Source organism: Rutilus rutilus (assembly GCF_951802725.1).
Source record: "Rutilus rutilus genome assembly, chromosome: 22".
NCBI lineage: Eukaryota > Metazoa > Chordata > Actinopteri > Cypriniformes > Leuciscidae > Rutilus > Rutilus rutilus.
The window spans coordinates 7,087,964-7,160,052 of NC_140227.1; the positions used below are offsets into that span (position 1 = coordinate 7,087,964).

The following is a 72,089-nucleotide window of genomic DNA, read 5'->3' on the forward strand; positions in this document are numbered from 1 at the left end:
GTTGCCATTTTGAGGTATAAATTCACAATTGTCTTTTATTTATTTTTTACTCTGAGGCAGAAACTGGTTTGAATTTGAATCTAATGGAACTGTGTTGAAACTAATTATATAGAAGAATTAAAACATGAATAAATGAAATGTATATATATTTTCATTTAAATTTAAACTTTAATATTATCAAATATTATAAACTTTTAATTTAATATTCAATAATAATATTGATGTGCCTGCATTGACACCATTATATGAGAACTGAACTGAGCTGGACGATGACAGAGCGGCTATATATATAAATGAACTAAATTAATAACTAACAACAAAAATGAAACTGAGCCTGATCTTACTTAAGCTGGACTGTGATGCTATTTTCTTCTGGAAACAAACTTTGTTGCATTATTTTCCTGGTATCTCTGTAAAGCTGCTTTGAAACAATCTGTAGGCCTATTGTGCTATAAAGCGCTATAAATAAATGTGGCTTGACTTGACATATATATAATATGCATATAACATAAACATATCCAAAACAAATAAGTGGGACATGATATACCACTTGGTGCTTTATCATACAAAACCATGAGCACTTTCTAGGGAAATCCTGATTATATCTAAAGATGTTCTTTAGCTATTTTTCTTCAACAGACGTGAGGCGTCTTCAGAGATAAAGTCAGATTGATAGTGATATTGTGTTGCACAAAGGGTCAAATGGTCTGTGTTAGTCCTATTATGAACAGCATGAAACAGATGTTTTTGCTATCATTGTGGAATCGCTTTATCACATGAGAATATGATGACAGATTTATAATTATCTTAACGCAAGCCGTTTTATTAAGACATTTCTTCAGACCGAATGAATCTTTTAAACCGTTTTTGGACACCAATGTAGCGAGGATATAGAATAATTCAAATCGAACATCTGTTCTGCTCTCTGCTTTTTTTGTACCATATTCCCGCTCCTGTTAATTGACAAATATTCTGAGATTTATACTTTGTTTCTCAATTCACAGTAATATTTACATACACAGAAAAGCTCCTCTTGGCATTTTCAAAGTAAACACACGTTTATGTTGCCGAGCAGCCAAAAGAGAGTCCAATTATATCAAACTGGCCTAGAAAACCACCCTACAGATTGAATAGGTGAGTTCCCTGCATTGAATATCTAAATAAGCATTTTGCTCGCTTAAATGAATTTGCAGAAAGGTTAAAGTACAGATAGACTCTCCAGGGATTACAAACTGATATGAGGGGTTTTGGAGAAGAAGCTTTCCGGACTCAATATCTGCAAAATGTCCCATGTTTTTGGTCAGGAAAAGAATCCCGTAATCTCACCCGTGGGGACTTATGCCTCATCATTTTCTGCAGACGTTGCATCCCAGATGTTTGTGTGTGAGGATATGTGTGTTCAGGAGGGTGGGGATTGCGAGTGGTCAAATTTGAGAAGTTTGGTTTCAGTGTATTGGATTCCCTCCACTCAGCACACAGTAAATTATTCAGCTGTGGGACTGGCTTGGTTTAGATTTTTATTAGCTAAAGACCAACTTCATATATTTCTCACTCTGAGTTTATCTCACACTAAACAAACTCATCTTTTATACTGAGATGAGGATGATTTTGGTTCTTTAGACAGATAGTGTAATTAAAAGCATAATAAATCAATGGTAGCATAACACTAAAACCCAAAACTAAGTAAAACAAGACAACACAGGCTCTACTAAATCCACAAATGCACAAGTATGCTAATGTTTACTACAGTTTGAAAACTCTGGGCACGAATGGCTGAAATTCCATCAAACAGAATCACTGGGTTTCTAACCGAGGTTGTATTAAAGTCAACACCACAATCTAAATATAAAGAATGGTCATTTCTTAACAGAGCTTTCTTTTCTTATCTTAGCTTGCTCACAGTGCTGCCCATTGAGTCATTCAAAACACCTCAGTGATTGTCAGAATTAAATCTTACAAGGAATATGGCACAACAGTGTTCACGATTCTGAAAAGAATAAATAAATGAATATCAGTTTAAATGTGCCACATTTTTAGAAACCAAATCTTTTTATTTATGTTGGTTTCATATGGTTCTGAAAATCGAACAAAAAGCATATAAACATACTGTATAAAAAAAATAACTAAAATTGCCTTGCACCTTGAATACGGTCATGCTGTGTGGCTGTAATGAGAGCACGATGATAAAGGATTAAAAACACACATTCTTTTAATAATAATTCCAAGAGGATACAAGCAGGAGAACAGAATAACACAACCACGTTTAACTAAAATGACATCGAACAATGAACAGAGGAAACTTCTGGTTTAAATACACAGACACAGAATAATCAACAGAACTAAGAACAGGTGAGGAACAGATGAGATGTCGGCGGGAGAAGCCAGGGCGGTGATGACGATGGGAAGAGCTAGGGAGGAGACGAGAGCAGGGACAGCCAGGTCAAGAGCCAGAGCACAGCTGAAGGCCCGGAAGTCCGTGGCGCAGGCAGAGCGGCGACTAACCAAGGAGCTGGAGGTACGAGGAAGCCTGGTTGAGCCGTAAGGATGGGTGCCCCAGTTGGTGCTGAGGAACTGAGGAGCCAAGGTGGAGCCGCCTGGTCGGTGAGCCGAGGTGGAGTGATGGGCTCTGCGGCTGGAGGCAAAGCTAGGGGATCCTCTAGCCAAGGCGGAACTGAAGACCGGAAGACCCGAAGCAGATCCACGCAGCAGAGTGGAGTAAGGACTGAAGGGAGGCAGCGGAGGTGGGGCTGAAGGACTGGCTGTCTTTGGTAGAGGAGGTGGGAGAGGGAGGCTGGGTGCGACCATTGGAGACGCAGGAGACCATGGGAATTTTCCTTTACCAAATCCTCATTACATTTCCCAGAGGCCATATGCAGCTCTGCCTCAGCGGCGGGAGTGTGGGCGGGGCTCATGGGCGTCGGAACCATTGTATATGGGTGGGACAAGACCCACCCACGTTTTAAGACCAATGATATTGGACCCACTTACTTTTACCGTCTCTGATTCAGCGCATTTTTCTTTTCATAGCGCCGTCAGTCAAATCCTTTCCACTTGAGGAATTCCCTAATAGATTAAACTCCATTTCCGTTGAATCGCTATATTATATTTCTCAACTGACGATAGTAACCGCCCGTTGTACCCTTCCAGTCAAATATTGCGTTGCAAACATCAATAACAGCTTTAAGTTGTCATTGCTGGCAAATGACCATGGTATTAGTGGGATAATCCACGGATAGCTGTGCATTTAATACACGACGTGGAGGCAAAGAACCGCCCGACGTGAAGTGGAGTTTAGTTTACTTGTTTTAATTAAAAGGCACCAGAATACATGAAATGGTATTTAACAGTTACTCCAGTAAACATTTTTTCTGGGGGAGGACCCACCCACTTTTTTTTTTCTTCCGACGCCCATGGCGGGGCTCCATTCCATTCCCTCGAAATCCACAAACACATTCACTGGGATGGATGATGTTGGCTCTTGGTCCGGAGTGGGGCTGGTGATGTCTTTCTCAGCGGGGTAGATGGTGAAGGGAGATCCATTGTTCACCAGCACCCACTCCATGAACGGTGTGAAATCCCCCCAAGTCCATCACCGTGTGACACTGCCACATTAGTTTAGGTATCATTCCTTAAAAAGGATCATCAAAGGGGTTTAAGTATAGAAGATGATTGCATATATGTTTGTAGGTTTCATATAACATCTGAGTGATATGTGTATGTACTCATTTATATGTATTTATCATGTTTACTTCCACTGTGTGTGTGATGGTATAGATATGGGTGTTTTTTATAAGGACAATGCTGGCTGATACGCCGTGGTCAGCCTATCACCGTGCACCTAAACGGATATAGGAAGCAGGTGTGTGAGGGCAGGAGGGGTGCTAGTACTCAGTTGCTGCAGCTACTAGTTTTTTGTAAACTGTTTCTCTGGGGTGGTAAAGAAAAAGAAAGCATCACTACTAAAAAAACGGACTGCATATAAGTTAAACGCCGCATGTAGTATGTGGAAAGCGAGCGCGTTACCCAACTGAGGACGCGTCAACATAGTCTTCACAGACGGCTGGCTGGACTTATTCAACGAAGTAGGCAGATCTGTGGAACCAGGAGAAGTATTCACGGAAACACAAGCTGCTGCTGAAGGTGGAGGAGTCACTGCTCTAGACAGCGCATCTGGAACGATGTTATGCAGGCCTTTTCTGTACTGGACTTTAAACTGGAATTGTTGCAGCCGCAGGATCCAGCGTGTGAGCCGAGATGAAGTCTTTGGACAATTGAAGGCCCAAGTCAAGGCAGCATGGTCTGTATACACGATGAACTCAGGAACTTCAAGGAAGTGCCTCCATTTTTCAATTGCCCACACCACCGCAAGACACTCTTTCTCGGATGTAGAGTAGTTGCACTCTGCTCCACGCAACCCCCTGGAAGCATAGGCTATCACCTTCTCCCCCTCACCAGTCCTCTGGACCAGCACTGCTCCCAACCCTACATCACTTGCATCCGTGTGAACCTCAAACGACAGTGCGTGATCAGGCTGTATCAGGATGGGAGCATTCACCAGTGCCTTTTTCAGCTGGTCGAAGCTCTGCTGACAGTCCTCTGACCAGATCCACTGCACATCTTTTCTCTTCAGTTGATTAAGTGGGGCTGCCAGGTCTGCAAAGTGATCTATGAATTTGTGATACCACCCCACTAGGCCTAGGAAACGCTGCAAAGATTTAATATTGGTGGGAATCGGATAAGAAGTCACCACCAGGGTCTTTTCTGGATCAACCTGAACACCCTTCTCGGATACCACATGACCCAAGAATTTCAACTCACGTCGGAAAAAGAGACATTTTTTTAGGTTGAGGGTCAACTTGGCCTCATGGAGCTTTTTAAGGACAGCCTCCACATCCTTGAGATGTTGTTCGGGGTTGGCCGAAAACACGATTACATCATCAATGTAAACACAGCATATTTTCCCCCTCAGCTCTCCCAGGACCTTCTCCATCAACCTTTGAAATGTGGCTCCAGCATTTTTTAGTCCGAAAGGCATACACTTGAATTGATAGAGACCCACTGGAGTTATGACGGCCGTCTTGGCTTTACTTTCCTCTGACACTGCAACCTGCCAATAGCCTGATTTCAAATCTAAAGTGCTGAAGAAAGCTGCCCCATGCATAGACTCAAGAAGGTCATGTATGAGAGGCATGGGGTAGGCGTCTGGATGGGTCTTAGCATTAAGGCGTCGAAAATCAACACAAAACCTTATCGACCCATCAGGCTTAGTAACCAAAACCACTGGAGCACCCCAGGCAGACTGAGAGGGCTCAATAATGCCATCCTTGAGCATCTGTTCTATCTGGTCTACAATGATCTGATGCTTAAAAGGGGATACACGATAAGCTTTGCAACGGACAGGAATCTCATCTACTGCAAATATCTTGTGTTCTTCCACTGTGGTCTTCCCCAGTTTCCCTGAGCACACCTCAGGCCAGGCCTGCAGCAGTTGTTGAATCTCTGGAGGTTGATCAGGAAAAGACAGAGCTACCACTCCAGGAGAAGAAAATGGAATCAAAGCACTTCCTGAAGGAATAGCTACATAAAGACTGGCATTAGAATGAGCGTCAATGCCTTGACCCCCTGTACTCTCATGAAGCGGTGCCAGGAATGAATGAAACGCATAACCCCTGGGCCCCTTCACCCCATACGTTTGGTCCCCCATATGGATGATGGTAGAGGTCTTGCAGAGGAAATCCAACCCAAGAATAATGGGAAATGCCAGATTGTCATCAGCCAAGATGTACGTCTCCAGAGCCCACATCATTTCATGCCAGCAATAGAGAAGATGTGCCTTTCCTATGGCACCGTACGTCTTCCCATTAGCAAGGGCAAAGCTTTGGTCCCCACTTGCCTTCAGTTGCTCACCCTGTCGAGCCACCTCCATCCACATACTTTGACGCATGAGAGAAAAAGTGCATCTCGTGTCCAATACAGCAGGACAATTCTTTCCCCTCACTGCAATTGGAACATGTAGAAGAGCCAATGGAGATTTTTTCCCATACTGAACTACCGTCACCATATCTGCAGGTTTTTTATAGCTACCCTTCTCCTGGGTCTTTTTTGAGGTCTTTTCTTTCGCCTTCTGTTGGTCCACTTTGCCCCAGTACTCCTTTAAAGAGGTGCAGTCTTTTTCTACCAGGGTGCCCACTTGAACGAGCTGGTCAACTGTAGTAATGGTGCCTCTAAGACAGCCAGCGATTCTGGGATTACAGTTGTTTAATATTTTCCTTACCAACTCTGCCTCAGTGATCTCAGGCTTCCACCGGATACAAAGGGCACGATAATCATAGGCGAAATCCCTCAAACACTGTTCGGGCAGCTGCACCATGTCTCGCAGTTTTTCTTCTACCTCGGAGAGGTAATCAGGAGGCAGGAAAGCAGCCTGGAAAGCCTCCTTGAACTCTGGCCAGTTGCGAACTTTGTTTTTTGCCACAGACCACCAGCTATGTGCGGGTCCTTTAAGAACGCCAGAAAGAGCACCTAAAAGTTCTGTAACTGTTAAAGGCCGAACAGCAAGATATGTTTCACATTGCTCCACAAAGTTAAGAATGTCAGACACTTCTCTGGATCCACTAAAAGAAGGGAAATCCATATGAACAGCAGGCTTAGAATAAACCACAGGCACAGTGGCCGTGACCTGGCTATCAAGGCCAGTCAAAGGAGTAGTGGTGTTTGTTGCTGAAAACTAGACCCCGCGAATGATGTCTTGAACTGGGCCATAGCAGTGGTAGGAGCTGGTTGACCTTGATGGTGCTGTCCAATAAGAGAAACAGAGGGCTGAGCCTCATTAGCAGAATGAGCATCATTCGCAGAAGCAGACAGCATATTAGAGGAGGTAATGGAAGTAAAATGAGATGGAAAGGTGTTTTCTGTAGGCCCCCCAGCATGGGTACCTACAGTAAGAGGAAAATGACTTTGAGAGACGTCACCAGTGGAGGCTTGAGCTCTAGACAGACCATGAGAAGCTTGAACTGCAGTGGAGCGACTATATGGAGGATGACTAGTAGTTCCAGAGGTTCTTACAGGCTTGGAGACAGACAAAAGACTGGCACGCTTCAGCTGTTGAATTTCTGCCTTCCATTTTTCATCCCTCCGATGTAAACAGTCCACTAACGTTTCTTCAAACTTCTTGAGTGTCGATATCATACTTTGTTCAAGAGCCTCAAGACTTCTGTCAACATAGCCTCTAATGTTCTCTTCTCTGTTAAAAGTACTAGCGACAGAATCTCTGAAATCTGTTTCAAGATTATCTAATCTCTCCGTGACTGAACCTAAGTCAGTAGTAATGGACGTGAGAGCAGGCAGTGTGAGGTAAGATGTATTATCCTCATCTCCAGTGCTATGTTCATTCTCTTCTGCCTGGGATATATAAAGAGAACTAATCAGTGATGTAATTTCCCCCACAGGATTTCTTCTAGTGACCCATGCATCTCCTTTAAGTTTATTGAGCTGCTCACTAACCTCATGAACAGAGGTAGGAGTAGAGGCCATGGTACTAAGCTCATTTCTATTTACATCTTCCTCTAGGGATTCATCCAGATCTATAAGTGGTGTCACCCTCATTTCATCCATGTCTATTCAGTAATATTTTCAAAGTGAATAAAACTTCATTGAAAAACAATGCTAGGTGTATAAAGGATAACTGGCTAGACACGGAAACTAGAAACGGATATAGGAAGCAGGTGTGTGAGGGCAGGAGGGGCGCTAGTACTCAGTTGCTGCAGCTACTAGTTTTTTGTAAACTGTTTCTCTGGGGTGGTAAAGAAAAAGAAAGCATCACTACTAAAAAAACGGACTGCATATAAGTTAAACGCCGCATGTAGTATGTGGAAAGCGAGCGCGTTACCCAACTGAGGACGCGTCAACATAGTCTTCACAGACGGCTGGCTGGACTTATTCAAACGGAGTTGGTGAGGCATATAAGAAAACGTCGCATGTAGTGTGGGGAAAGCGAGCGCGTTACCCAACTGAGGATGCGTCAACATAGTCTTCACAGACGGCTGGCTGGACTTATTCAACGGAGTTGGTGAGATCGATTGGTTTTGTTCTTTCTCCTATTTGCGTGATATAACAGCAAACCAATGATCGCATTCTTTTCTTTTATGGGCGGATTATTTGTTTGCTACGTCATGGGACAATTTACTGGCATCGGCCTTGGATTATTATACGAACTTTCGCAGGCGTCCTGATAAAGGACAGGATTCGTTTAGTTTGGACTTTTAGGGTGTTTCCGGGACTAAAAAGAAAGAAAAGGACATTGAAGAGATTTGGGGTTGTGTGGGTCATTTAATGTGTGAAAATATAAAGCGCTGCACTGTGAGCAAATACTGGGTTTATTGTTTGGTGTGTGTTTTCCTTTGATGCTGGTAGACCGAATACTGTTTGTCAATGTTATGGTTTGTTATTGCTAATCTGGTCAAGTCTTTCTAAAGAACCCCTTTTGTGCGTTTTAGTTAACACAGCCTAAGTGAAAATGGAAGTGTTACAACCGGGTAGGAGTGCCTTGGATTGCTCGTTGAGGCTGGTGTAATAGAAGACGCAAAACGAGTGATCTGGGTAGTGGGTGAGGCATGCCATATCAAAAAAGGTCCTTGGTGTTGTTCTCGAGGTTACGCTGCTCCTGCTCTAAGCAGAGCAATCGGCCTTCTGGTAAGTCCATTTTTAAAATCTTTTCTTAGGTTCTGTGTTCTGTCATGCTGTGTGGCTGTAATGAGCGCACAATGACGAAGGATTACAAACAAACAGTCTTTTAATAGTAATTCCAAGTGGATACAAGCAGGAAAATAGAATAACACAACCACATTTAAATAAGATGACTTGGAACAATGAACAGAGAAAACTAAGGGTTTAAATAGACAGACAGAGTAATCAACTAAGAACAGGTGAGGAACTATGGAAACTAATAATGACCAGGAACACAGCCAAGACAGGGAAAATGAAACCAAAACACAATGAAACTAAACAAACTTAGACATAACCCTGACAAATATATGTGAGTATACACATATTCATTTTATTTTCAAAAACAACTGTAAAAATCTTTTCAATTAAGGATTTTTTTTTTTTTCCCAATTATCCTGAATTATCAACTAATAAATATATACTTGTTGTAAAGTTGCACCAGATGACATTTTACAACCTGAATTAAATATGAACACAGCATGGACCAAAGACATGTAAACAAATCAAAAACAGGACATGATGTCACAAGATGCATTAAAGCATACCTGTTTTTTCTCATCATAGTCGAGATGTTGCCCATAACAGTTCTGTAAAGGCATCAGAAACACGTCTCCTCGCAGCAGATCTTAGTTTGTGTGTGTCAGTGTGTGTGATGGAGGGATTCCTGTCGCTGTTTTAACTCCTTTACACATTTAATAAGCTCTTCACAAGTTGTCAGCTCCATCACATTTAGTTCAGAACACAGTATTGTTTTGGATGTTCGACAAGTTCTGTGTTCTCTGTTTAAAATGACAGTGTGAATGCTTAGCGTGAACCAGGACTAAATGTATAATTTTCTTTTATGGTCCTGACCTAAAGAACCAAGAGAACTGAACTACAACTGTGAACACACAGTTTAGTTAAATAAGTTTGTAAAAACAAACAAAATGTTACAGTAATGCACTTACAATGGAAGTCTAAGGGGCAAATTATTCTGTCCCAAATAAAAAAAACATTCATATACTTCAAAATTGTAGTTATAAGCAGTGGTGGAAATGGCTGATATTCCCTGGAGCGACCCTAGTTAGGAACATACCGTATTTTATATTTTTAAAACATAGATGCAGAAAAGCCCACTATATTTATTTATGAAATTTCCAAAGCTAGCTCACGAGTCACGACCAATTCGTACGAATTCGTACGAGTGAGTAAAAGGTGGCTAATTCATCTAATTTGTCTAAACCCCAGTGATGGGTAGGTTTAGGGGCGGGGTCAGGGTTAGGTCATTCGTACGAATTCATATTAATTGGGCATTAAAATATGTACGATTTAGCAAAAATCGTACGAATTCGTACAAGTGAGGTCGAATGAATTCGTATGAATTAGTCACCTTTTAAAATTCGTACGAATTGCTGTGAGATGGGGTTGCAAATTTCCAAAGCATTTAGAGGTTATTATGTGGATTACAGAAGGAAATCCCCATTTTGTACTGGAACTCCATCCCCCCTTGAAATTCACTACCTGGACTCCCCAAGTCAGAACAAATGAAAACGATTAGTTCATGGTTTCAGTAAATGTACACTCTGGACATCATTTCATTGGGCATCTAGTTCATAATGTCCATTAGGTTAAGTAGATAGAGGACGTCAATAGCGCTGTCCATCACACACCCACTCTGAACCATCACCAGCAGATATAAGCAGCTATAATTCTTCATTATTTATCAACACAGATTTCATTAATGTCACATCTTGGACTTTGGAGAACCAGCCGAATAAAAGTCCCACAGTCACTTTCATTCTAACTAAGGATGTGCTGTCCTACAGGCCCTTGAGCGGCTTATCAAACTGCCAGCTATAATGGAGAGAGGCTTTTAACATGCTCTGATATCAGAAACATTTCTAAAAGATCACATCCATTAAAGCCGGCTGCATATATCTCAGGTCAGAGTTGAAGAGATTGTCAGCTGGTTTATGAAGAAAACAGCTCCACGAGAGCCACTCTCTCCCTTCTGATCTGTACATTTATCACAGAGTAGTTTGTTGCATCAGGAACTGCAGAATCGGACTCTTGACACAGAAGAATGATGCCCCTGACGCACAAGAGCTCTGGGTCGATGCTAACTGTTTTTGGGCTTCCGCTGAGACTGAAGCGTTTCTACATTTAAAACGCTGAGCGAGCTGCTCTCTCAAATCTCCTAATGCAGTGAACACACCAGGATATGGATACCATCTTTAGAAATATTTTTTTTCTTTAATCTGCCAAACCAAGTTGCATTTTGATTTGAAATTCAGCACTTCTGACAAAGATGAACCTGTATTCCAACTTATGCGTTCAATCGTAAGGAAATCGAGCCAGCGAGTTAATCAATGAAAGCAGAGTGGCAAAAGAAAGTTCATGTCAGCTTCTTTTTCCAGCAAACTCATTAGAAAGAAAGAGGCCACAAGAAACTGCAGAACAGATACTTCATATTACAATCCTCTGCTTGTTTTAGAGGTAAACTGATCATTAATGTGCTGATAACTGATTTTTTCTTGTTTAAAGATCTTAACTTTAGTGGGACAAGGGATCAGGGTTTGCCTGGTCAGCACAAGAGTTTTCCAAATGGGGTCCAGGAACCCTCATTGAGGCCCGCAAGGGGATGCTTATGGAAAATTTGAGCAATTTTTACCAAATGTTAGGTAACACTTTATTTGGAAACACTCTTCAATACGGGTGCAGTGCACTAATAAGTAAGGGATAATGTACATCCAGCCGGTTGTTGTCCTCCGCTTCGCGTCAGGGTCCTCATCACCCTGTCGGGGGTTTATTCTGAAATAACAACCGCTGGACGTACATTATCCAGCTTATTACACGGCTACTTGCCACGTAAGTAAATAATTAGACACAAAATATTGATCTGAGCTGAAATATTTTATTAGCTCTTTAAAGAGCTAATAAAGCTTTCGCGAGAGTGCAGTTGCTAGCGCGGCAAGTTCAAACTAGACGGACAGATACGGTATACAGTCATACCACTTATTACACAGAATTTCACCACATAAATCATTATGGGGATAAGAGATATTGACCTGAGATGAAACTGTTTTAAAATCGTACCTGTTTGTATCTTATAATCCAACAGTGTATAAAACAATAGTCACAAAATGGCAGCAGCTGCGTTTGTGTGAAACAAGAGAGAGCGAGGCCATGATACTGGATGGCATAATTAAATAACTGTACACAAAATATTGATTTGATTGAGTTTTAATATTTTATTAGCTCACCAAAAGCAAAACCTAGCTAGCAAGCGTATAGCGCTGCTGACTTCAGTAACCCGGATGAGCCCGTGTTGTCTGTTTTCAGCGGTTGTTATCGAGGAATAACCACTGGATGGCACGATTGACCAATCAGAATCATGTATTAATTCCTTAACAGTATATAGTATTAACTAATAGTGTAAATTGATGTGTTGATTACCACAAAGGGTCAAAGCTGTGGAATTCAACTTCCAGTTGTCTGCTTTAATTAATCATTAGCTAATGATTTGCAAAGATATCATTATATCATGACTTTACTTGTTGAGGCACATGACTATTATTTTTATTTTGGTTTTGTCATACACACTAAGCATGGATTTCAATTTACAACCGGGATTCCACTGTATGGCACATCCAGTGTCTTCTTGTTCACGGCACAGGAACATGTCTGGCTGAAGCTTGAGGTCTATGATTCAAAAGTACCAGTTATAATCAGTGATGCTGTCTACACTGTGTGTGGCGTGATGCAATACAACAAATTCCCTAAAATAAACTTATATAACATAATAATATCTTTGCAAATCATTAGCTAATCATTGACAACCGGAAGTTGAATTCCACAGCTTTGACTAATTAACACATTAATTTGCAGTATTAGATAATACTATGTTGTTAAGGAATAATACATGACACATTTAATTAATAGCAATTCATATATTACATTAATCAGACTCTTTATTAGTTGCTGATGCAGTTATCATTAATGAATGGTTTAGTTCTCCATGAACCATACATTAACTCATGATGATCTGTGCTTTAATGATTATTAGTGCACCCGTATTGTAAAGTGTCATCAAAACTTTATTTTGATGGTCCCCTTTAGACATTCTGTCGATTATAAGTAATGTTGCACTTACATGTCAACTAACTCTGTTATTTCTAACTGAGGTCCAGGAACCCTCGGCTGAGTTCCGCAAGGAGATGCTAGGGCTATTGGAAAATTTAAGAAAAATCCCACAAATTTTACAAAATATCTGCTAACGCTTTATTGTGAAAAACCCCCAACAGTCATTCTACTGTACTGACTGTAAGTAACTTTGCAAGTAAATGTCAACTTATTCTGCTAACCCCTAACAGTCTACTAATACTCTAATGAGAGTTAGTTGACATATAGTTGTAAAGTTACATATAGTTACATTTTCTAAAGGAGACTTCATCAAAATAAAATGTAACTAAATGTTACAAAAACTTAAGACATAGTATAATCAAATATGCTTAACAACATGTTTTAACATATTTACCAAATTTTATATTAATTCTGCGTTCTGAAGACTGGTTGGAAATAATGATGATTAATTGTGATTATAATTTTATTGTATAAACATTATTGTACACTTGTTCACGTCACGTACACTTGTTCACACATTTACTATTAGTTCATTCTAGCATAAGGAACGATTCAGACAGTGTATGGAATTTGCTTTCCATTGGGGCGAATGAAGTCTGGTTTTAGTAAGATTTGATTCATACGAAAACTTAAGATAAAAAAATAAAATAAAAAAGAAGAAGCATAATCTCACCCCTAAACATAAACATCACTGGGGCATAAGCAGAGTCTACGAACACGTATGAATGAAATAATATGAATTCATACGTATTTGCAACTCGCTAAAATGTAGTTATGAACTGCAATGAGAGTGTGCTGAAAAGGTGTTGCTCACAAGGGATCATCATATTTGGGGATCATCATCATCATCATCATCATCATACTTTTTTGATGTTAATTGACATTAAAAAGTTTAAACCCCCTGCTGGTAGATGCTGTAGCTACACCATCTAGCTTCAAAAGCATCTTGGGAGAAAGTATTTTAATGTAAAACATTAAGCACTTCACCTTTAAAATCCGGATTTCTACTCTTGCAATCCACTTCAATGAATTCTGTAAGGCACTGCCAGTGCTGTTGGAGCTGTAATCCGTTAAATAAAAAATTGGAACTCAATAGTTTCCAGCTCATTATTACAGGCACATGATGCCACCATGAGCCAAATTTCACAAATTAATCCCACGAGTGGAGACATTAACAGAGAGAGGTTTGACAGGCTTCTCAACATTTTCTTTTGTGTTTTTTTATTTCATGCTTTCATTTATTGTCACCATATTTCAGAATAGGAAATTACTAAGAACGCCCACCTTTAAGTGTTTCCAAATGGGCATTATTATTGGATGAAATATACAAAAACCTGTACAGGGTAGCTTATCTTTACAGAAGAAGTTGTTTTGCAACTTCAATATCATGATCAAATTATTAGCAGATTGAGAAGGCCCAGATGAGGACGTGTCTGCTAATTACACCGTTTGGCTTTTAGCCTCATGGATATAATTGACACTTTTTTTGTTTCTGTGGTTGTCAACAGAGTAAATGCCAAAGCAAACACATCAATCTCCCAGATTCTTGTGTTTTCCCTGCTTGTTCCAGCTGCCGAGACCAAATAAACTGCAAACAGCTGTTTCTCACATCTCATTAATGATTTAAAAGCCTCCCAGTAACCGCTGTGCTAATCACCTGTAAATACGGTCCAGTGAACTCAACGGGTCTCTAATAAAAATGCAACACCTTGGCACAGTCTTCATTCTGGTGATAATAGAGCTGTGCTGGTTTTAACACACACGTACATGGGGAGACTCTCAGGCACTACTGTTTGATTTCCAGCTCTGAGTTTGCCACACACACACACCTCTACTTTGTGCCAGACAAGACCACCCCAGATACCACATATTTCCCCTGAATAGAACAAATGGAAACTGCTCAAACAAATATAAATATATATATAAAAAAACTATATGAGGCCCAGACCCCTAATATCAACTCAACTGCTTTAACAAATTAAACTTGGGGGCCCAGTATAAAGCTTTACAGGAATATACTTTTTAAATGATTTCCAAAATACGAATATATTTTGGCATTTGAAATGGTGAATGATTTATGCAATCATAATCATTTGACGTGAGTCATTTGAATTATATTGGGCTTATTTTCCCTCCAAAAATAGAGCAGTGGTTTAACACCGCCATCTTGTGGCTGCAATAAGAACTCACCACAACGTTCGTCATGTGCTATACTTGTGCATTCAACAAACATCTTGCACTATAAAAAAAAACTTTTTGTTGATAAAAAAAAAAAAAAAGGACATCCGTGATAACAAAGCGAAAGTCACATTTCTTCGCCGAAACAAGAAGCTAATAAATTGCAACGCATTCTCATCCTAGGGCGTCATATACTGACACATCCAACGCACATGGCACCCTTTAGCGACACGCACAGAGCTTTGTTCGGTTATGGGTAGGTTTAGGTCTGGGGTAGGGTTAGGGTTAGACCGCTAGCCCATATCTATCTGCGTCTCATATTGACGCTAAAGGGTGCCATGTGCGTTGGATGTAGACGAAATGTCAAAAGCGTCAGTATATGACGCCTTGGGATGAGATCGGGCTGAAAAAAACAAACAAAAAAACACACCTTGCACTATATATAGCACTAAAGCTTCCAAAACCCTTCAGTACATCCAGAATATACTTTGATAATTGCTTAAGAATTTTAATTGTTTGCGATGTAGCTACCATATTGATCTAGTGTAGGCTACTGAACATGTTGTAGCCAAAGCTGTCTTAACATTAAAAAGCCTGTAACGGGTTTTCAGTTAAATTAAATCATTCAAAACAATTCCGAAACAGAACAATACTTAAAACAGCATGCAAATGTATAAAATATGTCATTAAAATATCAAATCACTGTCTTGGCCAACAAATAGGCTCATTTGTCATTATTTATTTGTTGATACACTGATTATTCCATATCCTGATTCCTTCTATCTGTTCAACTACTGCCTTTTTCTGCAACTTGGCTGTGTTACTACGAAATTTTAACAAAGTGTAATTTAAATATATATATGTTTTGAATAGAAGGTGACCATTCTGAAATAACTGGGGACATGTCTTAGTGGTTAGTTTTAAACATTATTATTAACATGAATAATCATTACACTGTAAACAAATGTATATGATCAATAAGTTATAGCAAGTTTTTACATCGATTTAACTCATTAAGTTTTTTTTTTTTTTTTTTTTACAAGTTAAACAAGATTCAACTAAATTTTAATGTAATTCAAGTTCAAATGACTTAAAAATCCAAGTTGAGTGTACTTAAAAATGTACAGTGTATGATTTAGTTTCATTAGGTTTTTTTGGTCTGGCTTTAATCCAATTGCTCCCACAAAAACAAACAAACAATGAGAACAATAAATAGTCAAGTCGCTATATAGATTGTTTCAAAGCAGCTTTACAGAGTTAATAGGAAATTAAAGTAACAGACTTTGCTTTACAGCAGCTCTAGAATAAAGTTATTCTAGTTTTGATTGATTCACTTTCGTTGCAAAGATCATCAGTAATTAACTTCGTGTTACTCGACACCGTTCTAACTGAAAACCCTTAACAGTGCCTGGTGGCTCGAGAACGCAAACCTTGAAATAGGTTCCAAGATGCAAGCCTTGAATAGTAAAAAAAAAAAATATATATATATATATATATATATATATATAATAATCTCCGCGCAACCATTGCAAATAAAAAGCAGTTCAAAACTATTTTATAAATAAAACTATTTACCAATTATTTTTAACATTTTACACTTGTATTTAATATTTTCATTTTCACAAGATACTTCATACAGCAATTACAACTTTTTAACTTCAAATGATGCGTTACGTTTGTGCTAAAAGTAGCCTGTGTGTATTCTGCAAATATATTTGTTGCTAATGTAATTGTTTAGTTTTTGTTCAGTAACCGTTCCTACTTTGTGAACTTTTGGGGACGTTTATTGTGCAAAACAATCCCGCACCCTGTTGTGGCTCTGTTATAAAGCACATACAGACAGTATTGCTTTAATTTAACATAAATAGTTAGTATGTTACTACCTTGAAAGCGATAAGGATGTTTGTTTTGATATTTGAGGATAGCGGCGCGCTGCTCTCGTAGATTCCGCGTAGCTCGCAGCGCCACCTGTTGGTGAGAATAATCACTCCACAATTGATCCTATAAACCAGCAGGCTGCTGTGTGTTGGCGTGGCTGTTTTGCAATGTATTAATGTTTCATATGGCTACTTTGAAACATTAATGGCCGATTTCACAGACAAGGCTGAAGACTAGTCCCATACTAAAATGCATGTTTGAGCTTTTTTAACTGAAAGCAACTAGGACATTTCTTAAAATATGTCAGTGTCATTGTTTTGTCTGAAGATGCACACCAGTAAAGGCATGTTTGTAAAAACTACTTAAAAGTCCTAATTGAACTAAAGCCAAATCCTGGCTTTATCTAAGACCTGTCTGTGAAACCAGGCCTAAGACACATTGTAATAAATGCAGTCAAAGTCAAACACATTAGGAGTACATCCAGAGATTGTTTTATTTTTAATCTTAATACATTTATGAGAGCAATATACAATATGAACACATCAAATACTAGGAGACGTATCAGGTCACAGCCTTGGGGGTCCTGTTATTCTCCAGCCTTCTGTTTTTCCAACCTTGGTGAGCATAGCCACAGTTCCCAGACCAAAACACGCTGCCGTACCTGTGATAGCACTGTGTGCTAAACATTAAACACACCAGCAAAACCTTGTTAGATTCTTCCGTCACAAAAAGGAAAATATTTCAAAAGCATGTGAATACTGTACTCACTCCGTGCCCCGAGGAAAATGCCCGAAGCACATCCACCAATGAAATAGTTAGTTGGGTCCTCAGGTGCATCTCTGGCCTGTGCACTTAGACAAGTGGCCATTCCAAAGATGGCACCCATGGCAGCTGAAAGGGTAGCAAACAGGAAATTAATTATTACAGCAAGTGTATGCGTGTCATCTGATACACCCAGTCTAAACTAAAAACATTAGATTAATGTATCTACTGTTCTGACAGCGTACAAGTAAAATTGTATATGTAACTATTCATTGATGAATAAAAAGTTCACAAGAAATCTTTTCGAACAACATATCTTTACTAACACTTTTTATCAATTTAACACATTATTGCTGAATAAAAGTTTGAATTTCTTTATAAAAAAAGTTGCTGACCCCAAACTTAAATACTTATTTTTTAAATAAATGCTGTTTTTTTTATTTATTCTGTTTATTAATCAAAGAATCCTGAAAAAAGAAAAATGAAGCAGTTTCCAACATTGCTAATAAATCAGCATCTTAGAATGATTTCTGAAGGATCATGTGACACTGAAGACTGGAGTAATGGCTACATGTGTGTTATATATGTTAGAGTATATTCTATGGAAGCTTGTTTCCGCCACTGAATAATAAATAAATAATAATAATTGCGACTTTTTATCTCACAATTGCGAGTTTACATCTCGCAATTCTGACTTTATATCTCAGAATTGCGAGATATAAAGTCAGAATTGCGTGAAATAAAGTCGCAATTGTGTGTTATAAAGTCAGAATTGCGAGATGTAAAGTCAGAATTGCGTGTTATAAAGTCAGAATTGCATGTTATAAAGTCAGAATTCTGACTTTTTTTCTCGCAATTGCCACTTTATATCACACAATTCTGACTTTATAACACATAATTGCGAGTTTATATCTCGCAATTCTGACATCTTTTCTCAGAATTGTGAGATATAAACTCACAATTGTGAGATATATGTCCAATTCTAAGGGGGGAAAAAGACGGACTTTTTTTATCTCACAATTCTGACTTTATAACACGCAATTGCGACTTTATATCATGCAATTCTGACTTTATTTCTCAGAATTGCGACTTTATTCCTCACAATTCTGACTTCATATCTCGCAATTCTGAGAAAAAAGTCACAATTCTGACATGATATATCGCAATTGTGAGAAAAAAAGTCCGAATTGTGAGATAAAAAGTCGCAATTATTATTATTTATTTATTATTCAGTGGCGGAAACAAGCTTCCATAATATTCAAATAGAAAACCAATATTTGAAATTATAATAATATTTCACAAATATTACTGTTTTTTTTTTTCCTGTTTTTTTTTTATCAAATAAATGCAGACTTGATGAACATAAGAGACTTCTTTAAAAACACTAAAAATGGTAATGTTTCCAAACTTTTGACTGGTAACTGTATAAATATATCTGCATTTAAGTAATGAGAATGGGTAGGTAGGTAACTGCTATGAACCACTACACTCATACAGACTATAGTCTATATAATTCAAGGAAATGTCTCTGTTGTCAACACTTCTGCTCAGCACACAGTGTGCATGAATAGGAGCACAGCTTATTTGTGTCTTACCCATGGTGGCAGTGGCTGATGTTGCTCTGGTCAAAGCCTCGACGGCTGTTTCAGGCTGATAAGCCACAATGTGGTAGGCAGAACCCACCAGCCCTGCAGAACAACAACAGTTTTAAAGGACATTAGGTTTTGTGTTATAAAGCAGGCCATTAGTGACCATCTCGATTATCCACTTTACTAGTCATTTTGAGAGCCATACATTGCCATAAAAAATAAATAAATAAAATAAAAACCTTTGTATGAAACAAATACATAACTGTCAGAAAAATATGAATATGAGAAAATAGTGCGCTTGTATTCACTACTGGACTAACGAGTGTGCATGCTAACAGCTTAGCCTTTATGGCGCATAATCAATGCACAGGTTTAAAACTACGCTCAAAGGGTCTTTTAGAAACCATACAGAGCAGACGTCCATCAGACTAACCCATGGCTGTGGCTACTTTCGTGGTGATCCATGTTTTGGAAACGCAGTCTTTGCCCTCTTCTAGATCCCAGTAGCCCATTTCTGTCTCCGCATCAAGGACACACTGAGATATCGCGAGAGTTTCTTCTCAGCCTCTTCTTCTAGCGCTGTTATGATGTGGTCTAGTTCAAGAAGTGTTTCTTTGCCCTCCCCGTCGGCGTGGTGTGGAACTGCAACACCTTGCTGGTTTATTTATTTACTTGACAGAAAGCACGTTATGCATACAAACTACAGACAGTGCCTGAGAAACAAACAAGTTCAATTTACTGGCTTTATTTTGCGATTCAGTTGTAACAACTTATAAAACAAACAGGAAAAAATCATCTATACCTGAAAAATGTATTTGTCACCCTCCAAAAACAACTAAAACAAACTAAAATATACACTATAATCTGCATAAATATAGTTTTATATCGCAGATCTAGATGTGATAAAAATGAACGATATCGCATTGCCATCTACCCCATTAAATCTTGAAAAGCTAATTAAATAAATCATAGCATCTTGTTGGGCAAAGGTTTTTATTATATCTTTAAAGTCACAATTTGGGTATAACCCTACGTAATTTATGTAAACATCGCTTTAAATAATGGGAACCACAGACTGTATTTAATAAATCCAAGACAAACAACTCATGTCAGAGACTTGCTGGTTTATTTGATGAGGTAAGTGTTGGCAGAAAATCACTGATAGTAATTATTTACGTATTTTAATCACTGGTACAATCATATAAATATCCAATAAATTGAGTTTTTACCTAATTAGCCTAGGTATATTTTAAAACATGAGTTATGAGCACATTACAAAAATAATTAAAAAAGAAAACAAAGTGTCAGGCTTGACATAATATTTTAATAAATGCACAGTCCCAAAAGTTAACCAGTCTGTTTATTTAGTTCCTCGCAGGGAAAGTGCAGTTTGTAATCATTGTTGTCTCTTCTTGTCTGCTACTCTGATTGGCTAGAGGCTCTAAAATCATTTCCGGGTCAGCAGCTACAGGTTGCTATGAAGTTGTTGGAGATGACACGTCAGCTGCCTGGAAAAACAAAAACACAAACTGCAATACATGCTTATATAGGACAATGTTATAAATCTCTGCGCTGCATTTAACTGCGCATTGCCGATTGCAACTGTGTTATATACGCGAAGATTTACTGAAGACACGCACGGCGCTGCTTATGCATCACATGCAATCTCATGCTGAGATTGAGAGATAGTTCAGCTTCATTCAGTCTGGATCTGGACCCGTTCGAGACCCGCAGAAGATGATCAGTCCGGCAGCGTGGCGTTCTCGTGGATGAGAGAGAGGAGACCGGACCGGTGCTTTTGTCTTCCGCATCCCGAGCAGCAGCACGTCCAGGGACATGTCGTCCCCGTCGCCGGTGCAGATCCGAGAGGCGAACGCGCACCTGGCCGCGCTGCACAGGCGGGTCTCCGAGCTGGAGCACAGGCTGGAGGAGGCGGAGAACACCGTGCGGGAGCAGGCGGAGAGTCTCATCCGCAAAGACGAGCAACTGAGAGCGGCCACGCAACAAATCACGGAGGCCAAGGACAAGTAGGGGAACACACAATCGTGTTGTTTTGTAGACGCAGAATAGTTTTTATTATTATTATTTGACGCGAAAACCATGCATTTGTAAAAATCAGTTTGTGCTAAATCAAAAAGCTCCATCAAAGCTGCTTTAAAGGGGTCATATAATGCCATTTTTGTACAAGCTAATGTGATTCTTTAGGGTCTAAATTAAAAGTTTGTAATATACTTTAATTAAAAATTCTCATTAGTATTGTAAGAAAACACTCATTTTACCTGGTCAAAAACAGCTCTGTTTTCAGCATGCCGTTTAAGTGCATGTGTCTTTAAATGATAATGAGCTTTGCTCACCCCGCCCCTCTGTTCTGTGCGGACACCGTTTGTAATAATAACACAATAACCATAACGCATTGTTCATTATAAACGTGGGATTATGAATTATATTGAGAACGTCGTACATAGAAAACATGCCGTAATGTACCCTGAGTGTAAACCTTAGCCGCATTCATCATGAAGCGTGCTAGCGATTTGCAAAGATTAATATAAATATGAATATAAAGGTTAATAAAACGTTATACTCACTTCTTCTTCTGGAGGTGCAGCAGGAACACGAATAGTTGGTACCGATCCTTTTTTCAGGAGCAGCTTCTTAGCAAAACCAGCTTTATATTGACCTCGTTTGTAAAGCAGTCTGGTGTGTGAAATGATTCGCGCAAACATGAAAGCATTGACGTTGATCGTGGGGAATATTCCCTTCGAAAACAAACTCAGCCACTGCGTCTTCGGATTTAGGAACATCAAAATGACTGCTGTGTTCATTATTACACCCAAGAACAGAACACCACAATCGCTTAGACGCCATTCTGCTCATAGACAGTGCTCCAGCGTATCAACAATGACCGCACAGACTATGACAGCTCGCTCACGAGCGAGGGCGGGTCTGTGTTGAAACGCTGCTGTCAATCAACAATCGTGGGAGGGGCGTCGATCTTGTGACGTAACGGCTTGATTTGAGAGAGGGGAAAACATATAAGGAGATTAAAATAAAACCACTGGATGGATTATCATTTTATGATGGTTGTGTACAGGCACTGCCAACACACATTTCAGTACAATCAACTTGTAAAAGTGCATTATATGACCCCTTTAAGCGTATTTTGTTTTTTCGTATGTAGCAGCTAGGCATGTGACGGTGTCAAATTTTCATGTTTCGATAATTGCTGAAGCTTTTATCACGGTATATAGCCTACGGTATTATCACGATATTTAAATGAGTTGCAAAAAAGTGTTGTAATACTATAACAGGTTTAATAACTTTTTTCTTATAGCAAAAAGAACTGAACATTTAAATACAATAAAGCAATTTTATGAATGTAAACAAATGTTTAAAATAGATTAAAGTGCAAAAGAATTATTAAGAACAATAGGTCGAACACTACAAAAAGGTCTCATTAGGTAATGCATTAACTAACATAAACGATGAGCAATAGCTACAGTTGTTACAGAAGTTATTACTTTTGGTTAATGTTAGTTAAAAAATACAAGGATTTGTTCATGTTAGCTCAGGTCCATTAGGTCTCACCCTCAAGTTGTTTCAAACCTGTATGAATTTCCTGAAGACAAAGGAAGATATTTTGGTGATATTGATATTTTACCAAGAATGTTGGTAACCAGACAGTTGATGGACCCCATTGACTTCCATAATAGGAAAACAAATACTCAATGGGGTCCGTCAACTGTCTGGTTACCAACATTCTTCAGAATATACTTTTGTGTTCAGCAGAAGAAAGAAATGTATACAGGTTTGAAACAACTTGAGAGTGAGTAAATGATGACAGAATTATCATTTTGAAGTGAACTAATCCTTTAAGTGTCTGACGAATCAGACAAGCGTTATAGTCCTCCTTACATAGCAACTTGTATTTTTAAAACACAGTACACTTTCATATTTTCTATTTGCGTTTTCACTGTGATGTGAACAAGACATGAAAATATTTTATTTAACTGCTTCTCAAAAAAAAAATATTTCTCAATTTCCTGAGAGTTTAGCTTTATGGCCTACAAATTGACGTTACGACTGAACAGCACTATTCCGATTGGTGCAACTAGTGGCATGCAAATTGCGTCCAACAGATTTAATTAATAGGATGATTTGCTGACTGAAAATGTTATCTTTATTTTTCATGCAGAGAGATTTTCTTCCTCCACGAGAAGCTTTGTCAATCAGAGGAGTCCATCCATAAACTCAACCAAACGATTAAGGAAAAAGATTCTCTAATTGGACAGTTACAACACCGATGTCAGCTGCTGGACAACATTTGCAAAAACCGTCCTTTACTGGACAGCATGCTGTCCCAGATGGCCGAGGCAGAGAGAATGGGGCCCGTCAGAGATTTGGGGAAGCCCACGACCAACAGCTCTCTCACAGACGGAGAGTCCAACTGCAGTCCCAGCCGCCTCTCCAACCACAAAGACTTCTCACTCAGCGAGGACGACTCCGACGATCAGGAATTAGACGGGGTCGTGTTCGGGACCACTGTATGAGAGCCTCGGTTACACTGGTCCTCGTCTCAGGTTTAGCAGCCTGTGTGTTTCGATGGTTACAGTTGATTCAGTGTCTGGTCATCATTTGATAAAATAGCCATTGTATCGTAATACAGGTTACTGCATTGTGAATGGGATTCCACTGTAAAAGAAAGAATGCCTGGTCAATTCTGGCTGAATAGTGATACAAGTATGCCTCCTATCATTTTGAATTGTCCCTTGGACCAGTTTTAATTAGGGTTTAAGTCCCGCATAAAAAACAACAACATGCATATCTCGACACAAATTAAGAATTCTTACGTCAGCACATTTGACCTCGTTTTAAGTAAATTGTGCGCGCTATATAATAATTTGTTCCCTCGATTTACTAAATTGTGTCCGCATTGTTATAATTTGCTTCCTTGTTTTTGTTAAATCAATTCAAAGCAAGGGAACACATTAGTTCAACATGGCCACGATTTACTAAAACGAGAATGAATTTTCAATAGGCTACCTAGTGTTTTTCTTTTGGTTGTTAACTTGTTTTTCCTTCCCTTTTTAGGTTCAAATTTTCACATACTGTGATATTTTACTCAACTATTTATACCTGGATTTATTAGGTCACGCTAATAACAGTAGAACGTTTTTTTAAATTTACGTACAAATTACTTGAAATTTACTGTTACATGCAGTTCATCTGCAGTTTTATTTTTTAAAAAGGGAATCCAGTCCGGTTTAAAAATGTTTTTGATATTGCTCCATTTGTGGATATCACCTAGATGTAATATGCTGTTTTGTTGGAGGCTCTCAGTGAACAATTTCATCAGTCACTGACGATCTACAGATGGTGGATTCTGGTTTAGGTTAGATTTGCTGTCATGTGCAAGATAGTTGATTTAAAGGGATACTCCACTTTTTTTGGAAATAGGCTCATTTTACAACTCCCCCAGAGTTAAACAGTTGAGTTTTACCGTTTTCGAATCCATTCAGCCGATCTCCGGGTCTGGGGGTCCCACTTTTAGCATAGCTTAGCATAATGAATTGAACCGGACAAGACCATTAGCATCTCTCTCAAAAAAATGAACAAAGAGTTTCCTATTTAAAACTTGACTCTTCTGTAGTTACATCGTGTACTAAGACCGACAGAAAATGAAAAGTTGCGATTTTCTAGGCTGATATGGCTAGGAACTATACTCTCATTCCTGCGTAATAATCAAGAAACTTTGCTGCCGTACCATGAGTGCAGCAGGCGTAATGATATGACGCAGCGCCTGAAAATAGTCCCCAGCTCAGTAGCCTATTATCAGGCGGCATGTGCTGCGTCATATCATTACGCCTGCTTCACCCATGGTACTGCAGCAAAGTTTCTTGATTATTACGCAGGAATGAGAGTATAGTTCCTAGCCATATCAGCCTAGAAAATCGCAACTTTTCATTTTCTGTCGGTCTTAGTACACGATGTAACTACAGAAGAGTCAAGTTTTAAATAGGAAAAATATCGAAACTCTTTGTTCATTTTTTTGAGAGAGATGCTAATGGTCTTGTCCGGTTCAATTCATTATGCTAAGCTATGCTAAAAGTGGGACCCCCAGACCCGGAGATCGGCTGAATGGATTCGAAAACGGTAAAACTCAACTGTTTAACTCTGGGGGAGTTGTAAAATGAGCCTATTTCCCAAAAAAGTGGAGTATCCCTTTAACATGTTCGTAGAGCCTTAGTAGTTGAATTTAGGCCCTGTTTACACCTGGTATTAAGATGCGTTTTGATGACGCTAAATACAGGTGTAAACGGGGTCTTAAACATTTTGAGCTTATCCACTTTCGACCACTCTTACCATTTCTGTTTTTAACACACACTCGCAGCATTCAGCGCGATCTTGTGGCTGTCAAAGCGGAAATGAAAGCTGCTGCTCTCCATGTTTTTCCGTCATCTCCGGGCGTGATTATATGTAAATTGCGCGAGCTTATTTTTAGATCGAAAGATCTAAAAATCCCTGTACATTTACCCGCCCATAAACCCTCCCCTCGAAGAAATCAGGACAGAAGTGGTTGAAAGTGGACAAAAGAGACTAAAAGAGATTAAAACACCAGGTGTAAACGGGAATCAGTCTCCCTCGTCTACTTGTGATCTTAATACAGGTGTAAACAGAGCCTTAGATTCAGTGTCATCGGTTGTATGTTTTACATTATAAATTTGCCCCTTGGCCACAAATTCACATTGAATTACAATAACTTAAAGGAATAGTTCACCCTGTATTTTATGTTTTGCCATCAGTTTACTCTCCTTCATGTCACAAATCGTTCTTCTTTTGCAGGACACAAAATATATTTAGCAGAATGTTGGGGTACAGTGAACAAAAAATAGCCGTCTTTTGTGTCCTACAGATTTGGAATAGAGGGTGAATTTTCATTGTTTCATAAAATTTTTCTCTATATATGAAGTAAAAGAGTTCCTAAAAGACGCATGGTTGCCTGTTTTAATGGAATTATTTATTTTATTCTGAAAAATTATCATTTTTATTCCTGAGTGCTAAATATCTCAATTGTGAGCTTGTATATATTAAAAGGGTATAAATATCTTACATTTTAGGTTGGGTGAACTGTCCCTTTAACTTCCTTTTTTATCACTTTACACTTACACGTCAAATTTGTTTTTGTACAATGATAGTTTACAATAAGTTTTGTTAACATTAGTTAATTCAAATGCATCATGGACTAAAAAGGACGTATTAATATGATGTTGTTATATAAATATATATTACTGGTCATTATTAGTTCATTTTAATTATAGAATTTGTAAAAAATATATACAATTCGCAAGAAGTAACAGTAACATTAATAAATGATTTCATGTCAGCTGCTGCATAGACAAATGCTGCTTGCTGAAAAACTGAAAATGTTTTCCTCTAATGAAGTGAGTGGTGGTTATTTCATACTTAAAGATATGTGCTGGAAAGTCATAAGTAACAGGATTGAACCATCGGTTTTTGAGAGACCCTTCCACCATTGTGATGGTGAGCAAAGTGCTGAAGTGACGGTGTGACATCGCCATAGTGGTGCTCACCAAACACACTGTAATTTAAGGTGTTATATATAATTAAGTGATCTATGCAGTGAAGTTGTTCTCTGAGAGCCTCTCTTAATAAATCAGCTAGCACTTAAAATACTGCGCCGCCACATAAACGGAGCAATTCCAAGCAAGCTAAATCTGTTGCTTACACAATTACAGGTTTACGTTTGAGAGAGTGTGTAAAAGCATTTGCTTTCATGGTTGAATATCTTCTGTAACCTTTTGCAACTGTCCTTATATTTGCTATTATTTCAATTCTGCAGATGATAATGTGATGCTAATGCATATAGACCTTTCTCCAAATTAATTGAGTTATTCTTGAATATTTAATTTGGCCTTGCAATATGAAATCTATGCAAGCCTGTTATATTTTGCCATATTTATTCAGTCAATCTGTGGAAAGCCAGATGGAGGGGAGCCACATAAAGTAGTGAATGAGTGTACTGATGATGGGGCATTATTCATGTACAGCGTGTCATTTGTCCTGTTACGATGTGATGGTTACACAATATTTTCGTGTTCGTTCTAAGAGTTACATGTGGTACTGGACTACAGCATGGTAATTTTACATATTGGGGCATGTCATATTTGTCTTGTTAGTGCCCTGTACAGAAGTGTGTTTGCTAACATTTTTCTCAGAAGTAAAACAGTGCCTAAAAGACTCATGGTTACTTGTTAAATGGGATTATTTATTCTGAAAAATTCTAATAAATTATTTTGTTATTCTTGAGTGCTAAATGTCTAAATTGTGTACTTACTCGGAAACACGGTATATCCAGGAAATAATAAAAATATTAAATTAATAAATTCAGGAAAATTGGAATACAAATTCATCTTTATTCAATATTTAATTATACACTTTTTTTTTTTTTTACATGACATTTTCCCTCCATTTTCATTGATAGGAGAAATAAAGTTGTCAGTAATTGTGTTGCATTAAAAGTGCTTCTGTTGCACTGCACAAACACAGGCTCAGTGAAAAAAAGACTTCATAATGCATCTTTGACAGGGTCAGTGGGGTAGCAGCACCTTCCCTCTACCAATGCAGTTGTGAAAACCCTTGGTCCCGTCCGGGCCGACAGGCTGGCGCACAACCAGGAGACCCGAAGACCTCACAATCGGATCGGGTGACAGCAAGCTTCCCATCTCAGGCTGAATGACCTGGGCGGCATTTTTCCGTCTCTGGACCCACGGGCTGCCAGTGAACCCCGTGTCATCCGGAGAGAGCTCGTCCGAGCCCTTGTACCTGCCGAAGGAGGACGTCCCGGCTCCAGAGGGCGTGCTGCTGAACGGATGTGTGGCCAGAGGGGAGGTCACATGACTGCAAGGGAAAAGCTTGCGAGGCAGGAGGGGGCTTCCTACGGGACTGCCAAGAGGATTATTCCTGTAGGGGTCAGAGCGGAAAGTGGATATCTGCGGGATGGCGAGGGGACTGCCGTAGAGGGCCTGAGGGCGGGACACCCTGCGGTTGGGTCGGGGTGAGGCCGGGGCAAAATCGGACTCTGAAGAGCTGCAAACAGCCGAATCCTCCAAAGAGTAAAGGGACCGCCTGGCTTTTCTGGTGGGCTTTTTTAAACTGTCGTAGTCAATACCTTCTTCTGACTCTTCCTCCACTAGGTTTTGGCTCCATCCCGGCTTACGAGTCCCACGGCTGCCCAGCAGGACCACACAAACGCCCCTTCCTCCCTGTTGCTGCTCTACTGCCCTCAGCGTGTCGTACGCCTTGCGCGCGCCCTCTAGATACTCGTACTCCACCACAACACACACTTTGCGCCCCAGTTCCAGGTGTTTCTTTGTGTAGCGTTTCAACTCTGCAGGGATCTCTTTTCCTGGGCGCAGGATGCGAAGAGATGAAATGGTGCCGTAGGGGGAAAACATCCGCATTGCGGCTTCCATGATGCCTAGCTGCTCCCCACCCGGTGATCCATTTAACTCATCCCTGACTGGGCCGACACCGTCCAGGAAGTTCCAGGCCAGAAGCAGCTTGCTAGTGGGAATGCACAGGAGCCAATCGGGTACTGGAGTGCGTCGTCGCACCTTGGTTCCCATCTCATTGACCTCCAGCTGCGGAGAGGTTCTTGAAGCAGCCAGTGTTGTGCGCCAGTCACGCGTCAGATCTCGAATCTGTGACGAGACAACGAAAAGAACATTTCCTGATGACGACACTTCTACTCGGATCGGGGTGTTGGTTTTTTGATCTCACCTTTTTGAAAGATGTCAGCAGCTTCAGACTAACGTAACCCATCTTGTTTCTTTGGACATGTTTAAGCAGAAAAGCATCTTCTGATAGATTTTCATCTGATAGGTAGGTCTCGAGCTGGGCTGCAATTTTTTGTGTCAGATCGTCATTCGGAGGAATCCAGAGTTCACCCTCACAGAATTCCTCTTCCAAAACATCAATCAGGTCAGTCGAACTCCTGAAAAACAGTCATTTCTTTATTGAAATGGATTTGGAATTAGCTATTAGAAAAACACTTCAAATTGGATCATTCCTGGGATTCGGTAATATTGGATTGAATTCAATGGATTTTTTTTTTTTTAAACTACATATTAATTCTCTTAATACTTCACATCATTAGGCACATATCATACCTCCAACAAATCCAATTTTCCCATCACAAGCATTAAATACCTTTTCTTATTTTTCAGGGTTTTTTTTTTTTCATAAATTTCTGACAAAATGGAATTGGTTTAAAAAGGATTTTACACAAATAAAAAAATACCTACTGCTCGTGTCCCTCTTAATTTAATAACTACAAATGTAACATTTATGATAATTTTCCCATTTTTATGGGACTGAAGTAAAAAAAAAAACTAAAAACTAATTAAAACCACAATTTTATTGTGTTAGTCATTAACGTCAGGTGGTATAATAAATGCCTTCATTTTTTTAATTGTCTTCCCTATTTTTCCCCCAAAAGAATTGTTGAGAATAGTGTGACGGGGTTGAAGACTGTAACAGGTCTGAAGAGGGACATTGACTTCACTTTTAAATATTTTTTATTTGGTCTCCCTCTCATATCCCTCGAATATTGTGCCCTTCTTTCTGGGTCCACATATCTTTCTGCTGCTGATGTGGCTGCCATTTCTGACATGCTTGTCAAAGTTGGGCATTACCTCAAATATTCTATTTATAACAAAACTATGAGCTGTCATGATTTTGGCAAGTATATCTTTATTGAAACCATGTCTATATTATATATATTAATTAGACGCTTACCCTGCACACCTGCAGGTAATAGCTGGGTGCAAAGGAGAAAATACCAAAAAAGTTAAATCAAGTCATTTCACATATTTGACAGGTTGAGTTGTCTTTTTTTTTTTTTTTTTTTGCAAAATGGCCTCTGCTCCTGTAGGACAGTTGACCATGGCAGCAATGAAATAAGTACATTGTATATAGCCTACTAATGGATAAAAAAAAAAAAAAAAACTTAATTTTATGAGATTGGATTTAGTTGTTAAGTTTGACAGCCCTGACTATAATACGTATCAAAAATATGAATAAAAAGTAGGATACTAATCTCCTGCACCACTTTTAAAGAGACCTGAATGATGTCATTTCTGGTCAATGTCGTCACATATGGGTGGAGCTTAAATTATTATAGGCAGAGAATTGTTGGTATGAAGTTTAAGACTAAGGGACATAATGTTACGCATAACGACATAACACATATATATATATATATATATATATATATATATATATATATATATATATATATATAAAATATCTTGCTTTTTTATATATATATATATATATATATATATTTTTTTTTTCACAAGAAAGTAAATACTTACAATATTGCTAAATTATAGACACTGTACACATTTTGTTAAATATTTTCTAAGTAGAACTACAAATTCAGTGAAGTGCCTTAGGGACATGACAAAATGCTTAGTGTATGATAGAAATAAGCGCATTTCATTCCAGAATATTGTGAAAAGCTTTTAACGTTTCATTTTGGTGAACCACTGAAATATTACCAAATCCCAGGAATAACCCAACTCATCAATTATCTAACAAGTGTCTTACCCGTCCAAACTATCATTAAGCAGCCCATCATCAGTGAATGAGAAGTGTCCCTTTGACTGCTGAGTGTCCTCACAGTGGAAGATGTCAGTAAAACCAGGTGAGGACATGCTGTTGACAAACTTTACATTGACAAAGGCTGAAATGTACTAGACGTTTAAAAAAATATATAATTAAACATCAGTTGTTAAACTGCGTTGTAAACAGCCTACCTGACGACTTCCCTGTCTGCTTCCCCGTTTCCCGCCACACATCTCCTGAAAACAGGTGATCCCTTTTTAGAATACTGATTTAAACGTCCATACGTCACAATTGAAAAAAGATGTCTATTGGGCGACGTCGTGCTTGTTCTGTAGGCTACAGACAAATCACAAATAAATCCTCTGGGAGCATAAAAATTAATTAATTTAAAAAAAAAAAGTTTAAAGACATTTGTCAATCTTCCAGTCTTTTAAAGAAATACTTTTTTTTTTTTGATAATCATGAACATTCGGAAAAGGTTACTTGATATTAAATATAGCCTATGTGCTAATGCACATGCGCACTGAACGCATAAATAAATCTGCCTGATATTTTTTCTCGTAGACCCTGCCATAATTATTTACACTTAATCTCTCTTAATTACTCAATTACACGCAGCCTCTGTTCCCGAGACTTTACTAATGGGTGTGTTAGTTACTTAGCGAACCATGGACTTTTGGAGACCCTATAGACGTTATGCAAACCCACCATGGACCCGACTGGTGTGTGTACTGTGAGGGTTGAGGTGTCAAGATTAAGTGTAAAGTGTATTCCAAATGAAAAGGTACCACGGGGGATCTGTGAGACGGTAGAAGCCTACGTGCAGGAGTCAGGACCACTGCCAACCCCCTTACTCGGCTTCCTGTATATTAGAACTGTTAAACGTCCCCGGACAAGTTATTCCTCACTTATGTGGCATTCTTCAAAGAGCACGATGGAGGTAGTCTGAAATCCTGCTAATTAACTAACACGATTCACAGCCAATAAACACACTCAGGATAATGTGGGCTCAACCATATTATAATTACAGTAACGGTTGCTTTTGTAAACGTGCGAGCGGAATTTGCCATGTAAACGATCACCGAATAAAAACATTTTCGCGTTTTCTGAACGATAGAATCAGATCATTTGACCTGCAAGGTAAAAAGAGTAAATCCAAGAAGCTACTTAAATGTAGGCTATAAGGGTGAATCTTCAGTTGTAGGGATATTTTTGAATATTTGAAGAAGAACAAAAAATAATGGAATGAAGATGAGAACATGGCCTTGATCAATCTCCAAATGGGTAAATCTATAGATATCATGTGTGAAGGAATAATTTTTTATAATAGTGAATGATGACTGGTGGCAATGGGAATTCTCACTTTCTGGAGAAAGTTGCTAGTTGAACAATGTGGATTTACTTTTAAACTGTAACATATTTAGATATTATTAGCATGTGCTGGATGATGATGCATCAGCCAATGTATAGGAAATACATTAATTTAGTTGTTATAGCACGGACTGTCAAATATTAAAAGTTGGTCTGCTACCTGGGATAAACTTTTACAGAATATATAAATACATTTTCACTCAACTAACCTATAGGTTTTAATAAAAGCAAAGATGTCTGAAATCTAATTCATGGAAATACTTAATATTAACCCTATTAGTTACAATAATTATTCAATTTAAAAATAATAACACTAGTAGCAGCATCTTACCCCAACCCATCACAATGCAACAATCTTACACTTAGTTACTTTAATTATTTCACTGTCACTATATTGCCTTTACAGAGTGGTCACCAGATACTTTTCAATTCCATGGTAACAGAATCTAGCAAATCTAACATTTTAACACTCTTAAAAATTAGGCAAAAACAATTAAACAATAAAAGAAATAAAGTCATTATGATCTATTTTAGAACTAGAATCATTGTTTTAAAGCATTTTATTTATTTTACTTTAAAATCACCCAGACAAGTAACACAAGAATGTACCCGTTTATGAGATTTAATATTACAATTAATTTGTAGTGACATATCATAACCAGTAGGGGACGCTCGTTGATAGAAGATAATTCTGCTGAAGCACTGATTGCTGAAATGCTTCGCTTGAACCAGTAGCACTCTTTATCATATTTAAGATTATAGCATAGCATTTCTTTACTGTTAATTCCAATTTATGTCATGCAAAAGTCCAGTTAGTAAGCGACATTGTGATAACTTAGGCTACATCAGTTTATGATCATCTAACAGCAGATGGCGCATTAGAACAGTTAATTGATTCAATCCAGTTATTGAGGTATTGATTGATTTGAAAAATCCCTTGAGATTCATTAGAAATGCACCGAAATGCACTTCAACGCACAAGTCATATCTGAAAGTGTTGCTGCAGCAGGGACATGCACGCAATGTGCTGATGATATTATGACAGTCATATTATTATGACCCTGAAGGCATGTCTATCGAGGAATGGAAATCGATCGAACAATGAAGTGCAAGACGTTGACCCCAGTGTTTATGCAGTCCGGCGGCGGGTTTCGTAACTCGAGCACAACAAGGTCCCATGATAACATCAACAGCTCTGATCCTGTGACTGTACCGTCTATAATTAGCCGGTGGAACTGGAACAGCTTGGGTAATGAAAGTTCCAGGTAAGAAGGAGCCAGGAGCCAGAAACTCAACTACCTAGAGCCAGTTCAGACGACTTGTGATTTGCAAAACAAAACAAATGTCTTCTGCAAAGATAGCCTGAATAAACAACGCCGTCGATTTTAATGCATCATTTTCGTCCCTATAACTGTGCACAGGATGCCAGGAGTCACGAGTCATCGTCATAGGCCTATATAAGGGAGTTTCGACAAATCAGCTCGTGCAATTTCAGGACGTGGCAAAATGTTATAGATTCAAGAAACATATGATACAATGACTATTCTTTTCCCACACATGCAATATAGGCTACTTGCAATTCAAAAATGAAATTCTGGCTTCATTACGTTCTGTAGCCTACATGATGCAACGGTTTCAGATATAACTGCAACATGCACATCGAAAGCAACTGGGAAACTCCATAATTTCCATAAGGAAATTCCATCGGTCTCAATCAGTACAAACAAATTGAAAGCTGCTAGGTGCGTGTTGTATTGGTAGTTTGGGGAGATGTTCCGCGAATCAGCCCACGTGGGGTGAAAGCAGGAGTTTCCCCCACAACCAATGGTTGCGCGAGCGCAAGACGCTTGTGGAACATTTCTAACCAATCAGAAAGACGAGCGTTTTGCTAAGCCGCGCCCAACTCGAAAGCGGTATATATGCGCGCGTTTCGCTTGAAGTCGGCAGAAACTAATTCTGAGACACAGCGAAGCGAGCGAAGGAATACTACAACTCCAAGTGATAGGCTATCTGGATTATACTTTTGGACAGCACACTTTGACTGGATTTTACGATCTCCTGGAGACTTGTGGATTACTATTATTTGAAGCAAAATGACCCTGGAAGAACTCGTTGGATGCAACATAACTGATAAAAAGTAAGTTATTTATTGCATGCATGAATATCAACTGCGAATCTCAATGTGTTTTTTTTTTTTCTATATAGAGAACTATCCGACTGTCGCTTACCATAGTCGCATTTTTTTTTACAGAATGGACACAGCGAGCCAAGCATTGGAAGAGCTGCTGGTAGCAGCACAGAGACAAGACTGTCTAACAGTCGGCGTTTACGAGTCTGCAAAACTAATGAATGTGTAAGTATATATATATTTATGTCTGACTTTCCATATTAGACTGATGTTGCTATATTGCGTTATCACCACAAACAGGAGTCTAATTGCATTTGATTTGATTTACAGAGACCCAGATTGTGTCGTACTGTGCGTTCTGGCCACCGATGAGGAGGACCAGGACGATATTGCGCTGCAGATTCACTTCACGCTCATTCAGGCGTTCTGCTGCGACAACGACATCAACATCCTGCGCGTGTCTGGTCTGAGGCGCCTCGCGCAGGTGCTCGGCGAGCCAGCCGCCGTGGACAACAGCGAGCCGAGAGACTTCCACTGCATCCTAGTCACTGTAAGTACACTTATATTCGCACACTGCTTAGCGAAGGCAAATTATTTCGAATCTTAATATCGTATGACGTTGACTTACGTTGCATTTTATGCTTTTTCACAGAACTCTCAATGCCAACCACTCAAATGCCAGGCGTTGAAGGACGTGGGCAACTACTGTGAAGAGAGCCGTTGCAAAAACCAATGGATTCCTTATCTGTCCCTGCAAGAACGTTGAACGAGTCGCGATGCTATTGCTGCAAGGAAAGGATGAAAGGGTCATTCTCTGCGAATGAAAGCAAATGGGCTCTGCACTAGCCGCCGTTGACTGCTCTGCTGCGTCATGTGAAGGGGCTGTGAGAGAGAAAGCGGAGCTCATGGAACTGTGCGCTCGGTACATGATTCCCCCCTGCCCCTCCAGCTTGTCGTGTCCTCCGTGGGAAAAGGAAAAAGTGGTCGTTTTGGTAGCGGAGGAACAAGTTGTGGGAAAATGAACTGTGAAAGCCTGCCTGTCGGCACAAGCTGTACTGGAGAACTTGCACGCAGGCGGCGTGGGCGCGCGCGCGCCCCCGGCTTCATATGTGCAATGGGTTGGAAAGAGATGAGTGTACGTCACTATCGCTGACTGCGGGACGAACATTTTGAAATGTTGAGTGAATCATCTGTGTATTAGCCGGACACGATTAACTGCAGTAGCATTTATGTCAAGCTACAAATGGACTGCAATCGCTTCTGTTAGACTGCACTGAGAAGGACCGTGTTTGAACAACATGAATAATGCTGAGTTGCATACATGCATACATACTATGAATTGTTGTTGGTTAAGTTATTTCCAGTAATTTAAACAGAGTAATATATGCATTGCTTCTCTTGTCAAATGCAACATTGTTTCAATAAATTATTGTTTGAGACTTACTCCTCTGTTTGATGTTTTGCTTTGGGGGGGTAGACAATTCAATATGTTTCTTATAGTGGCACTGGTATATAATTGTAAATGGGCCATGCAGATTCACTTACCTTGGTCAATGTTTAAAATAACAAAGAATTTCCTGGTTAACTTCCTTGCAAATCCCGGTGTCTTCCCAAAATTAGCCCGGACTGTACAGCAGGGAGTGGGAGGGATTTGCCCCACTGAGGTGTGAATGCATTCAGTGGAAATGTTAAGAAAGAACAAGAGCCCTAAGTGACGTGCAAACAAATCGCACAGTTTGCCAAAGGATAGTCTTTGTATCCTCTTGTCCTGGAATCAACGTCATATCCTTACTGACACAGTTAATTACAACACTGCGCTGACAGGTCTGGAATGCAGACATATGAGTTATTTATGCCGAGTTCCGTCTGCTTTCACAAGCTCCACTCCTCTATAAAGAGACTGCACAGGGCTTAGATAACCTCCAGAAAATAATCTTTTCAGTAAGTCATTGCATAGAGGTTATCACAGGTATATGGTTACACATCTCTTATTATTTCTGGAACAACCTGTAATAGTTGTGTAGCAGAGAACTTGTTACAGTAGCCTACACAGCTGCCTTTTGCTATGTTTAACAGCCTCACAACAGAAGGGGCCTCCGCTTGCACTCGAAAAAGAGCCCTGTCTCCTGTTATCACAGAAGTGAACGGGGGCTAGGGGCAAAAATGCCACCAAAATTCAAGATATATGGGTCAAAAATGTCCTGGTATGATCTCTTGTTTTTAATATTTATTACAGGCCATAGAGTGGCACGATTGCAAATGTGATAGCATATTGATTTCATACAACAGTTCAATAAACAAGAAGTTAATGTTAGGTGACTCATTTTAATCTTAGAACATTGTCTGTTTTTGCACTATTACCAACAAAAATATTTCCAAACAAATCCAGAGCCGTCTCTGAGCAACACAGAGATGTTTCGTTACTAAATGAATTTCGTTATGCGTTTTTAACAAATCGTTTGACTGAATGATGGGGGCCTCCAACTGCTTCTTTGAAACGGGCCTCCGAATTGCAAAGGTCGCCTCACATATTACAGCAGCATCCTGGGATTGTGTCTTCCTCAAGGGCACAAAATGCTAGTTGTTTTGCTTTATCCTTTCACGGCTTGAATCTAAAAGGTCTGGGTTATAGTGCAAAGCATTAAAGGAGAACTCCGGTCAATTTTAACATTGAGCTCATTTTTTTGTACATTTGGAGTGCTGTGTCAGTACAGAGAAAAATGACAAAAATCGGTGTTTCGTAGACCGTGTTATCCTCTTTTTAAAATTTGCACCCTGTTGACTTCAATGGGGCAAGTTTTAAACCTGCTTTTAGCCTCTTAACATCCTTGATGTGTCATTACAAGTGCACAGGTCATGTGAGTGATTCCTTCGGGGTGAACGCGGGTTAATCTGACTGCAGTAGATGTGAAAGAAATATATAAAAAATGATGTTTATTCAGCCAGCGCTCATACCTGTGTTTACATCCTGTTTTCGGTCGAAGTCCAAAGTAGTCGATAGTACCTATGATCACGCGCGTGAACTCGACAATCGACTACTGTGGACTTCGACAGAAAACAGGATGTAAATACAGGTATTTGCGCTGGCTGAATAAACATCATTTTTATTCATATCTTTCACATCTACTGCAGTCAGATTAACCCGCGTTCACCCCGAATGAATCACTCACATGACCTGTGCACTTGTAATGACACATCAAGGATGTTAAGAGGCTAAAAGCAGGTTTAAAACTTGCCCCATTGAAGTCAACAGGGTGCACATTTTAAAAAGAGGATAACACGGTGTAGGAAACACAGATTTTTGTCGTTGTTCTCTGTACTGACAGCACTCCAAATGTACAAAAAAATTAGCTCAATGTTAAAATTGACCGGAGTTCTCCTTTAAGTTACCACCACCTTTCTGTAAAACTCTGGCACACACTTCTTTGTGAGCTTTGTTTTTCCAGCTCAGTTGCACTTTAGGTCAATGTTGTGAACTCTGAGAGGTGAAGAACATACATGCTAACACCTGCTGATAAAACAAACAGTGCATCCTATGAGAGATTCATCCAACAAAACACCTTCGTCCTGCTGTTCATATGATGATATGATGTCTATATGATGTATTATGATGATTATTCAGAATCACACGCACGTTGTTGTTGTTGTGATATCCTATTTGTGCTCTCATGCTAATCTGTAGCAACAAATGCACTAGTATTGTACAGTCACTGTAAAAATTAACTCGATATTAAAGATAGATTTATCAAGGGATAATAATAGAATTGAAGAATCAGAGTTTCCAGAATTAGTCTCCTTTGAGATGAAAGGCATCAAGTATTTTTCTCGGGCATTCCCTGAGAGATTGTGCGTCTGACGTAGGCCGTGTCTGATTACGCAGTGGAACTCCGGAAACGTCATTGACCATTTAAGGGCAAATCTGAAAACGCCAAGCATGTCGAGTCTTATCAAACACTAGAGCGACATATAAAGATTCTAGCAAATTCTCAGCGTTTCAAGTATCACAATATTCGTGTTTGTTTGGATAGGGCATCTCCTAACTGCTCGCCGGACGAGTCGTGCCCAGCTTCTGCCGCCGGTATGTGAGGAATGCGGAAATAGTGGCTCTGTTTGCACAGAAGTGCCGCGTGAGTGCATTAGCTGTTTCCCACAAGGTGCGAGAGTGAATCAGGGTGGTTTAAAAAAAAAAAAAATCTTATCGTGATCACGGGAAAGAGTCCAGAATAATTGAAACCAGTCATTTCAATATGACATTGCTCCAAAACGGATGGATGGCAATTTAGTTTATTGTCCAGCGATTATTTCTCAGGAAAGGTTATTTTTGTAAATCGTTTTTTTATAGACACTTGGATACAAAAAGCCTCTGAACAAAACATGCAGCTCATTGAATGTTGTCACACTATAATTTGTCAATGGGAACCTGACGCTGATTTGAGGAGCAATAGGCTACTTTTCTGAAATATGAAATGTTGTTTTTAAAGGTACATCTTCCACAACTTATTTTTGTGTTTGACATGATCAGCAATCATTTAAAGCAAGTACACATCAATTCATGATAGACTATAGCAAACATGGAACATGTTTTTAATTCAAATTATAACATAAAACCCATGTCTTTTTGCCTCAGTTGTGACCATACAGGTCCTATCAAATTGGTCAGCAAGGCAAATTACAGATATTACATGAATACACATTGTACAAAATAAAAAGATAAACAATGAATAAAATCAATGCAAATTGCAATGACCGTAAAAGATACATTGATATTCACAGAAATACGTTTGTGTTTCTAAATCACATGCTCAAAACTCATCTCAAAACTCATTTTATAAAAAGCATGACCAAGGCAGAAGTATGTACAGGAATACACCTACACAAACTGACTCGAAAAAGAAAGACAGGGAAACCAGTTTTCAGTTTTTTTTTAAAGCGCATATAGGCAGTAACTCGGCGGGCCCCTGCTGAATTTTCCCTTCCCATAAAGCCTTGATCTGTGCGCGCTGTAATGACTCTGTGCCACCCAGTCTGTTTCTGTTTGACTCTGGTCTCCGAGGTCGTCAGGTACATTCAGGCTGGCAGCAGCGCTTCTTTCCACTCACACCCAAAGACGTGAAGGCCAAGTTTATGGCCCCTCCTGCAGAGCAGACCAAATGAAATAGACAATAAAATCATAGCTTGTGAATGCTCTCATTTTCATTGCACTGTAAGAGTCTTTAATCAGCATTTTATCTCGCCACTATAAACACATTGCTCATGCTTAATTAAAACTGCCAACTACTAGGTTCCAGCAGATGTTGACAGTCTTTTTAGAGAGAGGGGCTCTTAGGCTCGCCAGCGTACAAGGAGCAAGAATATTGCTAAAAGCTCTCAGGAAATTATTGTCTTAAGATCAATGACAATATGGGTGTCCAATATGACAGCATGTATATGACCATTTATCAGTGTAATTTTTAGACACAGTTATGAGGGTTTACACAGATCCTTTGTGTGATTTTATTTGAAGTTTTATGGTTTTGCATTTGCATTTTGCATTATAACAAAATGGCTTTATGCAATGGCATGACATACTTTCATGTGTATATATATATATATAATATATTTACTTAGCCCCCCCCCCCCCCCCCCCATAATTTACTCACTCTCATGTTGTTCCAATCCTGTATGAGTTTCTTTCTTCTGTTGAACACAAAATAATATATTTTAAGATAAGAATGTTGGTATTTAAACAGTTAATGGTAGCCATTGACTTCCATTGTATTTTTTTTTCCCCAATGGATGTCAATGTCTACCGTCAACTGTTTAAATACCAACATTCTTTAAAATATCTTCTTTTGTGTTCAGAAGAAGAAAGAAACTTATACAGATTTGGAACAACTTGAGTTGAACATTTTATTCCTCTTCATTTCAAGTTCAGAACAGTTATTTCACCTTCCACCTTCACATCTTTAAGGTCACTAAAAGTTTAAAATTAAAGTGAAAACATAAAATATGTGACCCTGGATCACAAAACCAGTCACAAGTAGCACATTTTTGGCAATAGCCAACAAATACCCATTGGTATGGGTCAAAAATATAGATTTTTCTTTTATGCCAAAAATCATTAGATAAATATCATGTTCCATGAGGATATTTTGTAAATTTCCTACCGTAAATATATAAAACATTTATTTTTGTGAGTAAAGGCAGCACAATTGCGAACATAAATGTAGAACTTTAAAGGTGATTTTCTCAATGTTTCGATTTTTTTGCACCCTCAGATTCCAGATATAGTTTTATCTCAGCCAAATATTGTCCTATCCTAACAAACCATACATCAATGGAAAGCTTATTTATTCAGCTTTTATATGATGTATACATCTCACTTAAAATATATTTGTGGTCCAGGGTCACATATGTATATATATATCAAAAAAATCTATTAACAAATATTAACAAAAAATATAATATTAAATGAGTGATACTAAAATAACACTGTCTCGTCATTGGCCTATTATATGTTGCCAGAACAGTAATGTGGCACTGCTTTCATGAAACCCATCCTGAGGTTCTCTGAGGCCTGGTGCAGCTCATGACTGGCTAAGCGGTGAATTTAAGGTCTAGTCTGTCACTTGTTGCAGTCACGGTGGAAACAAAGAGTGGGTGAGCTCTAAGAATACATGCTATTGTACGGCACACTCGCTGTGCATCTGACCAGACAATAGCTAGCTGTGTGTTCCTCTCCAGACTGCTGGAAAAAGCGTGCACGCGTGCTCAGCCCTAGAGGCGTCACACTGCAGCACAATGGCAGCACCCGTGAGTGGCTTAAAAGTCCAGACTGGTGACTGGAGTCAAAAGTGCTGGGGAGGGCTGACGTCAAGCCAGAAAGAGTGCGAGAGAGGAAGGGGGGAGCCGGGAACAGAAACAGAGAGCCTTTTCTTCTCCTTGGCAAAAGCCCTGGCTGATTTAAAGTTGCTGACAGTATTTAGTTCAGACGGCAAGGCTATTAATAGAAAGGCTTGCCGGGGTATTTTTAGCATACAGGGCTATATTTATATCTCAGGGAGTGGTGGCCTTGGAGATAAAATAAGGGGCTTCTTGATTCAGGACATAAAAAACCCAAAACAGATTCTCTTGCCCCTCCTGTGGTTGTCTTGAATTGGCCCGCAACTTTTTTTTTTGCATTGATTGAGAGCGCAACAGAGCTTCTCTTTTTCAAATGGTGTGCAGTGCTGGCCGGTTGCAGGAGTGGTCGGGACACACAGTTGCCGTGCATCTTAGCCATAATTATAGAGTTGTTTTAAGCCCCCCTACCACGTAATTTACCTCGAACTGTAACCAACCGGTCCATCCACACCCGCATATGAACATATGAACGCATATGTCAGTGATTCCCTGCAAAACTTGTCTTTAATTAAATAAAACCGCACCTATTTCAATGACCTCTATGTTTTAGGGTCAAGGACAAATAAGAGTGTCCAATATGAGCAGAAAGAAAAATCTTTACAAAATCTAGCCAAGTTATAATGCCAAGTTCTTAAAACAGTCTCAGTGTTTTATTTGGTTTACATTTTTGAAAAACTGTTAAACCGGTTTCAAGAACAGTTTTAGTTCAATCACTCTAAAAATAACTGGTTAGTAAAGAGTAAAATAATATTTTCCTTTTATCTTGAATACACATGAGCATGTTAATCTAAAGCATTGTCTATTTTTTCAATAATAATGCGTATCATTCAAGTAACAGACTACAGATGCATTTTCACATTTATTAACTAGTGTTGGGGAAAGTTACTTTTAAAAGTAATGCATTACAATATTGCGTTACTCCCTAAAAAAGTAACTAGGTGCATTACTTAGTTACTTTTTATGGATACGTTACTTTTACTTTACTTTTTTTCACCTGGGCCGGGCTTGCTTGTTTGTTTTTTACATAAAAAATGTCTATTGTTGGCAAACGTGAAGTAGCCTGGTAATACCAAACTCTGCTACTTCGCTTTGCTTCGTAGACAGAGTCTGGCATATCATAATTGAAAAGCGCTTTCTTTCTCGCGGGGGGGCGCTTGTCGGAAGTTTAAAATCATTGGTTCCCGTAAGCCAATCACATAACGTTTGGTTATGGCGTGTGTTATGCGCATGCTCAGCCGCATCTAACTTCCACTGTAAACACATGTATGATGCGAAAACAAAACCATCGAGCGAAATACCGGAGTGAACATGGCTGTGAACGACTTTTGCAGATTATGTGAAGTAAATCTACGCATCCACGGTACAATCAGCGTCTACGTCACGGCTCTCAGCCCGCCCTCTGTTCGTTGATTGGCCGGCTGTTTTCAGGCCGGAGAAAACGGAAAGCTATTACGCTTTCTCAGACTGAATACAGAAGCGAAATGAAATTGAGCGGAAGTAGGAAGTCTGACGTAGTCAGGCTAAACGTGAAGGCCCTTTCACACTAAAAGTGAAATGAATAAGCCTCAGAATGAAGGAAATGCAAATGCACTCCTGTAAAGAGCTCTAACCTTTCGGAAGAATAGGACACGGGAGAAGAAAGTTCAACACTCTTACTTTGCCAATGAAAACAAACAAAAAAGAAAGAAAGATGTCCTTTTTGCTTATTAGTATGTTTGAATTGGATCATCAAAGGTCAGCAGCAAAGACATTGGTTAATAAAGTGAGATTAAATACATAAAGTATAGTTGTATTATTTAACATATTTAACCATTGAAGGTTAATATTCTGATATGAAATTCTGATATGATATGTCGATGATTTAACATGTTATGTGTGTTTCCTCTCGAGGGCCAATAAAAAATCTAGGTTACACTTTATTTTAAGGTGCCTTTGTCACACTGTAATTATATATTTAAGTACTGAGTGATATTAAGTAACTACATGTACTTACTATAGTTTTAGGATTAGGGTTGATTTGGTTTAGGGTTAGTTGCATCTATCTGTCTGTCTGTCTATAAAATTAGGCTGCATAGATTAGGTCAGCCGGAACCGGGGACACTTCCTACAACACCGATGTACTTGTTACATCGTAAGAAGAATGGCATCTACGCTAATGTTAGCCTTTCTGTTTATTCCGAGGTTTACTGAAGTCAGCCAGATCCGGGCCGTATCCAGATCAGACAGTGAGCCTGCGCCTGGACTCGACCACAACGCATCCCTGAAGTGCCAGCCTCATCAGCCCTGTGAAGGCCTCATGGACACTCATGGAACTGGATAAATATTGTGAATGTTCTGATCCAATCTGACTTGACCTGTAATGTTGCCTAAATCATAATCACACACTGTTTTTTCGTAGCAGAGGAGAACTGGCCCAGACTGAGCCTTGTTTCTCCCAAGGTTTTTTTCTCCATTCTGTCACCTGTTGGAGATTGGGTTCCTTGCCACTGTCACCTTGGCTTTTGGCTTGCTTAGTTGGGTACATTTAATATTCAACAATACTTCAGGTGGATGATGACGCAATTTTCTTCTAGAAACAAACTTTGTTGTATTATTTTCATGTTATCACTGTGAAGCTTGATACTGTATTGTAAAAAGCGCTATATAAATAAAGGTGACTTGACTTAAATCCGGCCCTGTTTGCCACTATATAATTTTCCCTCAACTATGACAACTTCCACTTCTAAGGTAGCCGAAAATGTGAGAAGGCAGTACACATCCAGAACCAAAACTTTCTGCTATATAAAATTTATTTGAAAAACATATTTGAAAAACAGAGATGTGAGCAGTTGAAATTTTGCTCTCTATTTCTATTGACTGTGGTCTCAATGCTCCTGGCTGAATCTGGCCAGCTATAATCTTTGTTCTTTTGCATTGAAAGCGCTGTAAAGCCCGTTACTGTAAGCCGGCACGTCTGATGTCTTAGCTTTTGAGAGATCTGCTGCTAATTTGGTCTTCGATCCAGAAGCATCGGCAGACTTCTGACTACGAGCACTGCCCTTTCTTCTTATGAGTCATGACCTCCTCCAGAGCTCAATAGACTCAGCCTTCACTGAAGTGTCAGACCATCCGCAGTGATGCTTCAGGAGAACATGTGTTGCGTAAGATGTGTAGTTTAAAATGTCCTTTTCCAGATCACTTTTAGAGAGTGAAATTGCATCCAGCTGAGATATTTATAAGATAAGAAACTAAATTGGATCTTGGTCAGAACTGCATGTGCTGATTCAGAAGAGACACCGTAAGTGTAAAGTCTGGCACAATCATGCATGCGAGTGTAAATCAGAGAGCGATGTCATGGTAACAATTAAATGATCCTTGGATCATGGGTGGTCTCATTTAGTGTTATGGGCAAGTTCTACCCGAGAAAAAAAAAAAAAAAGTTCTGTTTAAAGTCATTTACAGTGGGGAGATCAAGGGCAATTGCTCGCTCCTGGTGGAGATTTTATTTAAAGCCTTAACAAGCACAACATGGCAGGGTTTCCTACTGTTAATTTAAATGCCTTTTATGACTTTACACTTAACCCAGTCTTAAATATTCAGTATGAGGCTGCAGTATTGCTATAATTTCAGCTTTTAAGTATTTGCAAGTGATAGGCTTTATTAATGCTGACAAAGAAAACAAACACAATACACTTTATGCTGTCTAATAATCCTGCATGCTGTTTATCAAACAGTGCATGCATGCATTTCATTTAAAAAGTTGGTTAGTTAGAGTTTTCCAATTAATGGGCTTTATCAATGCTGACAAATACAACAGCAAATGCACCGTACTCTCCAGCTTGCATAGTGTTTTCATGCATGCATTTCATATAGTAAGGGTTTGCAGTTTTGCAATACAGTAGTATACATAATACAGCTTTTATGAAGTGATGAGCTTTGTCCATGCTGACAGACAACATCACATGCACTATACTTTTCACGCCTTGCAATAAATTTGTATGCTGTTTTGAATGCATTGCACGCATGCATTTCCTTGTAAAGGGTTCCAGCATTGCTATATTTGGGAGTTTTTGAGTGCTTTTATGAGTGTTTGATGGAATTTTTCTCATGCTGTTAAAACATATTTATTGTATGCATGCATTATCTTTACTAAGGGGTTGCAGCATTGTTATAGTTTGAGCTTCATGTATTTCCAAGTCAAGAGCTTTGTTCATTCTGACAAAGACAACAAACACATGCACTATGTACACCTTTCAAGAAGTTGGAATATACCGTTTTTTTGGTTACACTTTATTTTAAGGTGTCATTGTTACAATGTAATTATACATTTAAGTACTGAGTAATATTAATGAACTACGGTAGGATTAGGATTTGGTTGAGGGTTAGTTGCATGTTATTATGCATAATTTACTGTTATTACTATGGTAAGTACATGTAACATATGTAACAAGGACACTGTAAAATAAAGTGTTACTGTTTTTTATGTAATTCATGCATGTACTTAATTCAGTATGGGGTTGCAATATTACTATAGTTTGCACTTTAAAGTGTTAGCAAGAGATAGGCTTTGTATATGCTGAGAAAGGCAACTAAAACACATACTGTAGTATCCTCGTCGTCTTTTGCAAAAAGTCTGCATTCTGTTTTTAATGCACTATATGCATATTTTTCTTTTATGGGGTTGCAATATTGCAATATTTAGAACTTTTTGTATTTCCAAGTGATGGACATGCATGGATTTCACACATGTAAAAGATATGATTTTCCTTTTGAAGTCTTTGCAAGCACAGCATGTCTTTCACATAAACGACACAAACGTTGTGCACTTAAAGCGTCCTCTGTGTTTTGTAGTCTGCCGAGGTCTTTCAAAGTTAACTCAAATTAACCAACAGTGGAATTTCACCTCAGGCTTCACTGACACAAGAGGAGCCATTGTTTGGCCTCATGTGCATGTGCCTTTGTTTGAGGTGGCAGTTAATTGAAAGGTACGTGCAAAAGCGGCAGGAAGCCTTTAATGACACAAGGCCTTCATGTGATGTGGACGTTCCAGAGTGAGGTTTGCACTCACGCCAACAGGTCTGACTGACCCACTGAGTTGAAAGGAATCTTTAAGTGCAACCCATTTGAACTTCACCCATCCCGAGCCCCAGCCACAGTGGATAGGTGGTTGGAGGGGTTGGGTGGGCTGTGGGATGGGGTGAGAGAGCGAGAGTGGGAGTTGCAGGGTGTGGTGACTGAAGTTAAACTGCTGAAATGGGTGAAGGGAGGATACATTGGACAGTTTCAGTTAGCCATTCCTCTTAATGTCACAGTGGTATTCCCAGTGGAAGAATCTTGACTACAAGAGAGATTGAACTTTACTGAATGGAAAATGGAAGATAAAAGATATTTGATCAATTTTATCCACAAAAAGTTACTATTTGCATTGATTTCTTGCAAAATTCAATACAATGTGTGTTTATACAACATAAGATTATAGGGGAAACCCTTCCAGAAGAATTGTGAAGCGCTTATTAGTATTAATTCTGCAACCCTTTACAGTAGAGGTTTATATATTAAAATTTCTTAATGCAATAGCTTACGTGAAATAACAACGAACAATATGTTTAATCAACATCACTAATCTTAGTGAATGCTAACATTTTCTAATGCATTTTAACATGGCAATTTTAAATTATACATATATAATAATAAAATAATAACATTGTTTAATGTCTTACGAACCAACATGAATTAGATTGTTATATGTATAAATTATCATTAACCTACTTTAACAATGCTGTAATGTATTGTTGTTCATTGATCATGGTACCTATAATGCATTAACTAATGTTAACAAATCGAACCTTATTGTAAAATGTAACCATTGTTTCTGTTATACTAAAATATAGTGTTTGTTCCAAGTCCGCCTTTGTCAAGTCTGAGTCGATTTCAAGTCCTTAACCAATCAAGTCCGAGTCCAAAGGGGGCTGAGTCGCACTTGAGTCCGAGTCGAGTCCGGCCGAGTCCAGAAAGATTTAAATGATGTGAAATTGACCTTTCACAAAGACCTGCCCCTCTTAGTTACTGTTGCTACGTCCGACAAGCCTTTCTGCTGTCACACCACACATCATGTTCTCACACATTGAAAAATATATTGCGGAGCAAAGAGGACACTGACAATGCGCCAACAAACAAGACAGAGCAGGTTACTTTTGATATGAAATAAAGTCTCAGCTTTCAAATTTTGTCAGTTTTAAGAAATCCAAACTATAAATACCGTTTGGTGGCGGTATATTCGAGTTCGAGTAACCCAACTCTACAAAAATACATGTCACCTGAGTGGACCATCTCATTCTTTTAGCCACTGAACTGTTTTGTGTCATAATCGTTACGAAGTCATTGCCTCTACATAAACTGTATGTTTCTGCTATGCTTGAGCACATTGTAAAAATGACAAAGTTTACTAACTTTACTAACTTTACATGGTCATGAAGAGACATTAACTGTGCACAAAGTAGGTTAGTAAGCAATTTTATGACACAAGTCATACAATGGTTAAGTTTTGAGGCTATACTTTTGAATGCATTAACATGTATTCTGCTGCAATGCCTTGCACACTAGACTTCCATGGAAAGTGAGTTACTACAAACACAAAACAAGTCAACTTTCTCACGCCACAACAAAGGCACAAATTATTGTAAGTTTGTGTCATTCTACCTAACAAAACCCGAATAGTTAGATTCATGTGCTCTGTATATTTTTCTTAACTTGTAGTTAAATGCAAAGTAGTGCAACACAAAATGCAGGATATACTTAAAAATGTCAAGATGATAAAATTGCCCCAAAGACATTTTATATTTTGCTTTTGAATTGGTAGCTATGTGTCCAGAGTTTGTGAGTTATAATTACGATCAAAGAGATTGAGCCCCCGACCTCAAGCGCAGGGCTGACTCAATGCGACTTACCGACACTAAAAATAGAAACGACCCCATTGCCATGCACACACACCCTCTTTTTATCCCTATTTTCTGACCAACAAAAAGAAGATGGGAGGGGCAGTGTGTGTATATGGTTTTGTATGGGGGGTATGAAAGAGTAGCACTGGAAAGTTGACTCATTCAATTGTCCCACAATTGCTGCTGCCTGAAACTCTGGCATCCAGAAACCAGAATCCTTTTCAAGGATATATTTAGCATTTCCAATGGCTCCCGATGGAGAGTTGCTCTCTGAAGGTGAGGAAGAATGTGCAAAACAGAAAGGCCAGAACATTCCAGACAGGTTTCGTACAGTGGCTACGACTGGGAAACATGTTAATCTGCTTATTTATGGACACTCACACAACACAGAAAGATCCCTGGCTGACTCACTCATGCCACAGGCTGGGAAAAACGTCTGGACAAGAAAGTGCTTCCACCCGACCATCATAGGAGTAATAACCACCTAAATACTGGAACTAAATAAACTTCACACATGCACACAGTGGCTTGAAATGGAAATGGGTGCTTTGGTAGAATAACCACAACAACACAGCCCTCCTCTCAGTGGTTGAAATGGAGAAATGTGGCGAGAAGCTCCGTATTTAAATCATTTTGTTCGTCTACAGACTTTGGCTAAACCCAAGTCACCCTAATACGCCTATTTGGCCTATACACAATTAAACCCTCCTCGGAACGGCGCCGATCTGAATGCGGGAACATGCATGAGTCTGACCAGACAGCTTCTCCCTCATTATCCATATAAAAATATATGTCTATTCCTAAACGCTGATCCCACATAAATGTCACAGCCTTCTAAAATTAGTACTGAGCAGCACACTGAAACAATCACTTCTGATATTGTGTTAACTGGGATATTTCTGGCCATAACAGCACAGGGTGCAGTGTGTACAACTCCAAAAAAAAAATAAACAGTAATGAAAGCTGTTTCTTTATTTTTATTCACACACATCAATTTAAAGGCGCTCGTGTTTTAATTTTGGAGTTTATATTGACACCTGTTTGTGTGGATGAAGAATCATGTAAATGCAAACATTTATGAGTACTGTTGACAAATGTTCTGTTTCCTTCTGCATTTGTCACTAATGATTAATTTATTCCACAACCAAGCATCCAGTTGTAGTGAGTTAAAGTGAGTAGCACTTGGCAGGTTGGCACCATGAGTGGGACCCCGCTTTTTCGAGACTGCTATTTCTACACGGCGTAGCCAATCTTGTGAGTGTATCATTTTAAACAGATTTGAAAAGTTTTTTTTTTTTTTACATATATTTAAGAGTGGGAAAAGTTACTTTTTGTGCACTCTTAAAGGCCATTTGAGGTCAGCTGTGGGTTCAAGTCAAGTTTAAACAAAGATGGGAACAAAAATGCACCACATGATGTCTTTCGAATCGAAAGTACCAAACTGCATTTTGTAGAATCAGTGGAAATAACTGCGTTTTCTCTTTAATCAGTTTCTCTTGACTTCCATAGAAAACAGAACTGAGAAAGAGAAATGTCCTAAACATCTGTGGCAGGTCTATACTGAAGGAAAGTTAAAACTGAGAAAGGGTCATGAAACTAAAACACATTTTTGAGGTATTATTATATATATATGTGGTGCACATGATGAAAGATATTTCTCCTTATTTTAACTGTTCATCATAATTGGTTAATTTAGGGATTTCTTTTTTGGTGTGTCATAATTATTCATGAGAATGCGCGGCCTTGTATGAGAAGGTAATGCTTTCATGACATTACTTGACATTTTCCACAGACAAATGCTTAAAGGGATACTCCACTTTTTTCGGAAATAAGCTAATTTTACAAGTCCCCCAGAGTTAAACAGATGAGTTTTACCGTTTTAGAATCCATTCAGCCGAACTCCGGGTCTGACGGTACCACTTTTAGCATAGCTTAGCACAGATCATTGATTCTGATGAGTCCAGTAGCATTTCTTTCAAAATGACCAAAGAGTTTCAATATTTTTCCTATTTAAAACTTGACTGTTCTGTAGTTAAACCGTGTACTAAGATCGACGGAAAATGAAAAGTTGCGATTTTCTAGGCTGATATGGCTAGGAACTACTCTCATTCCAGCGTAATAATCAAGGAACTGTGTGGCTGTACCATGAGTGCAGCAGGCGTAATGATATGACGCAGCGCCTGAAAATAGTCCCCAGCTCGGTAACTTCTTCCAACGTGACCGGGACTTAGTTTGTCTAACCTATTAGACCTATTTTCAGGCGCTGCGTCATATCATTACGCCTGCTGCACCCATGGTACAGCCGCACAGTTCCTTGATTATTACGCCGGAATGAGAGTAGTTCCTAGCAGGCCCGGATTGGCTAATCGGGAGCACCGGGAAAATTCCCGGTGGGCCGGTCTGTTTTATTGGCCAGGAGGGCCGGTGTTGTCATGGCACTGGGTTGAATGCAGAATAATAAAATATCTCTAGAAACTCAAGCGGCCAAATAGCCTACGAGTCAGGGCCGTACCGACCATTGAGGTCTCCGAGATCCGGACCTCGGTAATTTTTCCTGAGTGTATAATGAACGTTGTGAAATAATTGCCTAATATTACCTGCTGCAATGATTCGCATATCGCGACGATAACCGACCTCATCATCTGAGCTGCTTCAGCACTCAAACACCGCTCGTTGGCAATGGCAAAATGTTTGAGATGACTGATCAAAGCAAGCGGGATTTAAGTTCACAGAAGCGCGAGGCGCGGCTGCGCGCAAATCCCAACGCGACGCTTCACGAGATAAGGTGCGTGGCTAAACTAAACGGCTTTTTTACGATAGAAATTTTAAACGACCGACATAAATAATCACTTTACAAAGACTGTATCAATCTAAGCTCATCTTCAGGAAGGGGAGATTTACAGGTACAGGTAAAGATAAAGAGACTGAGAGAAGAAGAACGAGAGGAGATGGAGATGAGAGAGAAGAGCAGGTAGAGCATAGCCTATTGCATAATAATGAGAATAACTTTATTACAATGGATTCCTATTTAACACAGTCAGATGTTTATGGAAGCTTGTTTCCGCCACAATAATAAAAAAAAAAAAATGATAATTGCGACTTTTTATCTCACAATTGCGAGTTTACATCTCGCAATTCTGACTTTATTTCTCAGAATTGCGAGATACAAAGTCAGAATTGCGTGAAATAAAGTCGCAATTGCGTGTTATAAAGTCAGAATTGCGAGATATAAAGTCAGAATTGCGAGATATAAAGTCAGAATTGCGTGAAATAAAATCGCAATTGCGTGTTATAGTCAGAATTGCGAGATATAAAGTCAGAATTGCGTGAAATAAAATCGCAATTGCGTGTTATAAAGTCAGAATTGCGAGATATAAAGTCAGAATTGCGAGATATAAAGTCAGAATTGCGTGAAATAAAGTCACAATTGCGTGTTATAAAGTCAGAATTCTGACTTTTTTTCTCGCAATTGTGACTTTATATCACGCAACTCTGACTTTATAACACGCAATTGGGAGATATAAAGTCAGAATTGCATGATATAAAGTCACAATTGCGTGTTATAAAGTCAGAATTGTGAGATAAACTATTCTGAGAAAAAAAAAAAGTCTGTCTTTTTTTCCCCCCTTAGAATAGGAATTTATATCTCACAATTGTGAGTTTATATCTCACAATTCTGAGAAAATATGTCAGAATTGCGAGATATAAACTCGCAATTGCGTGTTATAAAGTCAGAATTGCGTGATATAAAGTCGCAATTGCGAGAAAAAAAGTCAGAATTCTGACTTTATAACACGCAATTGTGACTTTATTTCACGCAATTCTGACTTTGTATATCGCAATTCTAAGAAATAAAGTCACAATTGCGAGTTTACATCTCGATAAACATCGAGATAAAAAGTCGCAATTATCATTTATTTATTTTTATTTTGTGGCGGAAACAAGCTTCCATATTGGGGGAAGTGCCAGATAGCCCTTGAAAGATTGGGCCTTATATACTGAGGGTTTAATTACATTATTTTAATAGTCAGTCGGGAACTAAAGTGGGCCGGTCGAAACTCCAGGGCTGAAAATGAGTCCCAATCCGGCCCTGGTTCCTAGCCATATAGGCTTAGAAAATCGCAACTTTTCATTTTCCGTCGATCTTAGTACACGGTTTAACTACAGAACAGTCAAGTTTTAAATAGGAAAAATATTGAAACTCTTTGGTCATTTTGAAAGAAATGCTACTGGACTCATCAGAATCAATGATCTATGCTAAGCTATGCTAAAAGTGGTACCGTCAGACCCGGAGTTCGGCTGAATGGATTCTAAAACGGTAAAACTCAACTGTTTAACTCTGGGGGAGTTGTAAAATGAGCATATTTCCGAAAAAAGTGGAGTATCCCTTTAACTTTCATTAGCTTTGCATGAGGATCAGTACATCTGCTACAAATAAGTACTGTCATTATTTATGACTTTAATACAGATTCATATATAACACAAATGTGTGGTGAAAAACTTTTGGCAAGCTGACATGACATACTACTCTTCATCTAAAACTAACTAAAAATAATTTGCTTGTCCACTAGCAAAGGATGATTGAATCTATACACTCAATTGACATGTTGAGCATCTTTAAAAAAAAATATAAGAACACCAAATTAACTTTTGAGTAGAGTGAGCCAAACTGTTTAACTTGGCAAAATAGCAATAGAAAATCATTACAAATTGTTGACCCCTTGAAAGTCTTTGTATAATTTGAACGCTTTCCATAGTTGTGATGATGTGTTTAGGAAAATGAGGAGGTAAAGAGGTCAAGTCATGGAGTAACTGTTTAGTTAGAAACAGGACAACCAGGTGTGACTGAATCTGGTACCTCCCAATTTTAAAGAAGACATGCAGCTGTTGTCATTTAACAGCGTCACTCTGCGAACACACCTGCTGCTGACCACACACAAGCACACGCACACACACACACACACACACACACAGCAGAAACTCAGCAGATACCAGACATCAGCTTTCTCACAGCCTGCAGCACATTTACCGCTGCAACAACATGCATCACTTCAGAATAAAATGTTTGATGATGCCGTGACATTTTACTTAGTAACTGTCATTGACTACCATGCAAAGAAAGTTACTCAGTTTCCCTTCCTGCCAGAGTTCTGGATTAATTACATTTATGTGTGCTTATAGCCTATGTTTCCTGACTTTGATGCACAACCATATGCACAGGTTAATGTTGTGATTTAAAAACGGTCTATGAACACTTCAGTTCTGTTTTTGTTGTTGTTGTTGTCTACTGTCTACATAGGCAGCTACCTTAAAGGGATAGTTCACTTTGAAATTAATTTTTGATATGTTTTAGCTTACCTCAAGGGCATCCAAGATGTAGGTGTCTTTGTTTCCGCAGTAGTTTCAATTTTGATATTTTTAGGTCAAACCGTTCTTGTCTGTCAGTCATATAATGCAGGTATGTGGTCACTGTCTCAAAACACAAGCACAGAGTCCAAATTAAAACAATTCCCCACGTCCAAATGAAACAATTCCCCATCATAAGTACACATTGATGGCCTAAGACACGAAACGAGCGGTTTGTGTGAAAAAACGAACAGTATTTATATCGTTGTTATCTCTTGAACACAGCACACGTCCAAATGATCTGACGGCGCGGGCGGGTATAGATATATACATAGATGTCGCCTTGGCTACGGTTTCGTTCCAATGAACTGCAGTAGCGAAGGCGACATCTAGTGTATACATCTATATCCGCCAGCGGGCGGGTATAGATATATACACTAGATGTCGCTTGGCTACGGTTTCGTTCCAATGAACTGCAGTAGCCAAGGCGACATCTATGTATATATCTATACCCGCCCGCGCCGTCAGATCATTTGGACGTGTGCTGTGTTCAAGAGATAACAACGATATAAATACTGTTCGTTTTCTCACACAAACCACTCGTTTCGTGTCTTAGGCCATCAATGTGTACTTACGATGGGGAATTGTTTAATTTGGACGATGGGGAATTGTTTTAATTTGGACTCTGTGCTTGTGTTTTGAGCCAGTGACCATCGACCTGCATTATATGACTGACAGACAAGAACGGTTTGACCTAAAAATATCAAAATTGAAACTACTGCGGAAACAAAGACACCTACATCTTGGATGCCCTTGAGGTAAGCTAAAACATATCAAAAATTCATTTCAAAGTGAACTATCCCTTTAAGACTACACCCTAAACGTCATGATATATCTGAAAAACAGCAGTTCTGCATGCTACACAAATGATACTCCTTACATAAAGCACAAATATGGGAGACTCAGAATTGACATTAGCATGTTGCTAAGCTAATGACATGAATGTGATAGGCCTACTCTGCTAAGCATAAAAATATACAGTGAAAAAGGAGAAGCATTTCGCAAATATTGTGATATTCTAAGCCTAAAACAAGAGAGATTTGAACCATTCAACATAAGCAGCTCTGTGTGCCTCCAAAAACAATATTGACCAGGTCAGTCGTATTCTTATGAATAGGAGAAACTGCAATGTTCAGTATGATGGCTCTATTAAAGGGGTAATAAAAGATATTTTAAATAAAAGAGCGACTAGACCATCACCGCAGCTAGACCAACCTGACAAAAACACAATTTTTAACACGTTTAATGAAAAGAAAATTGCGATGGAGCTCTGCAGTTATAACACAAATAGTGCTCCTCACATGAAGTATGGGAGACTCAAGCTGAATTCAAAGTAGCATGTTCGCCTACTGCTCTTATTATTTGTGCCATAAGAGTAGTTTATGCTGTTCCGAATTCAGCCTCACAATTGATTTAATTTTGACATTAGCATGTAGCATTAGCATGCAAGTCTATTAGCATAAAAGTGCATAATAAATAGTGTATTTTTAATTAGATTAAATTTTTTTTTTTTACTTCAGTGAATGTTGTTGCATTACATTCTGGGATTGACATCTTTATGACAGCTAGCCTTAGGTTTTGACCAAATTGAGGTAACTTAGAAAGCAGGATAATCCTGCTGCCTACTATTTAGAGTAGTTTTTGTGGCAGGAGCACGTCTATGATGCCTAAAAATACTAACTAGTCAGCTCACTAGTTTTTTTCCACAAGCTCATTTTAGTGTGTAAAGTGCAGTGTGAAATACAGATTCCACTTTAAATACAGTGTAATTAAAAAGTGTATTCTGCTGTGGGATCAGTTTACAAATTACACTAGTACATTTCATTACATAGGGAACTATTCAAGGAAAATCTTCTCATAGGTAATTAAATCATTATGGCGGGGCAGATATTCATCAGAAACACAGTGTTCCCACTGAATGATGCACAAACATTCTGTTCTAGTTCAATAGGGTCGTATGCTGCAAGGCATTTGTGAAGTACACTGGGAGCACTGACTGACACCATCTACACAAATGTACAAATTTACAAACCCAAACCCTGCAAACCCAGACGGGTGTGTATAAGTGTGCAGGGTGTTCCATACATGATGATAAAGAGTGAAACATATTCAGATGTTCAAACGACAACTGATTAACTGAAATCTAAGGGAAGTCAATGTAGCTTTTAAACCTCTGACTCAGCTAACCAGTTTTAAGTTTTGAATAAGCCGCAAAAGTTCAAGCCGCATTCACAAGAAAAGCCATTTGCAAAATATCTGCATGTGTTTGCACGGCGTGAGACAGTCAGAGGGAAGCCCTGCCCTGTGTGTAATTTTGTCTGTCTGTCTCCTCCCAGTCTCCCAGACTGTAGCTCAGCCCTATGCGACTCACAACGTCTCTGTGTCTTCCTTGTCGGCACACCCGGTCTGCTGAGAGAGTGAGTGAGAGAAAAGTGAAAGAAGTAGCGGGGTCGAGAGAAAGTTTATCAGTCAGCAGTGACTCACTGAGGGAAAACCCTGGCTTGTGTGCCAAGACGACTGAGGGGCAAGATTTTCCAGATGATATAAACAGAACTCAGACTGTCCTGGTTAAAAAAGGACCCTGTTTAGCGCTAACGCTAATGGCTGTCTGATCTTTCTTCCTTATGGTCTCAACACTACAGACAGGCTGTTAATGACTTTCAGACATGACTTCCTATGCTACAGACATCAGATCTGCTCTCTTGCTTTTACAAGCTGAAAAATCATCTTAAACAAGCCTAAACTGGTTTGCAGGTCTTAGATTTCTCCCTGGTCAGGTTGATCTGTTGGCTAGTTTTAAAGGGGTTTTGAGCGCTTTTTCCCCCGGGTGCCTATCTAAGGCCCTGTTTACACCTGGTATTAAGATGAGTTTGGTCGATCGGATCACAAGTGGACGACGCTAAATACAGGTGTAAACAGGGTCTAAAATGTTTTGAGCTTATCCACTTTCGACCACTTCCAGAGGTAGTCGAAAACGCATTAGATCGGATTATATTAGTGTAAACGCTCATATGGTCAAATGTGTTCAAACAGCCACAAAAGACCATCTACTCTCCGCCTACTGACCTAATGCATAAACATTATGGGACGCGCGCTAACCAGGCTGGATTTAAATTTTGTTGGCTGTAGACCCAAGTCTGGTTTGAAGACGAAAAATGTCCCAAGCACAATGTTCTCTCACCATTCCTGATTTCTAACACACACTCACTGCGTTGGTCTTGCGGCTCTCAGAGCAGAAACGAAAGCTGCTGCTCTCCGTATGTTTTTTCCAGGCGCGTTCAAATGTGAATTGCACAAGCTTATTTTGTCCATTAGATCGAAAGATCTGGAACCCCCCCCCCCCCCCCCCCCCCCCACACACACACACACATTTACCCATCCATAGACCATCCCCTCAAAGAAATCAGGTCAGGACAGAAGCGGTTGAAATGGGACAAAAGAGACGGATTAAAACACCAGGTGTAAACGGGTATGTGTCTTCCTCGTCTACTTGTGATCCGATCGATCAAAACGCATCTTACCAGGTGTAAACAGGGCCTAAAACAGCTATGCAAGCCAGGTAGATCAGTTTAAACCACCTAAGACCAGCTTAAACTAGCAAGGCTCGAAAGCCATTTTAGGTTGATTTAAGCAGGTTTTTGCAGGGAAGATAAGGAGTTGTGCTAGCACCATTTTTTGGAAATGTTTGCTGTTATCTGATTTGCATAATTCTTTCAGCAAAGTGGTAAAACAACACAGATTGCCTGTGCAAATAAATCGCTCTATCTGAGACCACATATGTTGTGAAGTCCTCAGTTAGGTAACACCTAAGGTAAAGATGATCTTGTCTAGCTAAAGTCTGGAATTTGTGCAGTAATTTTGTATGGTAACTGGCTGCAGCAGAGAAGAGAGAATACATTGCATATCACGAGAGATTCATCACCTCCCACAAACAGCCCCAGCAGCTCTGCTCTGACTAATGATTCATCAGCTTTTATTGGAGCTATTTTCATCAAAGAAACACGCATGCTTTTGGCTGCTATCCCATATTATATACACATCGCACTCCAAGAATAGAAGTGTTGATCACGTATGCTCTGGTAAATGGCGAAGCAAACTGTTACAAACAAGAAAGAGATAATTCAAAAGCTTACTGGTTGTAATGACTGTTCAAATTATAACCGTAATTATTCACATATTACACAACCACAAAGTGAACTGAAGTTCGATTTCTTCAGAGCTTTATGATTTCATAAAGGGGTTATGAGACAGTCAATCCTCACATGACACTCAGTGATTTAATCTTTTCCTAATGGAATTCATTCAGTTTGATGGAGGAAAATGTGTATGAATGTTTTTAATAATTTGATTCCATTTTCATGCATGTTCCTTCTCTCTTTTAGGATTCTTGGATAAGTAGTAAATATTGCCAATTTGCAATCAGTCATTCTCTGTCAGACCATTAATTCATGCTAATGCTAGTGTGTTTCTTCATCTATCCATCCATCCAATTTAATGAGGTGGTAAAAGACAAGGCAGTCTAAGCTTAGGACTTATACAGGAGGTTCATGGTTGTCCCCTGGTTGAGCAAACATTGTGCCTTGGATAAAAGCATCCTCCACACATTTAATTGGTTGCAATCCATCACTCTAGCCTTTATGACAGCATGGTCTCCAAAGAGTGATTAACAATCAAAACTCTCTCTTCCACTGAGACATTGGGAGCTTTTCTGATGATCTGTAAGCGATAAGTGAAAAATGAGTTATCTGGTCATGGTTATTTCTTTGCACTATGGTAATAAACAGTTCCCCAGGAGAATTCTGTTCACAAAAATGTCCTCCTGTTAACCCACTCCAACTCAAAGATGTTGCAAATTTAAGCCTTTGTTCATTGCCACAGCCTCTTTCCAAACATAAGTTGTAGAACTGATACCAACAAACAGCTGTGAGAACTTGCAAACCCTCTCAAGGCTTCTTAAGATAGCAATTCATAATTTAGTCATTGAACTAGCTTGAGAAAATTGCTCCTTCCATCATCTGAATTATGAAATTATCTGACTAATGCAGTACACACGGGGGTCGTGGCTTCTTATCAAACTCAATCTGACTGTGTGCTGGTAACACCCAGCCTTGATGTGCAGCCAGGACCCTCAAAGATGAATCACTACTGCAAAATACTTACCAGCATGGGCTGGTTTGTTGGAAAATAATGAAGAAGAAAAAGTCATATTCTCAGTCACAGAAACCCTTTGAAATTGAAAAAGTGGCAGATAGAAGTTGTCACTGAGTCATGTTTGTGAATATACAGAATGCAGCTGGTGTGTGAGTAATTCAGTGTGCAAGACTTTGTGCATGAACAGAATATGTTCAAAGAAGCATGAAAGGGAGACCCCGGTAAGTTTCCCTCTGGCTTCCTGTAAGCACCAGGTGTGAGTCACGTGAGAGTCACACGTCTGATCTTGGTTTGGACAGTCTTGCTGGTTAAATCAAGGCAGAATAACGGTTTACAAGACATGAAAAAGTTTACCTTTTGCACAAGTCTATTCTGACATGTAAATGTAAATGGTGCAGTGTCCTGGGTGGTTGCCAGTTTTTTGCCATGTGGTTGTTAATGTGTTCTGCATTTTTACATGTTTTCTGGTGTGTTTTAGGTGCTTGTCAGGTCATTGCTATACAGTGGCCACGTTGTTCTGGGTGGTTGTTGCTAAGTGATTGCTTGCTTGTTCAAGTCAAAAGGGCTCACCCCTAAACCAACATTTAATATTCAGGTTTAGGGGCTTGTTTGTATCCTAGTATGGTCATTGGTAGGGTATGATACATTTTATTTCACGATAACAATATATATCACGATGTAGCTATTTCGTGTCATTTTTATCTCATTTCTGTTATTAAAAATAAGAAAAAAAGAAGCAAATTACAAACAATAGGACACATACAATATAAGGAATATATGAATTAAACAAATTAAGTTTTTCAGGTAAAATAGGTTTATTTAACATGTAGATGAATTAGTACATACATTTAACAATCAAATGTAAAAATAAAATATTGCAGTCTTCACTGTATGAATGTAATATAAATGTATTCTTAATAAAGCTAAAAAAAAGTTATTCAGTCAAGAGAAGCAAGTTTCTCTTTTGTCTGATTCACATTAATGACACAGAGCAGCAGGGAGGTATATTAGGCTGCTGTCACTTTAAGACTTCCATTACTTTCACTTGAGACATAACCGGCTGTGTGTACATGAATACTCCACAGCATGGGCATTTTGACATAATTACGTGTGTATTCGACCATTCAAGCGCAATAAGACGTAAAAGAGAACTGATTTTGGAATCGCATGCTAAGAGATGCTTGTGCTGTGTGTAAGTCAGCACATGCACCTCACTGAGTTCTTTCTTACTGCTTGTTGTGCTTAATAGCACTTTTTAACATTGAGCACGTCCAAAATTCGCGATCGCCTTCTGAGAGAGGCAGCTTTCTGTGCGCACTACACTTCTGGAAGTGTGCCAGTCACCGCACCGAGTTCTCTTTTAGGATACATTGCACTTATAACTCTTTTTAACATATTCTCATTCATGCATTTCATCACTCTAAAGTGTCAATAGTGCTATGTATTTACACACCGCGATATACACGATATAGCAAAATCTCTAACGAAGGACATTTTATACTGTACCATGGTAACGATATACATCGCCATACCACCCAGCCCTAGTCACTGGCAAACACTACTATTTAATCTTTATCTGTTAAAATGATTTCAAACGTGACTGAGATGAATACTATAAAATAATAACTGTTGTTTTGTCATTATGACTAGTGTCTCATTTATTTGTGTTAAAGTTCAAACTAAGATGCTGAATTCCGTAGCACATGCTGTCCTTTACAGTATATGCGTCTGTGTGACAGTTTACAGGTATTCAGGTGTGGTAGGAGGGAGTGTTTGGGTGAGGTAGATTCACGCGTTCATATCTAGAAACCTACACAGATAGAGGCACACCAAAGCCCAGACAATCCAGAAAATTCTTGTGATGTTACTATAATGTGTGCAGTAATAGAGAAGTATGTGGATATATTCACGTTGTGCAAGTGCTCTCTCAGAAAACCTGTCCTTAGAATCACACAGCAGATTCTAAACTTTCAAGGACAGCTGCTGGTCACAAAGGGTGAAAGGTGAAAGGTCACCCTACAGTATGAAGACAAAGCTGTTGTTTCCTGTCATCTCCTTTGCGAAGCAACTGCAGCAGAAGAGCAGAGCAAAGACTTTCTAAGGAACATTTCTTAGGATAAAGCCCGGCAAGCAATTTTGCCTTTAAAATACATCTAATAGCCGTCCAAAGCACTGACGTCTAGGCTAAACCAAGGCAAAATTTGGGCTGTCAGTGGAAATTTAATAGACGTCTAACCACTGCCCAAGAATAGACGCACAGGCTACGCATAGAACATGTCAAAGAAATGAAACCAAACACCTTGTAATCACTGTTGACTTTGTTTACATAGTCAACATGGAATATCATACATTTCGCAAGTTATTTTGGCTAAAACGGCATGTAACCAAATCCAAGGTTATTTTGGCTAGAAGTGGGTTACTCACAGCCAGACTATATCGGGTCTATAGTTAACCGAGACTGTGAAATGACAGCTATTGCTTCACCGAAACCTGTTTGCGTATAAAGAAAGGCACATTCCTGTTCACAATTTCAGGATCCTGGTACAGATGTGAGTCACCGATATCTCTTGGTACACCTGTGGGTGGGATTTCTAGGTAGATCCCGAGCACATATTGGCCAAACCTGGATGCACAAAGAGAAGAGTTCATCTTTCACACACTCATTCATTTATAATTGATCTGTGCCGTCATCTGCCAAGAATGCTGAGCGTGCGATCTGTGTTTAGATCCAAAGCCTTTAATATGCCTGATATGCCAGCGGTAACACAATGTGTTTAAACAAACAATCCCACCACAGGTGTCTTATGAATAATAGTCCACCTGTAAACACCTTTCGCACACTTCAAGAGATCCTCTGACTCATTTTGTACTCACAGGCTAAGTTCAACTCAAACATTCTAACATCTTACAGTCTGGATCAGAGGGTCTGCACACGCATTTCTCAGAAGTGGTCAGGCGAGATAGACAGCCTTCAAATGTTTTTCTTTGGATATTATTTCCAGATGTAAACGGGGCCTATGAGGCTAGATAACATTAGCTTAGTTGTTGTTTTTAAAACTATTACCTTGGATATTACCTTGGTTCTCAGCAGTGCACGAAGTGGGCCGTACCCTCACTTTTTCTTTCGCACCGGCACTTCTCACATGTTGCCGGCACTCTGACCGGCCACACCACCCCGGAACGTGTCCCGACTCGGGGGTCCCCCGTTCAAGCACTGGTTCTCAACCTTTGACACAGTTTCCTAGTCTGGGATCAGAAGATTATATGGGTGGTGCAGAGTTTTCCCAACCCAGAACCAACTTTTCTTTGGTGCAAACATGATCCACTGGCTCCAGCACAACAGTGGACAGCTGAGAGCAAGTTAACATGCACTGTATCTGCAGCAACAACATGTGTTTGTGTGTGTGTGTGAATATAACCAGGAGAACAGGAAGGACAGACACACAGGAACAAGGCTGGGGGATTGGATTCTCTCTCCTCTGATCTGTTCTCCTCCTACTCGCACTCTCCTCCACGTCCTGTGCTTTAATGAGCAGGAACAGGAAGACAGTGGTGACACTGGGGCCTGCGAGGGTCACAGAGCAGAGCTGCTCACCTCATCCTGACCCCCGAAGACATTCACCATACTGCAGAAGTCTAGGGACAGCAGGCGCTGCAGACTAAGTCCTGCCATTTGAACAACTTTTTATGTAAGGACAATCAAATGAACTGGACTGCAGTCGATAATGCATCAGGATACCTGAAAAACCTCCTATATGACGAAGATTTATATCTCAAGGGTATGTAGGTCAAAGCATCCACCCAGCTCCTGAGACAAAGGCATGCCAAGGAGACATAGAACGATATCAATTACAGCACAACATTCCCAATGCAAAGAATCATTTTCCAATAGGGCAAAAACAACAGGGTGTGGGAGTCGCATGCTGTAGGGAGAGGCTGGAATCTGCACATACTTTCCTCACGAGTATCACATGCTGATCTATGTACACTCGGGGCATGTGATTTCGGCATGATCTGTACAGAGAGGTTTTCATTATGTGAACAACGAGCACTAAATGTACAGATCACCCACTTTCCCACTGCACATGCCATTAATTTCAGTAGACACACACAGGACTCCCACTCTGTTTCACACACACTTTTCCAGCTGCTGCAAGTAGGGTAATAGAGAGGACGAGAAAGGAAGGGTTTCCCAGAGCTGTCAGCAGTTTTTTTTTTTTCTCAGCTGATATAAATCACTATCCCCAACTACAACCACAAGACACACAAACAGGCACGTGAGAAAGTATGGGAGAAGAAGAAATGCAGGATACACTCACTTATTGGTTCTGGCAGCAATAGAGGGAAATCTAGAGGGCAATAAATTATACAAGGCTGATAAGATAAGCTAGAATTTTAGATTTTCTGAGGAAAAGAATTGATTCCAGTGTTGTGGGTGATTGCCAGGGCTATGAAGGTTACAAAGTGGTTCTGGCAAATTGCTAGAAAGGCATTGCTAAGGCGTTTTGGGTTATTTCCAGGGTGTTCCTATGTGGTTGCTATATAAGGTGGTCTGGGTAGGGGATTTCATGGATGTTTTCTGGGTGCTTCCTAGGGTGTTCTCGGGCGGTTACTAGAATAAGGTGTTCTTCGTGGTTTACAATGTTGTTCAGGTGAACAATAATGTACTCTGACTGTGTGGCTTAAGATCCTTAAATCTCTTACATGTCAGTAATTCACTCAAATACCACAGCGACAGGCCTTCTGCTAAAAATAAAAGGGAGGGATTCCCTAAAAGCGTAAGAAGTGTGCACAAAATTATGCCTTGTGCCGCCCACGTTGGCTGAGAGTGATGACTTACGTAGTGCATTAACGCAGGTAGCAGCTCAATGGCAGATACTTAACATTACTGGTGTTACCTTAAACAAACAGGGCATTAGTAGTGTAGACACAGAGTGATAGGATACCGCTACCATAGAAATGATTAATACACATCAACAATCCTTCGTGACTCATCAGTGGAAATATTTGAAGAATTTAAAAACGGTTGCAGCAGCAGAGCCAATGACATCCAATGAGACTGATGAAAGAATCTAAAGTCTAATTATTTTATTGAATGTTCCTTGAAAACATTGTTTTATTACACCCGATTCTGTAGAATTCTGCTGAGAGTGATGCACTCTTACTGTTATTTACAGGGACAATCATATAAGAAAACAAAACACACAAAGAATGGGGAGTATGTACAACATTGTAAATAACTGAATTATGAGGACAAGTTCTGTGGAGTTTCTGTGGAACTTTCTGCAGGTGGATATACCACATGGGCCAGCTTACAGCCAACGTGATCTGTTTAGTTTCAATTCAGCTAGTTTTATTGGCATTCGTGTTTTCTTGGCATGCAGACAGAGCTCAGATCTCAGAGTTGAGAAAAATCCCAGTGGAAATCTTGGGTTTTCAGAAGGGCTTGTTTGTGTCCGCTCCTCCCTTTCAGGCCTGCAGCTCTCCCCATCCAAAGTCTCCGAAACATTTTTCTCCTTTTCTTCTGCATTCTTTGTCTGCATTCTCATACTCTTTTCCTTTCATGTCTTATACGCCCTTATTCCCCACACTTTTCCCACACAACCCTATAGACGGTGAATCCACAGTGTTGGCTGAGAGACACCAGAGTTGGGATGTTCAAACACTATCTTAAAACAAATTCAAGGAAAAATTCCCACGGATGAGTTCTGACACATCAGCAATGAACTAACTAAAGGTCATATCTTATAAACAGTTACACCCTCTTGACCAACACCCCACACATGCAAAAAGCTGAGTATGCCTGCTTGCTTTGATGATTTGGCAGTACTGAGTGCTAACTGTGCATCAGAAAATTGGCCAGATCTGATGTTTGACTTTGATAGCTATTCTCAAAAGTGCTTTCAGGAGCATAAAAACGCCCTGTCTTTATTAAACAAGATAACCATTTTCAGTTTGTTTATGTTTTTTCAGCTGAAATGATCTAGTTTGCTATAGAACATGGAGGAGAAGCTCTTCATGGATATCTTTGACTAATACCACAGTAAAATGAATAATTTAGATCAGATAACAGAGATGATTATTGAAAAAGCTCCACTCCACTTTCTACCTGAACTCATATTGCAGCATTGTTGAGGTCTGGATTCTAATTGGTTGACTTTGAAATCCATAAAATTATCTCATAATGGGAACCCCTAAAAGGTTCTTCTAGATATGAAGCACCTGACAGAACCCTTTAAGGTTCTATATAGAACCTTTTCTCAGAGTGTGGTATAATCTGAATTCCAAAAAATAATCAATAATGCAAGAGTATGCAACTGATTGAAAATTGCCTTACTGAAGTTGAAACCAAAGTATTTGCTTGCATGTTCACATTACTAAATATTAAAACTGGCATACATGTCGAGAAGTATACTTTATTAAAATGATTAAAAAAAAAAACACACCCTGAAGGGATGTCTTGTAGTTCTCCTGCATGCAATGACATTCACAGATGTGCTCGGAAGATCTTAGATTAGTCAAATCAGCACATGTGTCCGTCATGAGGAGCTGTAAACATGCCCTTATCTTTCTCTAAACAGGATCCCAGTCTCTCTCTAAACACAGTGTTCTGAGTGAAACAGCAAAGTGCCAACTGACCCTGATTTCCTGGAGGACAAGTAGAGAAGGGACATGAGAGACGCACAAGGTCTTTGAGTTCATTTAGATAAACCAACCCCAAACCTTACTTTGAAACATGATCTGGTCCTTGATGGAGATTAATATAATGCAGTAGGAGTTTTCTGTTGGACCCAGAGTAAGTCAAAGTGCATTAGTGTGATGACCCCATGGCTTCTTGGTAGCAAGAACAATAATACAGACTTGAAAAATGTGCCAGAGTCAAGAAAACCTGCAGGCTGATTGGTGTTCACACTGACAGTGATTTTCAGTGACAGAATGGCCAAAAGTTATTCATTTGCAATGAAATTTGGAAATGTGTGATGCCATGAGCATTAGTGATGTGAATAGAATTTAACTTCATTGTAAGTGAGCAGCAACACACATCCTGATTTTGCAGAGTTAGACGCGTTCCTGGGACAGCATATTGACCCCAAGAACAACATTCCTGTCCGAAAATTTAGACCTAACCAAATCCCTACCCCTAAACCTAACCCAACTCATAACTTATCCCTAAAATCAGAGGGAAATTATTGTATGTAGAAACATCAAACCCTGAGAGTAGGCATAAACTGTAAACGTTTCCTTCATATCTTATTGGTTGATTGGAATGTTGTTCTAGGATCAACATAAATGTTAACCCAGGAACATGTTCTACTTGGTGAAATCAGGTTCTGTGAGCGAACTGAATCTGAATCAATGACACAACACTCATTGTATGTTTTTTGGCTGGATCTATCAAACATACATGTGATTTCTTTATATAAAAAGGCACAGGCAAAGTAAAAGTGTCCTTATTTTGAGTCATAATGGTCTTACCAAAAATATAAGGATATTAACAATTCAGGAAAAAATTTATAAAAATTTAGCTTGAATTGTAAAACTTTTTGAAAATAAAAAATGATTAAGTGTGTACATGTGTATTAAAGAAAAATATGTAATTACTGTTAATACTGTAATCATTTTTTGACCTCGACACAGCTGTTTTGATGGTAATTTGGCAGAGAAAGTGTTCTCATATCAATTTCAGCGATGCATGTCGTATCATGAACAAAAATAACAATTATTACTGTATGAACCAAATTTACTTAGAATGGTGACAATTTCTGGCAGTTTTCCCCCCCAAAAAAATGTTTTATTAAAGGGATAGTTCACTTTGAAATTAATTTTTGATATGTTTTAGCTTACCTCAAGGGCATCCAAGATGTAGGTGTCTTTGTATCCGCAGTAGTTTCAATTTTGATATTTTTAGGTCAAACCGTTCTTGTCTGTCAGTCATATAATGCAGGTCGATGGTCACTGGCTCAAAACACAAGCACAGAGTCCAAATTAAAACAATTCCCCACGTCCAAATGAAACAATTCCCCATCATAAGTACACATTGATGGCCTAAGACACGAAACGAGCGGTTTGTGTGAGAAAACGAACAGTATTTATATCGTTGTTATCTCTTGAAAACAGCACACGTCCAAATGATCTGACGGCGCGGGCGGGTATAGATATATACATAGATGTCGCCTTGGCTACGGTTTTGTTCCAATGAACTGCAGTAGCGAAGGCGACATCTAGTGTATACATCTATACCCGCCAGCGGGCGGGTATAGATATATACACTAGATGTCGCTTGGCTACGGTTTCGTTCCAATGAACTGCAGTAGCCAAGGCGACATCTATGTATATATCTATACCCGCCCGCGCCGTCAGATCATTTGGACGTGTGCTGTTTTCAAGAGATAACAACGATATAAATACTGTTCGTTTTCTCACACAAACCGCTCGTTTCGTGTCTTAGGCCATCAATGTGTACTTATGATGGGGAATTGTTTCATTTGGACGTGGGGAATTGTTTTAATTTGGACTCTGTGCTTGTGTTTTGAGCCAGTGACCATAGACCTGCATTATATGACTGACAGACAAGAACAGTTTGACCTAAAAATATCAGAATTGAAACTACTGCGGAAACAAAGACACCTACATCTTGGATGCCCTTGAGGTAAGCTAAAACATATCAAAAATTAATTTCAAAGTGAACTATCCCTTTAACCGTGTTTGTTCGTTGGCCAGAGAAGAACTGACCCCTCCACTGAGCCTAGTCGCTTTATCACAGCACATCATTGTGTGTGTGAATGGTTATGACAAACGCTCTGTGATGTCACATGTTCAACTAAAAAAGACAGTAAAAAAAAATCCCCATGCACTTATCTATTGTGTGCACTTCAGATCCATTTTAACACCATTGTTAAGTGGAGGCTGCATGATATTTTTCACTTGGGAATCATTTGTCTCTGCTCTTGTCCTACAGTGAGGCAGTGGGACAGGAAGTGAACATGGCTCAAATGACAAAGGCACATTGTCCCAGTAGCGAGCCCACAGCAGAGGGCAAGACCTGAGAACAAACCGGCTGTCCAGGACTCAGCATTGACCGGCATGACAATGAGCCTCACAGAACCCACAGAGGCAAGATAAAGAATGGGGAGCGGAGGCATAGCCAAGGCTAGCACACAACCTCTCTCCACTTCATTATGATATCCTCATCCTACAGGAAAGAGGCACTGGCTGTTCTCAGAGACACAAAAGAGGGAGGAAGGAGAGATAGTGCTCCCTCAGAAGCTGATCTAGAAGACAGACGGCCATAAATATCAGAGCATAAAGGAGCTTTGAGGTGTGAACTCCCCACAAGACCTTGTCAATGACCTTGAGTTTAGTTTCGAATGAGAATTAAAGCATTAAAGGATTAGATCATTTCAAAATGGAAATTCTGTCATCCTTTACTCACCCTCAATGTTGTTTCAAACCTGTATGCATTTCTTCTGCTGAACACAAAAGAGGATATTTTGAAGAATGTCGGTAACCAAACAGTTGATGGACCCCATTGACGCCCATAGTATTTTTTTTCTATGGAAGTCAATGGGGTCCATCAACTACAGACGTTCTTCAGAATACCTTAAAGAAATTCAAACAAGTTTTTCATTGTCACATTAAAGCAAGAATCATTTTCAGGACATGATTTAATTTAATTTAATTGTATGTATATACGCAAATTAATTGGAGGCTGACATTTACCACTTTAAATAAATAAATAAACAAATATAAATAACCTTTAAAAGCTATGCATGTATATGTCACTGTATCTCCAACTAGATGATAATTATTATAAAATGACAATTACAAATAAGAATTTGGGGTGAAATGTGCTTAATTGCCATGAAAGGAATAATGTCACAATCTTTTATCTTTTATTTTAATTTGTATTATTCTTATTATTTTGGGCTGAGATATGGCCCGGTCTATGGGGCAAGGCAGGAATGAGTAACCTAAATTCTGCAGATCTACAGAGATTAATTCATTGCCTGGTTCACATCCAATGTACAAAGTTAAATTTGATTTTAAGGTGGAGCTATTCTTAAACCCAGAGCATGCCTTATATAACCGAGTTCTGGTATCATGCCATGACTTTACAGAGAGAAAGAATTTCAACCTCTGTACTAATTGGAAGAGTGTGTCTCTGCCATCAAGCTGGCACATGACATGCTAAAAGCAGAAGCGACCTCTAGCTGAACACACATAATCCTTTGCACCCAGTCATGCACACTATTATCACATTTATATTATACATGTTTTAACTTTTATTCACCACAAAAACCTGCCATAAAAATAGCTAAAATGAAAATGCAAATAAATGCAATATTTATTTCTTTTGTTTCCCAAGTTAAGGTTTTTATTCAAAAAGTTGCAATGCAAACAAACGAGACCTGCATGATTATTAGTTAAAGTTTAACTCCCTCTTTTAAGGAGTGTTATCTGTCGCTCAGGAGGGACATGTGGGAAATGAAGATGTCCGGTCACGACTCATAGGACGCATCACGATGTGTGTGTGTGTGTGTGTGTGTGTGTGTGTGGGAGTCTGTCTGATGATCCCAGACCAGCAGCGGGGACGCGCAATGATCAACCATGAATATCCTTCACATGACACACACTATCAGTAGCGCTCAAATGATTCGGAGCTTTAATTAAGACGGTCCTCGGGAACTGTGCCGAGATTAGGCGTGGATTATTAGCAACGCTCTTTGCCCCCATCGCATTGGTGTTTTCTCGGTTAAACAGCTGTGAACGCGCTGCTCCAAGCCGCAGACAGACAGATGGATGATCCCGCTGCGTTCCCATGATGCACCGCTTCAGCTGCTGTCACCACGAGACTCATTCTCACGCTGAACGCGTCCTGCAGCATCATTACAAACAGCACAAAAATAGCCGTTTATTTCACTCTTTATCTCTACACATGCAGAGGATCCAAGAGCCTTCTGTAAACACGTCCAAGTCATATTTGATATTTCACCCCAAAATTAAAAGAACGAAAGAACAAGTGATGATGATGATGATGATATTTATTTATTTGATTTACCTACTTATTTACCTTTTAAGTGATACATTTCAACCTCAAAATGAATTTATCAAAATAACAAGAATACAATTCTTTATTTTGTTTGTTATATTACTTCCTTATATTACTAATATTATTTATTTATTTACATTTTAATATACATTAGCCTATATTAACATGCCTATATCATAGTTCAACCCCCCCCCCCCCCCCCCAAAAAGTTTTTTTATAAATTATAATATGTATATTAGGCCTATATATTTATATATATATATTTAAATATAATGTCATATTATGTCGCAAATGTCACAAATAATATATATATTTTTTAATTAAATTTTTTAGCCTTTAATTTTTTCTTCAGATTTTGGGTTGCAATATGACCAATACATGTTTTCGTGAGATTATACAATTGTGCGCATTTTTTTTTTTTTTTTTTTGAATCTGCAGCAGATGCAGTTGCATGCACATGAGATCATGTTCCTTATAAGAGCATGCTCATATGTGGTGTGCTGCCTACATATATCCATCAATATAGAAACTCTCTGTGTTTCTATTTTGAGGATGATGATACGCTCCTGATCTCAGTCCTGTCTCTGCTGTAGTGAGGTCCGACAGTCACGAGAGCAGAGGAATGCACTGACAGAGCAGCAGAGGAATGCAGGATTGTTGGAGCAAGTGATCTCATTCTGACCAGCTGACTTCAGCATTCTGCACTGGAAAGATCAATCTGGACTAAATCCCACACTGCCCTCTACACAATGTAAAGGGAAGACAGGTCACTGTGACTGCTCTTTACAGATTTCTCAGGCACATGCATGCAACACATTCAAGTAAATGTCGCAGTGACCTGGTATGCTAAAGCTTTTCATTCAAGGGCTTTTAACACACTGTACTGTTATAAATAAAGCACATTCTGTAACGATGACTGTACAGACAAGAGCCTGCAGTTTGCATGAAATACATTCCTCAAATGTTTTTATTTTAAGTATTACATTACTTGCAAAGCAGCAATGTATTGATTTGCATCTGGTATGTATAGCATGAATGTATTTTTTTTGTGTGCAGGCGACAAGATGCATGTCAGTATTCTTTAACATTCTTCCATGGGTCTTGCAAACACTGGCATTTCTTTTAGGAAATGCAAATATAATTTGAAATGACAAAAAAATCTGTCCTACGTTAAATTAGGTGTCTTTACTATGTACTAATATAAAAATTAATAATTTGATGCAATGCACTTACTGTGCACATGCATGCAATATGCAGTTGTAATTAATTTCTGTAATTACATCACTGTTGACCCTTCTCTTCCACCTTAACCCACACTTAAACCTACCCATACCACCAAGCCTGTCACTAACCTTACCTGTATCCACCTCAGTAGAAGCACAAGTGTTTTTGGTTGCACTTTATTTTACAGTACACGTACTTACAGTGAACTTAGTGCTGGGTAATATAAGGTAACTACTTTGGTTACGGTTAGGTTTATGGGTAGGTTCAGGGTTAGAACCTAGTTATTACCCAGTTATTGCAGTTACTATAATAAGTATGTACATGGGGAACATAAACACAACATACACATACGCACATATTGTACTTATTTTTTTGATGTAATTACATAGTTATAGACACATAATATACAGTGTGACAAAAAAAAGCTCGTTTCTTTTTGTTTTTCTTTCTGACCGCACAGTAGCTCAGATTAATCTATCCATACCATGTTTTGTTCCATATTTGCAAACTCATTTTCCAAATATGCGATGCAACCAGTCAGAGTGAACATTATTTTCTTCCGCATACTTGAATGTTGCATGTGTATCACGCTGACTTATCAGCAGACCAACATACTGCACAAAAGCCCCTCCCCTTTTCTGATTAGCATAAAACCACACAGTCTGTGCACATACCGTCCCTAAAACTTACCGTATTAAATCTAGGCAATAAATCTGTTTTTAAATAAGGGTGCGTGGAAGCAATTATAAGAAAGCATTGTCTAAGTATGAATGTGGAAATGTCAGAGCCGGTGTGAAGAGCAGAACACTTTGTATGTCTGGCGCCTGTGCAGAAAAACATCCAGATCATCTGGATAAAACACTGACTTGGTTAAACTTCATCAGATGTGTGTCTGCAAAGCTGCCAAAAGAACAAGTCGCTCTTGCGAACAGTTCCCTCTCTCTGTCCTTTAACTTATATGCCTGCATGCCTCTCCACCCCTCGACCCAGCAAAGTTCATAGTATCCTGGAACGTTCTGTCTTCTTCCTGTCTCTCTCTGTTCGCTTTTAAGGCTTGAGGT

The 72,089-nt window shown here is 39.2% G+C and overlaps 4 protein-coding genes across 5 annotated transcripts; 2 read left to right on the forward strand and 2 right to left on the reverse strand.

Annotated features, from left to right (window-relative positions):
• Positions 1 to 17,377: 17,377 nt before the first annotated feature.
• ndufa11 (NADH:ubiquinone oxidoreductase subunit A11) lies at positions 17,378 to 19,849 on the reverse strand. Its single transcript, XM_084395572.1, has 4 exons — positions 19,687 to 19,849; positions 19,260 to 19,352; positions 17,671 to 17,793; positions 17,378 to 17,581 (listed from the first exon to the last, which is right to left on the reverse strand). Exons 1-4 carry the CDS (start codon positions 19,763 to 19,765, stop codon positions 17,469 to 17,471), a joined length of 408 nt encoding a protein of 135 aa, XP_084251698.1. The 5' UTR covers positions 19,766 to 19,849; the 3' UTR covers positions 17,378 to 17,468.
• An 874-nt stretch (positions 19,850 to 20,723) lies between these two features.
• vmac (vimentin type intermediate filament associated coiled-coil protein) lies at positions 20,724 to 23,985 on the forward strand. The gene is made up of 2 exons (XM_084395569.1): positions 20,724 to 21,280; positions 23,446 to 23,985. Exons 1-2 carry the CDS (start codon positions 21,090 to 21,092, stop codon positions 23,798 to 23,800), a joined length of 546 nt encoding a protein of 181 aa, XP_084251695.1. The 5' UTR covers positions 20,724 to 21,089; the 3' UTR covers positions 23,801 to 23,985.
• Positions 23,986 to 27,578: 3,593 nt separating this feature from the next.
• larp6b (La ribonucleoprotein 6, translational regulator b) lies at positions 27,579 to 31,636 on the reverse strand. 2 transcript variants are annotated; one of them, XM_084395561.1, is made up of 5 exons: positions 31,608 to 31,636; positions 31,091 to 31,135; positions 30,882 to 31,000; positions 29,052 to 29,265; positions 27,579 to 28,972 (listed from the first exon to the last, which is right to left on the reverse strand). In XM_084395561.1, exons 1-5 carry the CDS (start codon positions 31,608 to 31,610, stop codon positions 27,860 to 27,862), a joined length of 1,494 nt encoding a protein of 497 aa, XP_084251687.1. In that variant the 5' UTR covers positions 31,611 to 31,636; the 3' UTR covers positions 27,579 to 27,859. The 2 variants fall into 2 exon arrangements, with proteins under 2 accessions (XP_084251687.1, XP_084251688.1); XM_084395562.1 differs by lacking the exon at positions 31,608 to 31,636 and having other exon boundaries at positions 27,668 to 28,972; positions 30,882 to 30,989; positions 31,091 to 31,129.
• Positions 31,637 to 33,337: 1,701 nt separating this feature from the next.
• gadd45ba (growth arrest and DNA-damage-inducible, beta a) lies at positions 33,338 to 35,841 on the forward strand. The gene is made up of 4 exons (XM_084395571.1): positions 33,338 to 34,407; positions 34,522 to 34,623; positions 34,729 to 34,948; positions 35,051 to 35,841. Exons 1-4 carry the CDS (start codon positions 34,364 to 34,366, stop codon positions 35,162 to 35,164), a joined length of 480 nt encoding a protein of 159 aa, XP_084251697.1. The 5' UTR covers positions 33,338 to 34,363; the 3' UTR covers positions 35,165 to 35,841.
• Positions 35,842 to 72,089: the final 36,248 nt, after the last annotated feature.

Bases quoted from the DNA above. Each gene is read 5' to 3' on its own strand.
- larp6b (XM_084395561.1), bottom strand. The intron at 29,266-30,881 runs GTAAGACACTTG...ACTGTTTTTCAG, and splicing joins CTTAATGATAGTTTGGACGG to GAGTTCGACTGACCTGATTG. The intron at 28,973-29,051 runs GTGAGATCAAAA...GTCTCGTCACAG, and splicing joins TGCTGACATCTTTCAAAAAG to ATTCGAGATCTGACGCGTGA.
- gadd45ba (XM_084395571.1), top strand. From the start codon at position 34,364: ATGACCCTGGAAGAACTCGTTGGATGCAACATAACTGATAAAAA. The intron at 34,624-34,728 runs GTAAGTATATAT...TTTGATTTACAG, and splicing joins TCTGCAAAACTAATGAATGT to AGACCCAGATTGTGTCGTAC. The intron at 34,949-35,050 runs GTAAGTACACTT...GCTTTTTCACAG, and splicing joins TCCACTGCATCCTAGTCACT to AACTCTCAATGCCAACCACT.
- vmac (XM_084395569.1), top strand. From the start codon at position 21,090: ATGTCGTCCCCGTCGCCGGTGCAGATCCGAGAGGCGAACGCGCACCTG. The intron at 21,281-23,445 runs GTAGGGGAACAC...TTTTTCATGCAG, and splicing joins ATCACGGAGGCCAAGGACAA to AGAGATTTTCTTCCTCCACG.
- ndufa11 (XM_084395572.1), bottom strand. From the start codon at position 19,765: ATGGGCTACTGGGATCTAGAAGAGGGCAAAGACTGCGTTTCCAAAACA. The intron at 19,353-19,686 runs GTTAGTCTGATG...GTTGTTCTGCAG, and splicing joins GAAAGTAGCCACAGCCATGG to GGCTGGTGGGTTCTGCCTAC. The intron at 17,582-17,670 runs GTGAGTACAGTA...TTTAATGTTTAG, and splicing joins CATTTTCCTCGGGGCACGGA to CACACAGTGCTATCACAGGT.